This window comes from Rhinoderma darwinii, chromosome 5 (genome assembly GCF_050947455.1).
Source record: "Rhinoderma darwinii isolate aRhiDar2 chromosome 5, aRhiDar2.hap1, whole genome shotgun sequence".
NCBI lineage: Eukaryota > Metazoa > Chordata > Amphibia > Anura > Rhinodermatidae > Rhinoderma > Rhinoderma darwinii.
Genome location: NC_134691.1, coordinates 213,281,949 through 213,352,751, shown reverse-complemented (window position 1 = coordinate 213,352,751; position 70,803 = coordinate 213,281,949). Strand labels below are relative to the sequence as shown.

Sequence of the window (70,803 nt, the reverse complement as noted above, 5' to 3'; positions counted from 1 at the left end):
ACAGGTGACCCTAAAGAGCAGAGGCGACAAAAACGCAGAGCCAGTGATCAGCGGACGAAAGAGCCCCCCCAGGAGACTGGGGCGCAGGATAGTTCGGATGAAGCTGATCCTACTGGCCTGCAAGAGATGCTGGGTCAGCCTGTACCTGAGGCAGAGGTCCCGGGCGGAGCGGCAGCGCTCACTAAGAGACGTAGGGCGTACTCGGAGGTGGCAGCGGGGGTGCCGATGGGAGTACCTGCCAGGTTGAAGGCAGGGAAACCAGTTGACGTGCCCCCGGAAGCGACAACTGAAGGTCCCCCCCCTTCCAGACAGTTGGGGGATATAGGGACAGCTGCCTCCGAGGTAAGCGTGGTCCCTGAGACGTCCAGAAGCGCGATTCCTGCCCCTATAGAAGGGGAGGACGCTGCCAAAGATTGCGGAATCTTACCCGTTGAGTCCGTCTGGGACCCATTTTCAAGAAGCGCCTTAGGTATGGGGGGTCAGCTGAGTGACGGGTCTTCCTCTCAAACCTCATCGATGCGTACATTTGACTCGAGGAAATATGATGATGAGAGCTCGAGTGGGGTGTCTGGCGACGCGGAGGACTGCTGAGGCCTCCTCGGGTAAGATAAAAATAGACTGTCTCTCTCCCTTTTCCTCATGGCTGAGTTATGTGGTCTTTCCCTTAATGTAAGAAGCGTGCACTCACAGACAAGAAGAGCTGCCCTTTTCAACTACCTTTCTGTTTTTACCGCCTCAGTGTTTTTCCTACAGGAATGCTGCATACCTCACCGCATGAATTATAAAAAATATGAGGAAGACTGGAGACTCGGACCTTCAGTGTGGTCCGGGTCCAATGAATCAAAAGCCGCAGGTGTCGCCATTTTATTCAAAGGGAACGTTTTAATTGATCGTTTTTATGAAATTTTACCAGGCAGAATTTTAATGGTCAAAGCTTTTATAAACGGTGTTAGATGGCAGTTTTTAAACTTTTATGGTTCTACAGACAAAAAAGAAAGAGCAAAAATGCTAGAAATTTTACCCCTTTTTATTAATGATTCAGAACCACTCATTTTAGCTGGTGATTTTAATTGTATTTTAAAGGGGGAACGCCGGTTCTCTAATTCAGTAAGTCGAAACTATGATAAAACCCCGTCTATTTTAAAAGATATTACAGTGGATTTTAAACTTACTGATGTTTTTAAAAAATGCAATAGGGATCTACCGGAAGAGGACGGCGTCACCTGGAGCAATGTAAACTGCAGCTCCAGGATTGATTTTATTTTTTGCTCTTATCAAATACTGCCTTTTAAATGTGATCTTAATTCTAACGTGTTTTCTGACCATAAACTTTTATATTTTAAAGTTAATTTGAACGATCAAAGGAGAACTCCGAAGAAAGCCTGGAAATTAAACGTATCCCTTTTAGAGGATCCGCAAATTTTATCCGATTTTATCACCTTTTATAAGGGCTGCAGACGGGTAAGACATCCCAATATGCTAATTGTTTCCTGGTGGGAAAAAATGAAAATAAAGATAAGAGATTTTTTTATTAAAGCTGGGATGAAGAAAGCAAAAGAGAAATCTGAATTTTATGCTAATTTAAATACCCGTCTGCAGACCCAATACAAGTTCAGAGAACAGGGTATGCAGGTGGAGAAGGAGATCACCGAAATTAAAAAAGAAATCTCCCAGTGCCTGGAGCAGAGGGGAAAGGAGATAATCTTTCGCTCTAAGGTAAAACATCTTGAAGAAAATGAGACCTGCTCCAGGTACTTCTTCAAGAAAATAAATGATAAGCATACCCTGTTAAATGAGATAGATGGGGAAACAAATACCCAAAACATTTTAAAAAAGGTGCACGGTTTTTATGCGGATCTTTTTAATACAAAACATGTTGATGTTGATTTTATGAACGACTCATTGAAGGAGGTGGATGCTGTTTTAAATCCTGCTTCCCAAGTGTTTTTATTACAGGATATTACGGAACAGGAGATTTTAGAAACTACAAAGAGTTTTAAAACAGGTAAAGTCCCTGGCCCTGACGGTATACCTATAGAATTCTATGTTATATTTTATGGTATTTTAAAAGAGGATCTCCACCCTCTTTTTACCCAAGTTTTTAGAACAAAAGCCCTCCCAGGGTCCTGGAAGAAAGGCGAAGTGTCCCTGCTTTACAAAAAGGGGGACAAAACAGACATTAAAAATTGGAGGCCTATCACTTTGCTAAACTCTGACTACAAAGTAATGGCGAAGATATGTGCGAACAGATTAAAAGCAGTGATAGGCCAGATCATACACTCCAATCAGGTCTGTGGGATACCCGGGAGGAGTATATGGGATAATTTAAACCTTTTAAAAGATGTGATCAGTGACACGAAAGAGAGAGGAGGTAAAATGGCAATTTTATCTATAGATTTTGAGAAAGCCTTCGATAGAGTGTCACATTTTTATCTTTTTAAGGTTTTAGAAAAAATGGGTATACCGGAAGGTTTTTTACAGTCTCTGAAGGCCTTTTATGAAAATTGTACTAGCAAAATTTTAGTAAAGGGTTTTAAGACACAGGATGTCCTTTTAAATTCCGGAGTGAAGCAGGGGTGTCCCTTGTCCCCACTACTTTTTATTTGTGCGATCGAGCCTCTACTCTGCAGGTTAAGAAAGGATAAGCAGATAAGCGGAGTCCCCCTGCCGGGCGGGGGGGGACTAGAGGCTAAAGTGGTGGGGTACATGGACGATGTCGCGGTCCTTTGCAGGGACACCCTGTCATTACAGAAATCTTTTAAACAGATTTACCAATTCTGTTGCTCCTCCGGTTTTTTAGTGAATTTTAATAAAAGTAACATCTTAAATATCGGCAAAATGGTTTTAATGGACATTCCAGTCCCTGTGTCAGAGTCTGTACAAATTTTAGGAGTCTCCTTCAATGAGTCAAATAATGGTTTTACCAGTTGGGACTTGGTGGCACAAAAAGTCAATCAGAAAATTTGCATGTGGAACATGAGAAAGTTAACAATGGAGGGAAAGGTTTTAATTACAAAAATGGTGATTTTACCTATTTTATTATATTTAAGTATGGTATTCCCTCCCCCTGAGATTTTATTGAAAAAAATAATTAAAGCATGTTTTACATTTTTATGGAACTCCAGGATGGAAAAGCTCAGGAGAGAGAAGGTAATATTACCCAAACCAATGGGGGGGAAAGATTTCCCCGATATAAAAGCATTCCTTTTAATAAAATTTTTTACTTTATGTCTTAATGCAGTTTTTAAGGAACATTACTGGTCATATTTTATACGTTTTAACACAGGTTATTTTATGAGGAGGAACGGTTGGTTCTCCACGGTTTTAAGCTCCCCGTATGCTTTTAACCTTTCTGGCCAGTATAAGATTTTAGAAAAAATTGTAAACCTTTTTAACTTAAAAGACAAAAATATTAACGAAGTAAAAAATAGTAAAGGAATTTTAAAAACGATAAAAGAAAATGTTTTAGTAGCTCCCATCAGTAATTTTAATGAACAAAAATGCAAAGAAATATGGAAGATGGTGAGCGCTAAATATCTTTTTAACCCACAGAAAGATCTGGCCTGGAGCTGTGCCCACGAGTGTCTTCCATGCCGGGCATTCCAGCATCGAAGGGGACTGACCAACTCGGCTGCGTGTCCAAGGGGAGGATGTAGAGATGACGAGACAGTCTACCACCTATTCTGGGAATGTTTTTACGCGCAATTGATATGGACAAGAATCCTCCCCTTGGTACAGAAGATTACAGGACTTCGGAGATACACAAGTGATGGCGTTTTATATGGATGCCTGGAATGCCCAACACAGACTCGAAAAATGATGGCATGGAAGATCACCAACTGCGTAAAAGCAGCTCTGTGGGCGGCCAGAAACATTTTATTATTTAAGCATGAAGTTTTAGCTGTGGAAGATGTTTTAGCCATTTGTCTTAATGAAATGTACAAATATTTTCTTTTAGATAAAAAACTCTCTCCTGTTTTATGTAGAAAATGGTTTTTAAGTGAATGGAGTTCCATAATATGATGCCACCAAGTGCCCTTTTATAAATTGTTTTATATGACAATTTGTATTTATTTGTATTAAACCATGGTTGTAAATTTATGTAAATTTCTTTTGTAAAAACGTATTGATTTTTTTGTAAATCTGTTCAAATTTTAAATAAACGGTTACCTCCTTTGTTGGGGTAGTCAACTCAAAAAAATCTGTTCTTATCAGTTTAATATCTGATACGTCCCCTATCTGGGGACCATATATTAAATGGATTTTTAGAACAGGGAGATGGAAATAGAGCTTGCTCTGTCCACTCCACGCATTGACCTGGTATTGCAGTATTTCCAGGACCGGTGCACCCTTTCCTTATGTGTTGACTAAAATCAGATTCCAAAAGTGTTTTTTTGTGTTTGCCATTGTTTCTGTCTTTCTGATGGGATCTCCCCTTTTAATCCCATTATTTCAACACCTGTTGGACAATGCATTTGTACAGTCATGTGTGATAATGAGCTAATTTATTAAATGCAATTAATTAATACATTGCCACCTCTTGTTGTGTGTGTGTCTTCTGTGTTTCTGTGTTTCCGGCATTTCACATTGGAACAGCTCATTCACCTTCCTTGTCTTCTCTCCGCCCTCCCTCCTAGGTAAGTTAAAGAGCTGCACCTGAGCCAGCCACTGATTGATGCAGCACCACAGTCAAATAGTGGAGTGGAGTGGAGTAGGGGAACAGCAAACAGCCATTAAAGCAGCCAGCCGCCTACCCGCCACAATGGACCTACCTGTGTACACTAGATGGATGTGATGGAATGTACTGTCGTCCCTACATTTCAAGAAGAAGTAAGAATTGCAGTTGCAACAAACCCTTGCTTGCCTACAAAGAGAGCAGCAATTTGGATTTGTTACTTTGTTACCTGGAAGAATAACAAACTGTGCAAGGATGGAGGTTGTAGGAGCAAGGAGAAGTTGTCTGTAAAGTTGGTGGATGCCTATTTTCCATTTTGCAGTCCCTTGTCTCCCTCTTGTGGCCTCCTGGAGGCAACTAGCTGTGCAAAAAAAAGACAGCCTGGCGGCCGGCTGTTGCAGTGTTGCCCTCTCAGGCAACACTGAGTGACTGACTGAGCCGCACCGTCTTATATAAAGTTCAGACGGAACTTTGCACGTGTCATAGTGGAGCCCTCAGGATTCCAGAGCCAGCTTTCTGACATCATAATGGGGCCTCAGAGATAAAAGCCTGGGCCCAGGCAGTGTTGGTCAGTGCTGCTCAGCAGGCAGCACTGGACTGGACTGGATTACAGCTGATACAAGGTGTGAAGGAACAAGGGGTGGCTGTGGGCATGCACTTGCTGCCGCTGCCAGTGTTTATCTGCATGGCAGGAGGGCATTTGGGCGTTGCCAGGAAGGCGTTTTTATGTAGATTCCTCCTCTTTCAGCACTGCATTGTGGTGCAAGCAAAAGAAGCAAATCCTGTCTGGCTTCCTCTCCGGCCTTTATTCACCTCCCGCTTAGTAGCTGTAAATGTGTGTGAGCCTGCAGGGCCCCATGGAATTGCCTAGGAGTAGGCTGAATCAATCGCTGCAAGGGGTGAACAGCAGTATTAGGCAGGCTCGGTCAACGCCCGGCCCATTCGGGTTATCGCTTCTCGGCCTTTTGGCTCAGATCAGGTTTATTGCCTGGTCTGGGCCGGGGGTTCGGTCTTTCGTGGAGTCCTCTCCGACGTTTTTGGGAGCGATCATCGTGCCGTTGGGCATTCCATTTCAAGATGGCAGCTGTGCGTAACACTATCCGTTTCGTGGTGAATGAGCAGAGGAGAGACGAAGTTGATACTGGACATATCATTGAGAACATCCTTCTGGACCTGGCTGGAGTTAAGTTGGTAGAGGTATTCTGTATCCAAGCTTTCAGCAATATTGCTACATACGATGTATCCTTTTTTGAGGCCGCCTACTGTTTAAACGTTTTTCAGTTGCTAAAGGAAAAACACATGCATGAGGCTTTAACATCCATTGAAGTGCAACCTCTTTTTTCTACAGTGGAGAAATGTATAACAATTCATATGTATAACCCATTTCTGGATAGAAGGCTGGTCAGGGCTTTTTTAGCTCATTACTGTACCCATGTTAGAGGTGGTGTGGAGCAGAAGAACCTATGGGGAGTCTTTAATGGTGATATCAAGTACTGGGTCAGGCTGAAACCTGACTCCAGCTGTATTGGAGGAGTGATGAATCCTCCTGCTAATTTTTCCATTGGTGGGAATAAGGGATATCTGTACTACCAAGATATGCCATGCTTTTGTAGATCATGTTTTTCCTACGGGCATACCAAAGATGCATGCAAAGGCAAAGTTTGCAGAAATTGCAAGGAAACAGGACATGAGGCTAGTGCATGCATTTCCCCATCCAGGTGTGACATTTGTGGTTTGCCGGGTCATACTTGTAGGAAATGTCCAAAGGTGTTTCCTTTCTTAGGACAAGAGAGAAGAACATGGGGCAGACAGGTGAGAACAACAAGTTCCCTTGCTGCCTCTTCTGAGGTAATTTCAGAGCCAGCTGGCAGTGTTTCTGTGGCTGCTTCTCAGGACCCTGGGAAAGCTGGATTAGGAGAGGTTCTAACCTCACATACTGACAGCATGGAGTTGGGTGTGGTCCCTCCTGCAGAGCCAACTGTTGATGAGACACCTGGGGTTATACCTATGGAAGGTAAAGACACAGCGCCACCTAGTGGGTGTGCATACCCTGATAATGGTGCAAGTATGCAAATTTTGTCCTTTTCTAGCCCAGAGTCAAAAATGGACGATTCAGCAAAAGTGGAGTGGTCAATATCGGAGGAGGACGAGAAGGAGGCCAGGATGCCTAGTGCCACTAGTGCGGAAATCTTCCATAAAGTTGTCTCAAAAAGGGGGAAGTCTGGAAAGGCGGTGAAGAGACTTAAGATAGGCTTATTGGAAGATTCTGCTCATGCAAATCCTTTTTCTTTGCTGGATAGTGACTCCAGTTCTAGCCCTAAGTCATCTGAGGTGGCCTCAGAAGTACCCAGCTCTCCTGGGGAAGGTTTCCTCAGTGAGGTCAATGTGGCAAATTTGGAAAGAGCGATGTATTTCCCTGGGACGTGATATGTTCTGGTTTTTCCATGGCTTTCCATTGCACTAACCATACTATGCCCGCATGTCTTTGAGATTAAAAATTGTCTCACAAAATGTACGGGTGTTCTCCTCTGCTCACAAGCGTGCTGCAGTCCTGGACTTTTTGGCCTCTAAGGGCAGTGACATTGTTTGCGTACAAGAATGTGGTTTGTCAAAAATGCCTAGGAAAGAAGAATGGAAGTTTGGGGAAGCAATTTGGTCTTTTTCTTCCACAAATAGGAATGATGGAATTGGTATTCTTTTTAAAAATAATGAGTTTGTCATCAAACAGACTCAAATTATACAAGAAGGAAGATGTGTCTGTGTGTTACTATCCTATAAGGGATGGCAGTTTAGGCTAATTAATATCTATGGCCATGCTGTGAAAACTGATAGGTTGGCACTTTTTGATTCTTTAAAATTTTTTCTTCATGGTAAAGTTCCTGTAATTATTGTTGGTGACATTAACTGTATCCTGGAGAAGCAGGCCCGAGCTGGGTCCACAGAGTCTAATGTGGATGTCACTGGAGTTTTGTGGAATAAAATGTTGCAGGACTTTGCTTTGCAGGACGCTGTCACCAGGAAACCAGGTCCATTTACCTATCATGCCGATGACGGAAGAACGGATTCTCGTCTGGACTTTTTCTTTTTTTCTACTTCAGCAATGAAATGTGTAGATTATTCGCAGGAGAGAGTGTGGTTTTCAGATCACGAGTGTTTGTTGGGGGTTTTTGTTATAAATAATTTCTTTTATGGTAGAGGGGTATGGAAGATGAATGTTAGTTTTCTGAGTGATGAAAGGGTGAAAACTAGGTTTGGGAAAAAATATGGGTTTTGGGTTAGGAAGAAAAGTTCTTTCTCTAATGTGTGTGAATGGTGGGTATGGGTGAAAAAAAAGATTGGTGGGTTTTTTAGACAAATAGGATATAGAAGAGCGAGAAGGAAAAGATTGCAATATTCACGCTTTAACATGCGGATGACGTTCCTTCATCAATGTAAAAATTTGGGTATGGATGTAAGACACGATTTGGAAAAAACAAAAAAAGATATTAAGGAGTGGTTCCGAGAAAAAGGGAAAGAAATAATATTTAGGTCTAAGGTGGAGGTTAGAGATAATCACGAGAAATGCACTAGATTTTTCTTTAAAAAAATGTGTGGTGGAAAAAGTGGAATGAATGTGTTATTGGATAAGGATGATAAAGAGGTGTTTGGTAAGGATGTGATTGATGTGGTGTCTGATTTTTATAAACAACTGTATGATGTGAAGAAATGTGATTTGGGTGATGATGAGGAGTTTTTGGATATTGTGTGTAATTTTGTTCCTGAAAGTGAATGTGAGGTTTTGCTTGGTGAGATTATGGATGGTGAAGTAAAGGATGTGGTGGGAAGTATGGCTAAAAATAAGTCTCCAGGGATCGATGGGATACCAGCTGAGTTCTATGGGAAATATTGGGACATAATTGGGAAGGATGTTATAGATGTTATGAGAGTGTTGTTTTCTGGGACGAATATGTGTGATGTGATGAAGAAGGGTATGGTAGTTCTGTTGCATAAAAAAGGAGATAAGAGGCGGTTAGAAAACTGGCGACCGATTACTTTGCTGAATACGGATTATAAAATTTTTGCCAAGCTGATTGCGAATCGTATGAGAGACGTGATTGGGTGTGTGATTGATGAGGATCAGGTATGTGCGGTACCAAAAAGGAAATTGCATGAGAACGTGGCGTTGGTGCGGGACATGCTTGAGGATTGTAAGGGTCGGAATAAGAAGGTGATTGTGTGTGCGTTAGATTTTGAGAAAGCGTTTGATCGTGTGGCGCATGTGTTTTTGTTTAAAGTGTTAGAGAGAATGGGTTTTCCGGTTCAGTTTGTGAGTTTGTTGAAGAATTTATACGCGAATGCAAAGAGTTGTGTGCAGGTGAATGGGTTTTTTTCAGAATCATTTAGTATTATGTCTGGTGTGCGACAGGGTTGTCCGTTGTCTCCCATCCTATTTATTTGTGCGATTGAACCATTGTTGCAAATGATTAGAAATGATAAGGTTGTGAAAGGTTTGGTGGTGCCCGGGTGTGATGGAAAACGTGTGAAAGCTTTGGGATATATGGATGATATTTGTGTATTGTGTGATTCAGTGTATGATATGTCCAGAGTGAAGTTGATTGTAAACATGTTTTGTATTGCGTCTGCTTTTAAAATAAATTGGGGTAAGAGCAAATTTAAATTTTTTTTCAGTAATGAGCGAGTGAGTGATTCTGATATGGAACAGGTGGATGGTGTGAAAATTTTGGGTATTGTGTTTGATGATGAGTTGAAAGGGAGAGAAAGTTGGGATGAGTTAGGTGGTAGGATTGTGAGAAAGTTGGAAATGTGGAGAATGAGGGATCTTTCTTTTTCGGGGAAGGTTTTAATTGTCAAAAGTATTATTCTACCTATGATTTTATATGTTGCTCTGGTTTTTCCTCCTGCTGTTGATATGTTAAAAAAAGTGAATAGAGTTTTGTTCCTTTTTTTATGGGGAGCGGGATTGAGAAGGCAAAGAGAGAAATTCTAATGAAAAGCAGACGAAATGGAGGCCTTGATTTCCCAAATTTGGAGATCTTCATTGGAATTAATTGTGTACGGTTTTTTGTAGAGCTTTTATTTAAAGAATCCAAGGCTTCCAGAATGTCGAAGTATCTAGCTGGAACGGTGATTCAGCGTCTAAGGTGGGAAAAACGTAATTTATGTAAACCAATTGCTTTTCAGTGCACAGGGTGGTATTTGTATGTTGAAAAATTTATTAAAAAGTTCCAGCTAGAGGATGTAAGAATGGAGAGATTTTTGAGCGAAAAGAATGTTGTGAGAAGTATGTGTATGAATAATGTGATGTGTTCTGTAAATGGTTTGAATTCGATGGAATCTAAGTCTGTGTGGAAGAAGATTGTTACGTATGATGTGTCAAATAAGCAGAAAGATTTGTTATGGATGTCGGTACATGGAGTGTTGCCTGTAAGGAGTGTTCAGAAAAGAAGAGGTTTGGTTGCATCTGAAAGGTGTCCGAGAGAAGGTTGTGGGGATGATGAGGATGTGAGTCATGTGTTTTGGTCGTGTAAGCATGCAAAGGATGTTTGGAAAAAGTTGAGTGGGTTGTGCGAAGAATTGACTGGTTTGAAGTGTTTGACGTATGAAATTGTCTTGTTTGGTTTGTGTAGTTTGGGTAGTGAAAAGGATAGAGTGTTGTGGATTTTTTTGACTTGTGTGAAAGAGGTATTGTGGAATACGAGGAATTTGAATGTGTATAAAAGAGAAGTATTTGAGATGGAGGATGTGGTTAGTATGGTATTGGCTAAATTGTATTTTTATTATAAATGGGATCTAGAAAAAGGTATGGATGCGGAAGGGATATGGCGAATGTTAAAATGGAGGTATTTAGTTTGAGTAATTTTGTTTGACTTATCTTGTATTTGATGGAAAAATAAAATAATGAACCAGAGTGATGAGATTTTTTGAAAAATAGAGAGGTGGTTTGAACAACTACAGTTCTCGGTTTTATTCAAAAAAACCTGAATGGTTTAATAAAAAAAAAAAAAAAAAAAAAATCTGTTCTTATCAGTTTAATATCTGATACGTCCCCTATCTGGGGACCATATATTAAATGGATTTTTAGAACAGGGAGATGGAAATAGAGCTTGCTCTGTCCACTCCACGCATTGACCTGGTATTGCAGTATTTCCAGGACCGGTGCACCCTTTCCTTATGTGTTGACTAAAATCAGATTCCAAAAGTGTTTTTTCTCTTTGCTATTGTTTCTGTCTTTCTGAAGGGATCTCCCCTTTTAATCCCATTATTTCAACACCTGTTGGACAATGCATGAGTGATAATGAGCTCATTGATTAAATGCAATTAATGAATAGATTGCCACCTCTTGTTGTGTGTCGTCTGTGTTTCTGTGTTTCCGGCCTTTCACATTGGAACAGCTCATTCACCTTCCTTGTCTTCTCTCCGCCCTCCCTCCTAGGTAAGTTAACGAGCTGCACCTGAGCCAGCCACTGATTGATTGATTGATGCAGCACCACAGTCAAATAGTGGAGTGGAGTAGGGGAACAGCAAACAGCCAATAAAGCAGCCCGCCCGCTCGCCTGCCTGCCCGCCACAATGGACCTACCTGTGTACACTAGATGGATGTGATGGAATGTACTGCCGTCCCTACATTTCCAAGAAGAAGTAAGAATTGCAGTTGCAACAAACCCTTGCTTGCCTACAAAGAGAGCAGCAATTTGGATTTGTTACTATGTTACCTAGAAGAATAACAAACTGTGCAAGGATGGAGGTTGTAGGAGCAAGGAGAACAAGTTGTCTGTAAAGTTGGTGGATGCCTATTTTCCATTTTGCAGTCCCTTGTCTCCCTCTTGTGGCCTCCTGGAGGCAAATAAATGTGCAAAAAAAAGACAGCCTGGCGGCCGGCTGTTGCAGTGTTGCCCTCTCAGGCAACACTGAGTGACTGACTGAGCCTCACCGTCTTATATAAAGTTCAGACGGAACTTTGCACGTGTCATAGTGGAGCCCTCAGGATTCCAGAGCCAGCTTTCTGACATCATAATGGGGCCTCAGAGATAAAAGTCTGGGCCCAGGCAGTGTTGTTCAGTGCTGCTCAGCAGGCAGCACAGGACTGGATTAAAGCTGATACAAGGTGTGAAGGAACAAGGGGTGGCTGTGGGCATGCACTTGCTGCCGCTGCCAGTGTTTATCTGCATGGCAGGAGGGCATTTGGGCGTTGCCAGGAAGGCGTTTTTATGTAGATTCCTCCTCTTTCAGCACTGCATTGTGGTGCAAGCAAAAGAAGCAAATCCTGTGTAGCTTCCTCTCCGGCCTTTATTCACCTCCCTCCCGCTTAGTAGCTGTAAATGTGTGTGAGCCTGCAGGGCCCCATGGAATTGCCTAGGAGTAGGCTGAATCAATCGCTGCAAGGGGTGAACAGCAGTATTAGGCAGGCTCGGTCAACGGCCGGCCCATTCGGGTTATCGCTTCTCGGCCTTTTGGCTCAGATCAGGTTTATTGCCTGGTCTGGGCCGGGGGTTCGGTCTTTCGTGGAGTCCTCTCCGACGTTTTTGGGAGCGATCATCGTGCCGTTGGGCATTCCTCATCAAGATGGCAGCTGTGCGGAATACAATTCGTTTTGTGGTGAATGAGCAGAGGAGAGAAGAAGTGGATACTGGGCACATCATTGAGAACATCCTTCTGGACCTGGCTGGAGTCACATTGGTAGAGGTATTCTGTATCCAAGCTTTCAGCAATATTGCTACGTATGACGTATCCTTTTTTGAGGCCGCCTACTGTCTAAATGTTTTTCAGTTGCTCAAGGAGAAACATATGCATGAGGCTTTAAAATCTATTGAAGTGCTACCTCTTTTCTCAGCAGTGGAGAAATGTATTACCATCCACATGTATAACCCATTTCTGGATAGAAGGCTGGTCAGGGCCTTTTTAGCTCACTACTGTACCCATGTTAGAGGAGGTGTGGAGCAGAAGAACCTATGGGGAGTTTTCAATGGTGATATCAAGTACTGGGTCAGGCTGAAACCTGACTCCAGCTGTATTGGAGGAGTGATGAATCCTCCTGCTAATTTTTCCATTGGTGGGAACAAGGGATATCTTTACTACCAAGATATGCCATCATTTTGCAGATCATGTTTTTCCTACGGGCATACTAAAGATGCATGTAAAGGCAAGGTTTGCAGAAATTGCAAGGAAACAGGACATGAGGTTAGTGCATGCATTTCCCCATCCAGGTGTGATATTTGTGGTTTGCCTGGTCATACCTGTAGAAAATGCCCAAAGGTGTTTCCCTTCTTAGGGCAAGAGAGAAGGACATGGGGCAGACAGGTGAGAACAACAAGTTCCCTTGCTGCCTCTTCTGATGTAATTTCAGAGCCTGCTGGCAGTGTTTCTGTGGCTGCTTCTCAGGACCCTGGGAAAGCTGGATTAGGAGAGGTTCTAACCTCACATACTGACAGCATGGAGTTGGGTGTGGTCCCTCCTGCAGAGCCAACTGTTGATGAGACACCTGTGGTTATACCTATGGAAGGTGAAGACACAGCGCCACCTAGTGGGTGTGCATACCCTGATAATGGTGCAAGTATGCAAATTTTGTCTTTCTCTAGCCCAGAGTCAAAAACGGAAGACTCAGCTAAAGTGGAGTGGTCAATATCGGAGGAGGACGAGAAGGAGGCCAGGATGCCTAGTGCCACTAGTGCGGAAATTTTCCACAAAGTTGTCTCAAAAAGGGGGAAATCTGGAAAGGCGGTGAAGAGACTGAAGATTGGTTTGTTGGAAGATTCTGCTCATGCAAATCCTTTCTCATTGCTGGACAGTGACTCTAGTTGTAGCCCTAAGTCATCTGAGGTGGCCTCAGAAGTACCCAGCTCTCCTGGGGAAGGTTTCCTCAGTGAAGTCAATGTGGCAAATCTGGAAAGAGCAATGTATTTCCCTGGGACGTGATATGTTCTGGCTATTTCATGGCTTGCTTTTCCACTAACCATACTATGCCCGCATGTCTTTGAGATTAAAGATTGTCTCACAAAATGTACGGGTGTTCTCCTCTGCTCACAAGCGTGCTGCAGTCCTGGACTTTTTGGCCTCTAAGGGCAGTGACATTGTTTGCGTACAAGAATGTGGTTTATCAAAAATGCCAAGGAAAGAAGAATGGAAGTTTGGGGAAGCAATTTGGTCTTTTTCTTCCACAAATAGGAATGATGGAATTGGTATTCTCTTTAAAAATAATGAGTTTGTCATCAAACAGACTCAAATTATACAGGAAGGAAGATGTGTCTGTGTGTTACTATCCTATAAGGGATGGCAGTTTAGGCTTATCAATATCTATGGCCATGCTGTGAAATCTGATAGGTTGGCACTTTTTGATAGTTTAAAATTTTTTCTACATGGTAAAGTTCCTGTTATTATTGTCGGTGATATTAACTGTATCCTGGAGAAGCAGGCCCGAGCTGGATCCACAGAGTCTAATGTGGACGCTACCGGAAGTTTGTGGAATAAAATTTTGCAGGACTTTGCTTTGCAGGACGCTGTCACCAGGAAACCAGGTCCATTTACGTACCATGCCGATGACGGAAGAACGGATTCTCGTCTGGACTTTTTCTTTTTTTCTATTTCAGCAATGAAATGTGTAGATTATGCGCAGGAGAGAGTGTGGTTTTCAGATCACGAGTGTTTGTTGGGGGTTTTTGTTATAAATAATTTCTTTTATGGTAGAGGGGTATGGAAGATGAATGTTAGTTTTCTGAGTGATGAAAGGGTAAAAACTAGGTTTGGGAAAAAATATGGGTTTTGGGTTAGGAAGAAAAGTTCTTTCTCTAATGTGTGTGAATGGTGGGTATGGGTGAAAAAAAAGATTGGTGGGTTTTTTAGACAGATAGGGTATAGAAGAGCGAGAAGGAAAAGATTGCAATATTCACGCTTTAATATGCGGATGACGTTCCTTCAACAATGTAAAAATTTGGGTATGGATGTAAGACACGATTTGGAAAAAACAAAAAAAGATATTAAGGAGTGGTTCCGAGAGAAAGGGAAAGAAATAATATTTAGGTCTAAGGTGGAGGTTAGAGATAATCACGAGAAGTGCACTAGATTTTTCTTTAAAAAAATGTGTGGTGGGAAAAGTGGTATGAATGTGTTATTGGATAAGGATGATAAAGAGGTGTTTGGTAAGGATGTGATTGATGTGGTGTCTGATTTTTATAAACAACTGTATGATGTGAAGAAGTGTGATCTGGGTGACGATGATGAGTTTTTGGATATTGTGTGTAATTTTGTTCCTGAAAGTGAATGTGAGCTTTTGCTTGGTGAGATTATGGATGGTGAAGTAAAGGATGTGGTGGGAAGTATGGCCAAAAATAAGTCTCCAGGGACCGATGGAATACCAGCTGATTTCTATGGGAAATATTGGGATATAATTGGGAAGGATGTTATTGATGTTATGAGAGTGTTGTTTTCTGGGACGAATATGTGTGATGTGATGAAGAAGGGTATGGTAGTTCTGTTGCATAAAAAAGGAGATAAGAGACGGTTAGAAAATTGGCGACCAATTACTTTGCTGAATACGGATTATAAAATTTTTGCCAAGCTGATTGCGAATCGTATGAGAGATGTGATTGGGTGTGTAATTGATGAGGATCAGGTATGTGCGGTACCGAAAAGGAAATTGCATGAGAACGTGGCGTTGGTGCGGGACATGCTTGAGGATTGTAAGGGTCGGAATAAGAAGGTGATTGTGTGTGCGTTAGATTTTGAGAAAGCGTTTGATCGTGTGGCGCATGTGTTTTTGTTCAAAGTGTTAGAGAGAATGGGTTTTCCGGTTCAGTTTGTGAGTTTGTTGAAGAAATTATACGCGAATGCAAAGAGTTGTGTGCAGGTGAATGGGTTTTTTTCAGAATCATTTAGTATTATGTCTGGTGTGCGACAGGGTTGTCCGTTGTCTCCCATCCTTTTTATTTGTGCGATTGAACCATTGTTGCAAATGATTAGAAATGATAAGGTTGTGAAAGGTTTGGTGGTGCCCGGGTGTGATGGAAAGCGTGTGAAAGCTTTGGGATATATGGATGATATTTGTGTATTGTGTGATTCAGTGTATGATATGTCCAGAGTGAAGTTGATTGTAAATATGTTTTGTATTGCGTCTGCTTTTAAAATAAATTGGGGTAAGAGCAAATTTAAAATTTTTTTCAGTAATGAGCGAGTGTGTGATTCTGATATGGAACAGGTGAATGGTGTGAGAATTTTGGGTATTGTGTTTGATGATGAGCTGAAAGGGAAAGAAAGTTGGGATGAGTTAGGTGGTAGGATTGTGCGAAAGTTGGAAATGTGGAGAATGAGGGATCTTTCTTTTTCGGGGAAGGTTTTAATTGTCAAAAGTATTATTCTACCTATGATTTTATATGTTGCTCTGGTTTTTCCTCCTGCTGTTGCTATGTTAAAAAAAGTGAATAGAGTTTTGTTCCTTTTTCTATGGGGGAGCGGGATTGAGAAGGCAAGGAGAGAAATTCTAATGAAAAGCAGACGTAATGGAGGCCTTGATTTCCCAAATTTGGAGATTTTCATTGGAATTAATTGTGTACGTTTTTTTGTAGAGCTTTTATTTAAGGAATCCAAGGCTTCCAGAATGTCTAAATATCTAGCTGGAACGGTGATTCAGCGTCTAAGTTGGGAAAAACGAAATTTATGTAAACCAATTGCTTTCCAGTGCACGGGGTGGTATTTGTATGTAGAAAAATTTATCAAAAAGTTCCAGCTAGAGGATGTAAGAATGGAGAGATTTTTGAGAGAAAAGAATGTTGTGAGAAGTATGTGTATGAATAATGTGATGTGTTCTGTAAATGGTTTGAATTCGATGGAGTCTAAGTCTGTGTGGAAGAAGATTGTTACGTATGATGTGTCAAATAAGCAGAAAGATTTATTATGGATGTCGGTACATGGAGTGTTGCCTGTAAGGAGTGTTCAGAAAAGAAGAGGTTTGGTTGCATCTGAAAGGTGTCCGAGAGAAGGTTGTGGGGATGATGAGGATGTGAGTCATGTGTTTTGGTCGTGTAAGCATGCAAAGGATGTTTGGAAAAAGTTGAGTGGGTTGTGCGAAGAATTGACTGGTTTGAAGAGTTTGACGTATGAAATTGTCTTGTTTGGTTTGTGTAGTTTGGGTAGTGAAAAGGATAGAGTGTTGTGGATTTTTTTGACTTGTGTGAAAGAGGTATTGTGGAATACGAGGAATTTGAATGTGTATAAAAGAGAAGTATTTGAGATGGAGGATGTGGTTAGTATGGTATTGGCTAAATTGTATTTTTATTATAAATGGGATCTAGAAAGAGGTATGGATGCGGAAGGGATATGGCGAATGTTAAAATGGAGGTATTTAGTTTGAGGAATTTTGTTTGATTTATCTTGTATTTGATGGAAAAATAAAATAATGAACCAGAATGATGAGATTTTTTGAAAAATAGAGAGGTGGTTTGAACAACTACAGTTCTCGGTTTTATTCAAAAAAACCTGAATGGTTTAATAAAAAAAAAAAAAAAAATCTGTTCTTATCAATACACTGCACAGGCATGGCCCCCTCTTGCCACCGTCTCGAGGGCCATTACCAGGACTGTGTTTCGCTTCATCTGGGGCTCGAAAATGGACAGAGTAAAGCGGACTGTTATGTACAAGGAGCCCCGCAAAGGTGGGAAGGGTATACCCGACATTCCCACTCTGCTGCGGATCGCTTTTGTATGTGACTGTGTTCGTAGGACTCTGAGGACAGCAAACGGCTCTGCGGGCAAGGCCATGTCCCGCTACTTCCTCCTTCCCCTCTGGCGAGGTTTTGGCTGGGACAAGTGGGACAGCTCCTTCCCTTACAACTGGCACGCTCCCTGGTTCTACGGAGATGTCGTCCGGTTTGTGAGGGAGCATCAACTGGAGGGTCTTAAGCCCGACTTGTGGAAACCTAAGACGATCCACAAGCACATCAGAGCAAAGGACTCACTGGAGTCTGTTCCAGGGCTTCATGCCGACACGTTGGAGACTGTTTGGACTAACGTGTCATCTGGCAGGTTGACCAACGGGCACAAGGACATTTCATGGATGGCCATCCAGGGAGGACTGCCTCTTAGGTCATTCATGCATGCCCGCAACCTGTGCAAGACCCGGTACTGCCCCAGGTGCCCCTTCACGGAGGAAACATCTTTGCACATTTTCTGGCAGTGCCCCTTTGCACAGGGTCTGTTGAAAGCCTTGGAACATGAACTCAAGGACTCAGTACCCAGGAACAGACTGTCGTACCGCTCGGTACTTTATGGACTATTTCCTGGGAATACCACAGATGGAGCAATCCAGGAAGCCTGGCGCCTTATGAACTGCTTTAAGGACGCTATATGGTTTGCCAGGAACCGTCTGATTTTGCGGAGAGAGAGTGTGTCCGTCCAGGACTGCCGCAGGCTGATCCACAGCCTGCTCAGAGACTATTCCACCTGGGACAGCCCGGACGTCGATGAGGAAGAGGACTGATACTCCCCTTCCCCCCACTCTCCCTTCTTGTGTGTTGTCTTTCAATAAAGCTTCGGGCCTGTGATTTCCCCCTTCCCTATCCCCTCCTACCCACTCCCCTATCCCATCACTTGTCTGTAATGCTTTGTTGTTTGGCGTTAGTGAATGCAAGAATGTTAGTGTAGCATGTGGTGTAATGTATAGCATAGGCTAGCCTGTACTGTGTATTATACTGTCATGTTATGTTTGACGACTGTTATTATTTATTATTTGCTGCTTCATGGCTTGCGCTGCGTCGCAGTAATGTTTGTATGATGACGATTGATTGTCAATAAAGCAATTTTCAATCAAAAATCTGTTCTTATCAGTCCTTGTAAGGATAGATAGCTCGGAGAACCACTGGGGGCTATAAACACTAGCTTAGCGATCCAAGAGCGTTCCAGACGAAGCCGGCGACGAACTGCGGAGAAGAACCAGCGAAGACGACGATCCAGAAGGGAGAAGCCGCCATCGGGGAAGAAGCTCCGGGAGATCGCTGCCGGGAAGAAGAAGGAGAACTGCGACAGAGACCTTCGGAGAAGAGCCGCTGCTGAAGGGGATCTTTGAAGAAGCTCGGCCGCAGAAGAAGCTCGACGAGGAACCGCTGCGGAAGAAATTTCGTGGAAGAACCTCGGCCAGCAAGGAGAAGATTTGCATAGCTCCGCCCCCTTCGGGAAAGAGCTATCGAAGATCCTCCCCAAGCGACAGGAACAGCTGGAAGAAGCCATGGCCTCAACCAGCAACCCTGCCACCCAGAAGAAGAAGGCTGATGGACCAGGTGAGCCGGCCCAGGCCAGGACATCTCCTCCTGAAGCCTCCTCAAGCCAACAGGCCACCAGGAAGCCGAACCAGGCTGCTCCAACCCTGGAGCCCTGGATGAAGCAGACGGTGGCCCTGAAGCTGAAGGAGGTGGACGGGAGAGTGCCGGACATGACGGAAGAAGTGTTCTGCCAGAAGATGCTCCTGGACCAGGGCTTCGCTAAGCCGGAGACCATCAGCATCCAGGCCTTCATGACCGGGATGTTCTTCGTGACCTTCGCTTCGATCAACATCTGCAGAAGGTACTGGGAGATGGTGAAAGCGGCGAGGCCTGAATCCCCTTTCTCTCGCTTTGTGGGCAACTGCCCTGTCCAAAGAGAGGAAAGGCGGGTGACGGTCTCAATGCGGAACCCACACACCCCCGGCAAAGACATCACCACGCTCCTGAAGCGGTTCTGCACAGTGGTGAGGGAACCCACCCACATCCTGAACGGACTCGGCTTCTGGACTGGCAAGTGGTCGGTAATCGTCCGACTGAACAAGGATTCCAGCGCGGAAGACGGCCTCCAACACCTGCCCCAGTCATTCTCGCTGGGCAACTCCTACGGCCTCATCTACTACCCGGACATGCCGCAGATCTGCAGGAGATGCAGCAAGAAGGGTCATTCGGTGAAGGACTGCAAGGAGGACGCCTGCAAGAACTGCCGGGTAACAGGACACGAGACCAAAGACTGCCCGAAACGGACAATGTGCAACCTCTGCGGACAAGCAGCCCACTCCTACAAGGACTGCCCGAAGAGGGATCGATCCTGGGCAACTGTAGCGGCGAAAGCTCCGGCCAGAGGGAACCCCGCCCCAGCCAGAGCTCCAGCGGCGCAGAAGACCGGGAATAAGAAGGATGGTAAGAAGACGACAGTCCCTCCCCCCCGTCTCCCGGCCCTCCCTCGCCCTACCCTTCCCACCCTCCCTCGCCCGGCCCTCCCCACCCCCCCGTCCCCAACCCCTGTCACCCCCACTGAGGCTCTCACCTTCTCCTACCCACCCATCTCAGTGGTCCTGTCACCTGCACCTCTCCCAACCCAGCCTCCCTTCTCCCCAGCTCCAGCAGCACTAACATCTTCCCCTCCAGCTGCTGGAGTCCTCTCCCTGGAGGATTTTCCCCCTCTTGTCTCCTCAGGTGCCATCCAGAGGAAGAGAAAGGTGAGGGACAGCCCAGCTGCTGAGTCCTCAAAGCGACAAGTCGTGGAAATCTGCGAAGATTCCCTTGCGCAGCAGGAGGAAATGGAGCAGATGGTGGAGGAACTCGTGTCTGAACCTGAGGTCATCGACTTCACAACAGACATCCAGGTGGCTACAATCCTGGAACAATTTTTGTCAGAGGGCCTGCTGGATCTTTCGGACCCGCCAGGAGAGGAGGATCCGCCCGACCGGACTGGTAACTAAGGTGTATCGTTTGCACTAACCTTCTTTATTCTCCCCCATGGCTGCTAAACTTAACATCTTTAGCCTCAATGTGAGGAGTGTTAGAGATAGGACTAGATGTCAGATGGTGCTAACTTTTCTTTCCAAGCAGTCGAGTGATGTATTTATGCTGCAGGAATGTACTCTCCCCTCTTCCAGGTCATACCATCATCTGGCCAGGCAGTGGACCCATGGCCCGTCCTACTGGTCTGGTGGGGGCGACTGTAAGTCTGCAGGGGTTGCCATCCTGATTAGGGGAAGCGTATTTACTGTTGACTCTGTCCAGGAGCTCGCCTGCGGCCGCTTGTTGGTCGTAGACGGTTCCTGGGCAGGAGAGCCGATTAGGCTCATCAACGTGTACGCTCCCCCTATGAAGGCTGAGCGCCTGGAACTATTCCAGACCCTGCGGACCCAGCTCGCCACCACTAGGGCAGTGGTGATGGCCGGGGACTTCAACTGCCCCATCGAAGAGGATGGACGAAGTTCCGGCACTTCAATCAAACTGGATGTCAGTTCCAAACTGCTTATCGAGATGGTAACCGAAGCATCCTTGCAGGACGTTGTGGGCTCCATGGGGATTGGCTCTGTGAACTATTCATGGAGCCGACCCGATGGCTCACTTCGTTCTCGGATTGACTTTGTGTTCACCTCCCGGGCAGTCAAGCAGCATGGGCACTCCATGGTCCCCTGCTTCTTCTCTGACCACAGGGCCATTCTCTTCCAGGGTGCCATCGGCCACGGTTTTCCTCCCGGCCCTGGCTCCTGGAAGCTGAATTGTGCCCTGCTGGAAAGAGAGGAGGTACTGGCGGAACTTAGAGACGCCTATATTGTTTGGAGGAATGATAAAGTTTTCTTTGACAAAACCTGTGACTGGTGGGAATATGTTAAAGTTGAATTTCGTTGTTTCTTTCAGGCAAAAAGTCGTCAACAGGCGTGTGAGAGGAAGAGAGACTTCAGAGAGATGCAGCGTCAGCTGCGATCCCTGCAAGACCTCCTTCAATGCGGCTGGGACGTCAGGAAGGAGCTGGAGGAAGCCAAAAAGGGCCTGAAAAGGCACTTTGAGGAGGAATCCAAGCGAATTGTCTTTCGTTCCAAGGTGGAGAACCTGGAGAAGGGTGAGAAATGTAACTCGTTCTTTTTCAGGAAACTCCATGCCGGCCACACGCCCCTGAAGGAACTTCGAGATGAGACCGGAAACATGCATTCTGGGAAGAAGGAGGTGATGGGAGTCGTCACAGACTACTACCGAAGCCTCTACTCCCGGAAAACCACTGACCCCGAAGCCGCCGATAAATTCCTGTCAGGTATCACTAATCATCTTGATCCTGCAGGTACGGAGGCTATGGATGTACCCCTGACGGTGGAGGAACTGCTCTCTGCCGCTAAATCCTTCAGACCCGGCAGGACCCCGGGCAGTGATGGTCTCCCAGCAGAGCTCTATGTAGCGCTGGGGGACTTGATCAGTCCGGACCTGCTGGAGCTCTATGAGGAGATGGTGGTGGAGGGTAGAATGCCACCGTCCTTGAGAGAAGGCATGATCACGATCTTGTATAAGCGGAAGGGGGAGAGATGTGACCTGAAAAACTGGCGTCCCATCTCTCTCCTGAACGTGGACTACAAGATCCTCGCCAAAGTATTGGCCAACAGACTGAAGGTTGTCATCGGACAGATCATCGGATCGGACCAAACCTGCGGCATTCCTGGCCGTAGGGTGGCCGACAGTCTTGCCCTGGTGAGGGACACGGTGCATTACATGCAAAGCCGCCGTACACACGCGGCCCTGGTCAGTCTGGATCAGGAGAAGGCTTTTGACCGGGTCTCTCACGAATTCATGGGTAAGGCTCTGCGTAGGCTGCGGCTTGGCAGGTTGTTCTGTTTGTATGTTAACCTGATGTATTGCGACATTTACAGCTCGGTGCTGGTGAACGGCTGGAAGACTGACCCCTTTCCTGTATCGTCGGGGGTTAGACAAGGCTGTCCTCTTTCACCTCTCCTTTTTGTTTGTGTTATAGAGCTCTTCGCAGAGGCTATCCGGCAGAATGGAGAGATCAGAGGGATCACCGCACCAGGTCCAGGACACTTCGAGGTCAAATGCTCGCTGTACATGGACGACGTGACCGTCTTCTGCGCTGACCAGAGTTCGGTGACTGCACTCGTCCAGACCTGTGAGGAGTTCGGACGCGCTTCAGGGGCAAAAGTCAACTGCGGGAAGTCGGAAGCCATGCTCTTCGGAAAGTGGTACCTGCCTTCTCCTGCCTCCTTCCCGTTTACTATCAAGCCGGACTTCATCAAAATTCTGGGAGTCTGGTTCGGTAAGGAAGGTGCAGCCCTAAAGTCGTGGGAAGAACGCTTGGCCAAAGTCAACCAAAGGATCGGACTGTGGAGCCTCAGACAACTCACTATTGAGGGCAAAGCAATGGTCCTGCGTAACGAAGTCTTGCCTGTGCTACAATACACTGCACAGGCATGGCCCCCTCTTGCCACCGTCTCGAGGGCCATTACCAGGACTGTGTTTCGCTTCATCTGGGGCTCGAAAATGGACAGAGTAAAGCGGACTGTTATGTACAAGGAGCCCCGCAAAGGTGGGAAGGGTATACCCGACATTCCCACTCTGCTGCGGATCGCTTTTGTATGTGACTGTGTTCGTAGGACTCTGAGGACAGCAAACGGCTCTGCGGGCAAGGCCATGTCCCGCTACTTCCTCCTTCCCCTCTGGCGAGGTTTTGGCTGGGACAAGTGGGACAGCTCCTTCCCTTACAACTGGCACGCTCCCTGGTTCTACGGAGATGTCGTCCGGTTCGTGAGGGAGCATCAACTGGAGGGTCTTAAGCCCGACTTGTGGAAACCTAAGACGATCCACAAGCACATCAGAGCAAAGGACTCACTGGAGTCTGTTCCAGGGCTTCATGCCGACACGTTGGAGACTGTTTGGACTAACGTGTCATCTGGCAGGTTGACCAACGGGCACAAGGACATTTCATGGATGGCCATCCAGGGAGGACTGCCTCTTAGGTCATTCATGCATGCCCGCAACCTGTGCAAGACCCGGTACTGCCCCAGGTGCCCCTTCACGGAGGAAACATCTTTGCACATTTTCTGGCAGTGCCCCTTTGCACAGGGTCTGTTGAAAGCCTTGGAACATGAACTCAAGGACTCAGTACCCAGGAACAGACTGTCGTACCGCTCGGTACTTTATGGACTATTTCCTGGGAATACCACGGATGGAGCAATCCAGGAAGCCTGGCGCCTTATGAACTGCTTTAAGGACGCTATATGGTTTGCCAGGAACCGTCTGATTTTGCGGAGAGAGAGTGTGTCCGTCCAGGACTGCCGCAGGCTGATCCACAGCCTGCTCAGAGACTATTCCACCTGGGACAGCCCGGACGTCGATGAGGAAGAGGACTGATACTCCCCTTCCCCCCACTCTCCCTTCTTGTGTGTTGTCTTTCAATAAAGCTTCGGGCCTGTGATTTCCCCCTTCCCTATCCCCTCCTACCCACTCCCCTATCCCATCACTTGTCTGTAATGCTTTGTTGTTTGGCTTTAGTGAATGCAAGAATGTTAGTGTAGCATGTGGTGTAATGTATAGCATAGGCTAGCCTGTACTGTGTATTATACTGTCATGTTATGTTTGACGACTGTTATTATTTATTATTTGCTGCTTCATGGCTTGCGCTGCGTCGCAGTAATGTTTGTATGATGACGATTGATTGTCAATAAAGCATTTTTCAATCAAAAAATCTGTTCTTATCTGTTCTCCTGAAGCGGTTCTGCACAGTGGTGAGGGAACCCACCCACATCCTGAACGGACTCGGCTTCTGGACTGGCAAGTGGTCGGTAATCGTCCGACTGAACAAGGATTCGAGCGCGGAAGACGGCCTCCAGCACCTGCCCCAGTCATTCTCGCTGGGCAACTCCTACGGCCTCATCTACTACCCGGACATGCCGCAGATCTGCAGGAGATGCAGCAAGAAGGGTCATTCGGTGAAGGACTGCAAGGAGGACGCCTGCAAGAACTGCCGGGTAACAGGACACGAGACCAAAGACTGCCCGAAACGGACAATGTGCAACCTCTGCGGACAAGCAGCCCACTCCTACAAGGACTGCCCGAAGAGGGATCGATCCTGGGCAACTGTAGCGGCGAAAGCTCCGGCCAGAGGGAACCCCGCCCCAGCCAGAGCTCCAGCGGCGCAGAAGACCGGGAATAAGAAGGATGGTAAGAAGACGACAGTCCCTCCCCCCCGTCTCCCGGCCCTCCCTCGCCCTACCCTTCCCACCCTCCCTCGCCCGGCCCTCCCCACCCCCCCGTCCCCAACCCCTGTCACCCCCACTGAGGCTCTCACCTTCTCCTACCCACCCATCTCAGTGGTCCTGTCACCTGCACCTCTCCCAACCCAGCCTCCCTTCTCCCCAGCTCCAGCAGCACTAACATCTTCCCCTCCAGCTGCTGGAGTCCTCTCCCTGGAGGATTTTCCCCCTCTTGTCTCCTCAGGTGCCATCCAGAGGAAGAGAAAGGTGAGGGACAGCCCAGCTGCTGAGTCCTCAAAGCGACAAGTCGTAGAAATCTGCGAAGATTCCCTTGCGCAGCAGGAGGAAATGGAGCAGATGGTGGAGGAACTCGTGTCTGAACCTGAGGTCATCGACTTCACAACAGACATCCAGGTGGCTACAATCCTGGAACAATTTTTGTCAGAGGGCCTGCTGGATCTTTCGGACCCGCCAGGAGAGGAGGATCCGCCCGACCGGACTGGTAACTAAGGTGTATCGTTTGCACTGACCTTCTTTATTCTCCCCCATGGCTGCTAAACTTAACATCTTTAGCCTCAATGTGAGGAGTGTTAGAGATAGGACTAGATGTCAGATGGTGCTAACTTTTCTTTCCAAGCAGTCGAGTGATGTATTTATGCTGCAGGAATGTACTCTCCCCTCTTCCAGGTCATACCATCATCTGGCCAGGCAGTGGACCCATGGCCCGTCCTACTGGTCTGGTGGGGGCGACTGTAAGTCTGCAGGGGTTGCCATCCTGATTAGGGGAGGCGTATTTACTGTTGACTCTGTCCAGGAGCTCGCCTGCGGCCGCTTGTTGGTCGTAGACGGTTCCTGGGCAGGAGAGCCGATTAGGCTCATCAACGTGTACGCTCCCCCTATGAAGGCTGAGCGCCTGGAACTATTCCAGACCCTGCGGACCCAGCTCGCCACCACTAGGGCAGTGGTGATGGCCGGGGACTTCAACTGCCCCATCGAAGAGGATGGACGAAGTTCCGGCACTTCAATCAAACTGGATGTCAGTTCCAAACTGCTTATCGAGATGGTAACCGAAGCATCCTTGCAGGACGTTGTGGGCTCCATGGGGATCGGCTCTGTGAACTATTCATGGAGCCGACCCGATGGCTCACTTCGTTCTCGGATTGACTTTGTGTTCACCTCCCGGGCAGTCAAGCAGCATGGGCACTCCATGGTCCCCTGCTTCTTCTCCGACCACAGGGCCATTCTCTTCCAGGGTGCCATCGGCCACGGTTTTCCTCCCGGCCCTGGCTCCTGGAAGCTGAATTGTGCCCTGCTGGAAAGAGAGGAGGTACTGGCGGAACTTAGAGACGCCTATATTGTTTGGAGGAATGATAAAGTTTTCTTTGACAAAACCTGTGACTGGTGGGAATATGTTAAAGTTGAATTTCGTTGTTTCTTTCAGGCAAAAAGTCGTCAACAGGCGTGTGAGAGGAAGAGAGACTTCAGAGAGATGCAGCGTCAGCTGCGATCCCTGCAAGACCTCCTTCAATGCGGCTGGGACGTCAGGAAGGAGCTGGAGGAAGCCAAAAAGGGCCTGAAAAGGCACTTTGAGGAGGAATCCAAGCGAATTGTCTTTCGTTCCAAGGTGGAGAACCTGGAGAAGGGTGAGAAATGTAACTCGTTCTTTTTCAGGAAACTCCATGCCGGCCACACGCCCCTGAGGGAACTTCGAGATGAGACCGGAAACATGCATTCTGGGAAGAAGGAGGTGATGGGAGTCGTCACAGACTACTACCGAAGCCTCTACTCCCGGAAAACCACTGACCCCGAAGCCGCCGATAAATTCCTGTCAGGTATCACTAATCATCTTGATCCTGCAGGTACGGAGGCTATGGATGTACCCCTGACGGTGGAGGAACTGCTCTCTGCCGCTAAATCCTTCAGACCCGGCAGGACCCCGGGCAGTGATGGTCTCCCAGCAGAGCTCTATGTAGCGCTGGGGGACTTGATCTGTCCGGACCTGCTGGAGCTCTATGAGGAGATGGTGGTGGAGGGTAGAATGCCACCGTCCTTGAGAGAAGGCATGATCACGATCTTGTATAAGCGGAAGGGGGAGAGATGTGACCTGAAAAACTGGCGTCCCATCTCTCTCCTGAACGTGGACTACAAGATCCTCGCCAAAGTATTGGCCAACAGACTGAAGGTTGTCATCGGACAGATCATCGGATCGGACCAAACCTGCGGCATTCCTGGCCGTAGGGTGGCCGACAGTCTTGCCCTGGTGAGGGACACGGTGCATTACATGCAAAGCCGCCGTACACACGCGGCCCTGGTCAGTCTGGATCAGGAGAAGGCTTTTGACCGGGTCTCTCACGAATTCATGGGTAAGGCTCTGCGTAGGCTGCGGCTTGGCAGGTTGTTCTGTTTGTATGTTAACCTGATGTATTGCGACATTTACAGCTCGGTGCTGGTGAACGGCTGGAAGACTGACCCCTTTCCTGTATCGTCGGGGGTTAGACAAGGCTGTCCTCTTTCACCTCTCCTTTTTGTTTGTGTTATAGAGCTCTTCGCAGAGGCTATCCGGCAGAATGGAGAGATCAGAGGGATCACCGCACCAGGTCCAGGACACTTCGAGGTCAAATGCTCGCTGTACATGGACGACGTGACCGTCTTCTGCGCTGACCAGAGTTCGGTGACTGCACTCGTCCAGACCTGCGAGGAGTTCGGACGCGCTTCAGGGGCAAAAGTCAACTGCGGGAAGTCGGAAGCCATGCTCTTCGGAAAGTGGTACCTGCCTTCTCCTGCCTCCTTCCCGTTTACTATCAAGCCGGACTTCATCAAAATTCTGGGAGTCTGGTTCGGTAAGGAAGGTGCAGCCCTAAAGTCGTGGGAAGAACGCTTGGCCAAAGTCAACCAAAGGATCGGACTGTGGAGCCTCAGACAACTCACTATTGAGGGCAAAGCAATGGTCCTGCGTAACGAAGTCTTGCCTGTGCTACAATACACTGCACAGGCATGGCCCCCTCTTGCCACCGTCTCGAGGGCCATTACCAGGACTGTGTTTCGCTTCATCTGGGGCTCGAAAATGGACAGAGTAAAGCGGACTGTTATGTACAAGGAGCCCCGCAAAGGTGGGAAGGGTATACCCGACATTCCCACTCTGCTGCGGATCGCTTTTGTATGTGACTGTGTTCGTAGGACTCTGAGGACAGCAAACGGCTCTGCGGGCAAGGCCATGTCCCGCTACTTCCTCCTTCCCCTCTGGCGAGGTTTTGGCTGGGACAAGTGGGACAGCTCCTTCCCTTACAACTGGCACGCTCCCTGGTTCTACGGAGATGTCGTCCGGTTTGTGAGGGAGCATCAACTGGAGGGTCTTAAGCCCGACTTGTGGAAACCTAAGACGATCCACAAGCACATCAGAGCAAAGGACCCACTGGAGTCTGTTCCAGGGCTTCATGCCGACACGTTGGAGACTGTTTGGACTAACGTGTCATCTGGCAGGTTGACCAACGGGCACAAGGACATTTCATGGATGGCCATCCAGGGAGGACTGCCTCTTAGGTCATTCATGCATGCCCGCAACCTGTGCAAGACCCGGTACTGCCCCAGGTGCCCCTTCACGGAGGAAACATCTTTGCACATTTTCTGGCAGTGCCCCTTTGCACAGGGTCTGTTGAAAGCCTTGGAACATGAACTCAAGGACTCAGTACCCAGGAACAGACTGTCGTACCGCTCGGTACTTTATGGACTATTTCCTGGGAATACCACGGATGGAGCAATCCAGGAAGCCTGGCGCCTTATGAACTGCTTTAAGGACGCTATATGGTTTGCCAGGAACCGTCTGATTTTGCGGAGAGAGAGTGTGTCCGTCCAGGACTGCCGCAGGCTGATCCACAGCCTGCTCAGAGACTATTCCACCTGGGACAGCCCGGACGTCGATGAGGAAGAGGACTGATACTCCCCTTCCCCCCACTCTCCCTTCTTGTGTGTTGTCTTTCAATAAAGCTTCGGGCCTGTGATTTCCCCCTTCCCTATCCCCTCCTACCCACTCCCCTATCCCATCACTTGTCTGTAATGCTTTGTTGTTTGGCGTTAGTGAATGCAAGAATGTTAGTGTAGCATGTGGTGTAATGTATAGCATAGGCTAGCCTGTACTGTGTATTATACTGTCATGTTATGTTTGACGACTGTTATTATTTATTATTTACTGCTTCATGGCTTGCGCTGCGTCGCAGTAATGTTTGTATGATGACGATTGATTGTCAATAAAGCAATTTTCAATCAAAAAAATCTGTTCTTATCAGTCCTTGTAAGGATAGATAGCTCGGAGAACCACTGGGGGCTATAAACACTAGCTTAGCGATCCAAGAGCGTTCCAGACGAAGCCGGCGACGAACTGCGGAGAAGAACCACCGAAGACGAAGATCCAGAAGGGAGAAGCCGCCATCGGGGAAGAAGCTCCGGGAGATCGCTGCCGGGAAGAAGGAGAACTGCGACAGAGACCTTCGGAGAAGAGCCGCTGCTGAAGGGGATCTTTGAAGAAGCTCGGCCGCAGAAGAAGCTCGACGAGGAACCGCTGCGGAAGAAATTTCGTGGAAGAACCTCGGCCAGCAAGGAGAAGATTTGCATAGCTCCGCCCCCTTCGGGAAAGAGCTATCGAAGATCCTCCCCAAGCGACAGGAACAGCTGGAAGAAGCCATGGCCTCAACCAGCAACCCTGCCACCCAGAAGAAGAAGGCTGATGGACCAGGTGAGCCGACCCAGGCCAGGACATCTCCTCCTGAAGCCTCCTCAAGCCAACAGGCCACCAGGAAGCCGAACCAGGCTGCTCCAACCCTGGAGCCCTGGATGAAGCAGACTGTGGCCCTGAAGCTGAAGGAGGTGGACGGGAGAGTGCCGGACATGACGGAAGAAGTGTTCTGCCAGAAGATGCTCCTGGACCAGGGCTTCGCTAAGCCGGAGACCATCAGCATCCAGGCCTTCATGACCGGGATGTTCTTCGTGACCTTCGCTTCGATCAACATCTGCAGAAGGTACTGGGAGATGGTGAAAGCGGCGAGGCCTGAATCCCCTTTCTCTCGCTTTGTGGGCAACTGCCCTGTCCAAAGAGAGGAAAGGCGGGTGACGGTCTCAATGCGGAACCCACACACCCCCGGCAAAGACATCACCACGCTCCTGAAGCGGTTCTGCACAGTGGTGAGGGAACCCACACACATCCTGAACGGACTCGGCTTCTGGACTGGCAAGTGGTCGGTAATCGTCCGACTGAACAAGGATTCGAGCGCGGAAGACGGCCTCCAGCACCTGCCCCAGTCATTCTCGCTGGGCAACTCCTACGGCCTCATCTACTACCCGGACATGCCGCAGATCTGCAGGAGATGCAGCAAGAAGGGTCATTCGGTGAAGGACTGCAAGGAGGACGCCTGCAAGAACTGCCGGGTAACAGGACACGAGACCAAAGACTGCCCGAAACGGACAATGTGCAACCTCTGCGGACAAGCAGCCCACTCCTACAAGGACTGCCCGAAGAGGGATCGATCCTGGGCAACTGTAGCGGCGAAAGCTCCGGCCAGAGGGAACCCCGCCCCAGCCAGAGCTCCAGCGGCGCAGAAGACCGGGAATAAGAAGGATGGTAAGAAGACGACAGTCCCTCCCCCCCGTCTCCCGGCCCTCCCTCGCCCTACCCTTCCCACCCTCCCTCGCCCGGCCCTCCCCACCCCCCCGTCCCCAACCCCTGTCACCCCCACTGAGGCTCTCACCTTCTCCTACCCACCCATCTCAGTGGTCCTGTCACCTGCACCTCTCCCAACCCAGCCTCCCTTCTCCCCAGCTCCAGCAGCACTAACATCTTCCCCTCCAGCTGCTGGAGTCCTCTCCCTGGAGGATTTTCCCCCTCTTGTCTCCTCAGGTGCCATCCAGAGGAAGAGAAAGGTGAGGGACAGCCCAGCCGCTGAGTCCTCAAAGCGACAAGTCGTAGAAATCTGCGAAGATTCCCTTGCGCAGCAGGAGGAAATGGAGCAGATGGTGGAGGAACTCGTGTCTGAACCTGAGGTCATCGACTTCACAACAGACATCCAGGTGGCTACAATCCTGGAACAATTTTTGTCAGAGGGCCTGCTGGATCTTTCGGACCCGCCAGGAGAGGAGGATCCGCCCGACCGGACTGGTAACTAAGGTGTATCGTTTGCACTGACCTTCTTTATTCTCCCCCATGGCTGCTAAACTTAACATCTTTAGCCTCAATGTGAGGAGTGTTAGAGATAGGACTAGATGTCAGATGGTGCTAACTTTTCTTTCCAAGCAGTCGAGTGATGTATTTATGCTGCAGGAATGTACTCTCCCCTCTTCCAGGTCATACCATCATCTGGCCAGGCAGTGGACCCATGGCCCGTCCTACTGGTCTGGTGGGGGCGACTGTAAGTCTGCAGGGGTTGCCATCCTGATTAGGGGAGGCGTATTTACTGTTGACTCTGTCCAGGAGCTCGCCTGCGGCCGCTTGTTGGTCGTAGACGGTTCCTGGGCAGGAGAGCCGATTAGGCTCATCAACGTGTACGCTCCCCCTATGAAGGCTGAGCGCCTGGAACTATTCCAGACCCTGCGGACCCAGCTCGCCACCACTAGGGCAGTGGTGATGGCCGGGGACTTCAACTGCCCCATCGAAGAGGATGGACGAAGTTCCGGCACTTCAATCAAGCTGGATGTCAGTTCCAAACTGCTTATCGAGATGGTAACCGAAGCATCCTTGCAGGACGTTGTGGGCTCCATGGGGATCGGCTCTGTGAACTATTCATGGAGCCGACCCGATGGCTCACTTCGTTCTCGGATTGACTTTGTGTTCACCTCCCGGGCAGTCAAGCAGCATGGGCACTCCATGATCCCCTGCTTCTTCTCTGACCACAGGGCCATTCTCTTCCAGGGTGCCATCGGCCACGGTTTTCCTCCCGGCCCTGGCTCCTGGAAGCTGAATTGTGCCCTGCTGGAAAGAGAGGAGGTACTGGCGGAACTTAGAGACGCCTATATTGTTTGGAGGAATGATAAAGTTTTCTTTGACAAAACCTGTGACTGGTGGGAATATGTTAAAGTTGAATTTCGTTGTTTCTTTCAGGCAAAAAGTCGTCAACAGGCGTGTGAGAGGAAGAGAGACTTCAGAGAGATGCAGCGTCAGCTGCGATCCCTGCAAGACCTCCTTCAATGCGGCTGGGACGTCAGGAAGGAGCTGGAGGAAGCCAAAAAGGGCCTGAAAAGGCACTTTGAGGAGGAATCCAAGCGAATTGTCTTTCGTTCCAAGGTGGAGAACCTGGAGAAGGGTGAGAAATGTAACTCGTTCTTTTTCAGGAAACTCCATGCCGGCCACACGCCCCTGAAGGAACTCCGAGATGAGACCGGAAACATGCATTCTGGGAAGAAGGAGGTGATGGGAGTCGTCACAGACTACTACCGAAGCCTCTACTCCCGGAAAACCACTGACCCCGAAGCCGCCGATAAATTCCTGTCAGGTATCACTAATCATCTTGATCCTGCAGGTACGGAGGCTATGGATGTACCCCTGACGGTGGAGGAACTGCTCTCTGCCGCTAAATCCTTCAGACCCGGCAGGACCCCGGGCAGTGATGGTCTCCCAGCAGAGCTCTATGTAGCGCTGGGGGACTTGATCTGTCCGGACCTGCTGGAGCTCTATGAGGAGATGGTGGTGGAGGGTAGAATGCCACCGTCCTTGAGAGAAGGCATGATCACGATCTTGTATAAGCGGAAGGGGGAGAGATGTGACCTGAAAAACTGGCGTCCCATCTCTCTCCTGAACGTGGACTACAAGATCCTCGCCAAAGTATTGGCCAACAGACTGAAGGTTGTCATCGGACAGATCATCGGATCGGACCAAACCTGCGGCATTCCTGGCCGTAGGGTGGCCGACAGTCTTGCCCTGGTGAGGGACACGGTGCATTACATGCAAAGCCGCCGTACACACGCGGCCCTGGTCAGTCTGGATCAGGAGAAGGCTTTTGACCGGGTCTCTCACGAATTCATGGGTAAGGCTCTGCGTAGGCTGCGGCTTGGCAGGTTGTTCTGTTTGTATGTTAACCTGATGTATTGCGACATTTACAGCTCGGTGCTGGTGAACGGCTGGAAGACTGACCCCTTTCCTGTATCGTCGGGGGTTAGACAAGGCTGTCCTCTTTCACCTCTCCTTTTTGTTTGTGTTATAGAGCTCTTCGCAGAGGCTATCCGGCAGAATGGAGAGATCAGAGGGATCACCGCACCAGGTCCAGGACACTTCGAGGTCAAATGCTCGCTGTACATGGACGACGTGACCGTCTTCTGCGCTGACCAGAGTTCGGTGACTGCACTCGTCCAGACCTGCGAGGAGTTCGGACGCGCTTCAGGGGCAAAAGTCAACTGCGGGAAGTCGGAAGCCATGCTTTTCGGAAAGTGGTACCTGCCTTCTCCTGCCTCCTTCCCGTTTACTATCAAGCCGGACTTCATCAAAATTCTGGGAGTCTGGTTCGGTAAGGAAGGTGCAGCCCTAAAGTCGTGGGAAGAACGCTTGGCCAAAGTCAACCAAAGGATCGGACTGTGGAGCCTCAGACAACTCACTATTGAGGGCAAAGCAATGGTCCTGCGTAACGAAGTCTTGCCTGTGCTACAATACACTGCACAGGCATGGCCCCCTCTTGCCACCGTCTCGAGGGCCATTACCAGGACTGTGTTTCGCTTCATCTGGAGCTCGAAAATGGACAGAGTAAAGCGGACTGTTATGTACAAGGAGCCCCGCAAAGGTGGGAAGGGTATACCCGACATTCCCACTCTGCTGCGGATCGCTTTTGTATGTGACTGTGTTCGTAGGACTCTGAGGACAGCAAACGGCTCTGCGGGCAAGGCCATGTCCCGCTACTTCCTCCTTCCCCTCTGGCGAGGTTTTGGCTGGGACAAGTGGGACAGCTCCTTCCCTTACAACTGGCACGCTCCCTGGTTCTACGGAGATGTCGTCCGGTTTGTGAGGGAGCATCAACTGGAGGGTCTTAAGCCCGACTTGTGGAAACCTAAGACGATCCACAAGCACATCAGAGCAAAGGACTCACTGGAGTCTGTTCCAGGGCTTCATGCCGACACGTTGGAGACTGTTTGGACTAACGTGTCATCTGGCAGGTTGACCAACGGGCACAAGGACATTTCATGGATGGCCATCCAGGGAGGACTGCCTCTTAGGTCATTCATGCATGCCCGCAACCTGTGCAAGACCCGGTACTGCCCCAGGTGCCCCTTCACGGAGGAAACATCTTTGCACATTTTCTGGCAGTGCCCCTTTGCACAGGGTCTGTTGAAAGCCTTGGAACATGAACTCAAGGACTCAGTACCCAGGAACAGACTGTCGTACCGCTCGGTACTTTATGGACTATTTCCTGGGAATACCACGGATGGAGCAATCCAGGAAGCCTGGCGCCTTATGAACTGCTTTAAGGACGCTATATGGTTTGCCAGGAACCGTCTGATTTTGCGGAGAGAGAGTGTGTCCGTCCAGGACTGCCGCAGGCTGATCCACAGCCTGCTCAGAGACTATTCCACCTGGGACAGCCCGGACGTCGATGAGGAAGAGGACTGATACTCCCCTTCCCCCCACTCTCCCTTCTTGTGTGTTGTCTTTCAATAAAGCTTCGGGCCTGTGATTTCCCCCTTCCCTATCCCCTCCTACCCACTCCCCTATCCCATCACTTGTCTGTAATGCTTTGTTGTTTGGCTTTAGTGAATGCAAGAATGTTAGTGTAGCATGTGGTGTAATGTATAGCATAGGCTAGCCTGTACTGTGTATTATACTGTCATGTTATGTTTGACGACTGTTATTATTTATTATTTGCTGCTTCATGGCTTGCGCTGCGTCGCAGTAATGTTTGTATGATGACGATTGATTGTCAATAAAGCAATTTTCAATCTGATTACTTGTAGTCAGTGCTGCCTGGTCTTAGTTGGGAGGTGCTCAGGTACCCTCTCTCTCGGCCTCGGGGGATCGTCCAGGTTCGCCTGGACTTCACCCCCGTGCTGCTATTTGGGAGAGAGGCTTAGTCCTGAGCAACGAGTTGCGATCCACATATCCCCCGTGTAGGCTTCGGCCGAAAAGGGGAAAGCTGCGTAGACGTTGCGTCACCAACGGGTGGCGTAACTTTCCCGAAATCCCCTCACCATGGACGAAAGTCCTGGTGAGATACCGGCGTATGCCCGGATAAAAAATACAATCCGTGTTATTGTATCAGAAGAGAAGGCGACAACCTGCGGCCTGAAGTTCTTGGTGGAGACCGTGCTTGTTGGCATTTTCAACATTCAGAAGCGGGAGATATTGGCGGTGCAAGACTATCCAAGGAGAAGAACATATGACATAACGTTTGTACAGAATGGAGTGTTCCAAGATCTGCTGGCGGCATACATGGTAAAAAACGATCCGAGACTGGACGGTATTGAATTTTACGAACATGTGTTGGACATCACTAAGATGATTGTGATAAAAATGTACTGCCCGTTTGCTGATTTAAAAGATGTGATGTCCTTTTTATCCCCCTATTTCAAAAGTGTTAAATGTATTGGCAAAATAATGAACGAAGTTGGAGTTTGGACGTCAAAGTGGAGATTTTTAGTAACTTGTTATAGAGATGCCAATACAGCAGGGGGGATAATGTTGCCGCCAGCACGCTTTAAATTAGGTGATATGGCAGGAGATCTTTTTTATACAGGAATGCCTCCATTCTGTAGAAAATGTCAAAAGTACGGTCACACCAAAGAGTTCTGCGAAAGCACCTGTAGGAATTCTGGCAGCTCTGAGCACGAGGCCAAAACTTGCCCTCTGGGGAAAAGGTGTCGTTTTTGCAGCCGAGTTGGTCATCTATATGCTACTTGTCCCCACAGATCGGAACAACCCGAGGTCCGGCCGAGGCGTCCAGAGCAGCCAGCAGGCCAGATCGCCCCCGCACAAGGAGAGGAACCAAGAGGTGAAGAGGCAGATGACATGGACACCTCCAGCAGACCCCCCCAAACAGGTGACCCAAAGGAGCAAAGGCGGTTTAAGAGAAGAGCCAGTGATCAGCGGACGAAAAAGCCCCCTCAGGAAACGGAGGAGATGGGTAGTTCGGATGAAGCTGATCCGCCTGGGCCGCAGGAGGTGCTGGGTCAGCCTGTACCTGAGGCAGAGGACCCGGGCGGAGCGGCAGCAAGGACTAAAAGGCGTAGGGCGTACTCAGAGGTGGCAGCGGGGGTGCCGATGGGAGTACCTGCTAGAGCGAAAGCAGGGAAACCAGTTGACGCGCCCCCGGAAGCACCAGCTGAAGGTCTCCCCCCTTCTCGCCAGTTGGGGGAGACAAGCATAGCTACCTCTGAGGTGACAGAAGTCCCGGAAACGGCCGCGAGTGCGTTTCCTGCCCCTATCGTAGGGGAGGAGGCTGCCATACAATATGCTCCAGAAACCTTGCCCGTGGAGTCCATCTGGGACCCATTTGCGATAAGTGCCTCAGGTATGGCGGGGGGTCAGCTGTCTGACATGAGTTCCTCTCCAATCTCCTCAAGTTATACAGTCGGTTTGAAGTCGGAGGGCGATGAGAGTTCGAGTGAGGTCTCTGGTAACGCCGAGGACTGCTGAGGCCACCTCGGGTAAGATTACATAAGACTGTCTCTTTTCCCTTTTCCTCATGGCAGAGTTAGGTGGCATTTCCTTAAATGTTAGGAGCGTGCATTCTAAGACGAGAAGAGCTGCCCTGTTTGACTATCTTTCTATTTTTTCCGCCACCGTTTTTTTCCTACAGGAATGCTGTATCCCACATCGCACGAACTACAACAAATATAAGGAAGACTGGAGACTCGGACCTTCAGTGTGGTCCGGGTCTAACGATTCCAGAGCCGCAGGTGTCGCCATTTTATTTAAAGGGAACGTTTTAATTGACAGTTTTAATGAAATTTTACCAGGTAGAATTTTATTGGTCAAAGCTTTTATAGACGGTATTAGATGGCAGTTTTTAAATTTTTATGGGTCCTCGGACAAGAATGAAAGAGCTAGAATGCTAGAGATTTTACCCCTTTTTTTAAACGATTCAGAGCCACTTGTTTTAGCGGGTGATTTTAATTGTATTTTAAAGGGGGAACGCCGGTTCTCTAACTCAGTAAGCAGGAATTATGACAAAACCTCCTCATTATTAAAAGATATAGTTACTGATTTTAAACTTACTGATGTTTTTAAGAAATGTAATAGCAATTTATCTGCAGAGGCCGGCGTCACCTGGAGCAATGTGAACTGTAGCTCCAGGATCGATTTTATATTCTGCTCTTATCAAGTACTGCCTTTTAAATGTGATCTTAATCCCAATGTTTTATCTGATCATAAATTATTGTATTTTAAAGTTAAAAATGATATTGGGAAAAATACTGTCAAAAAAGCCTGGAAAATGAACGTTTCCCTTTTAGATGATCCGCAAATTTTATCTGATTTTATTACCTTTTATAAGGGCTGCAGACGGGTAAGACATCCAAATATGTCCATAGTCTCATGGTGGGAGAAAATAAAAATAAAAATAAGAGACTTTTTCATAAAAATCGGAAGGAGAAAAGCAAAAGAAAAACAGGATTTTTTTGCTAATTTGAATACCCGTCTGCAGACCCAATACAAGTTCAGAGAACAGGGTATGCAGGTGGAGGAGGAGATTATGGAGATTAGGAAGGAGATCTCCCAGTGCCTGGAGCAGAGAGGTAAGGAAATTGTCTTTCGTTCAAAAATGAAACACCTTGAGGAAAATGAGACCTGCTCCAGGTACTTTTTTAAGAAAATTAACGATAAGCATACCCTGTTAGACAATGTTGATGGAGATACAAACACTGACAATATTTTAAAAAAGGTACACAGATTTTATGCGGATCTTTTTAATATAAAGCTTGTTAATGTTGATTTGATGAACGACTCATTGAAGGAGGTTGACTCTGTTTTAAATCCTGTCTCCAAAGATTTTTTATTACAGGATATTACGGAACAGGAGATTTTAGATACCATCAAGAGTTTTAAAACAGGTAAAGTCCCTGGCCCTGATGGTATACCCATAGAGTTTTATGTCACATTTTATGGAGTTTTAAAAGAGGATCTCTATTCCCTTTTTACTCAAGTTTTTAGAACAAAAGCCCTCCCGGGGTCCTGGAAGAAAGGTGAGGTGTCCCTGCTTTATAAAAAGGGGGACAAAACAGATATTAAAAACTGGAGGCCTATCACCTTACTAAACGCAGACTATAAAATAATGGCCAAGATTTGCGCAAATAGGCTAAAGGCTGTTATAGAAAAAATCGTCCACTCCAACCAAGTCTGTGGGATACCTGGGAGGAGCATATGGGACAATTTAAACCTTTTAAAAGATGCTATTGGTGATACGAAGGAGAGAAAAGGCAGATTGGCGGTTTTATCCATAGATTTCGAGAAAGCCTTTGATAGAGTATCACATTTTTATCTTTTTAAGGTTTTAGAAAAGATGGGTATACCAGAAGGTTTTTTACAGTCTCTGAAGGCCTTTTATGACAATTGCACGAGCAAGATTTTAGTAAAGGGTTTTAAGACACAGGATGTCCTTTTAAACTCCGGAGTGAAGCAGGGGTGTCCCTTGTCCCCACTACTTTTTATATGTGCGATCGAGCCTCTACTCTGCAGATTGAGGAATGACAGGCAGATATGTGGAGTCCCCCTGCCGGGCGGGGGGGGACTAGAGGCAAAAGTAGTGGGGTACATGGATGATGTCGCGGTCCTGTGCAGGGACGCCCCGTCACTGCAAAAAGCATTACAACAGATATACCAATTTTGCTGCTCCTCCGGTTTTAAAGTCAATTTTAATAAAAGTAATATTTTAAATATTGGCAACATGATTTTACAGGACATTCCAGTCCCTGTGTCGGAGTCTGTACAGATTTTAGGGGTCTCCTTCAATGAGTCAAACAATGGTTTTATCAGTTGGGACTTGGTGGCACAAAAAGTTAATAAGAAAATTTGTTTATGGAATCTTAGAAAACTGACAATGGAGGGAAAAATTTTAATCACAAAAATGGTGATTTTACCAATTTTATTATATCTAAGTATGGTTTTCCCTCCCCCTGATATTTTATTAAAAAAGATTACCAAGGCATGTTTTACATTTTTATGGAATTCTAGGATGGAGAAGCTCAGGAGAGAAAAAGTGATGTTGCCAAAGCTAATGGGTGGTAAAGATTTTCCAAATATAAAAGCATTTCTTTTAATCCATTTTTTTACACTGTGTCTTAATACTGTTTTTAAGGAACACTACTGGTCTTATTTTATCCGTTTTAACACTGGCTATTTTATGAGGAGGTATGGATGGTTCTCTACTGTTTTAAGCTCGCCATATGCTTTTAACCTGCCAGACCAGTATAAGATTTTAGAAAAAATAGTGAACCTTTTTAACTTAAAAGACAAAAGAATAGAAGATGTAAAAAATAGTAAATATGTTTTAAAGGAAATAAAAGAAAATGTTTTAATAGCCCCCATTAGCAATTTTAATGAAAACAAGTGCAAATTCATCTGGAGCATGGTTAATGCTAAATTCATTTTTAATTCACAGAAGGATCTGGCCTGGAGCTGCGCCCACGAGTGTCTTCCATGCCGGGCATTCCAGCATCGAAGGGGACTGACCAACTCGGCTGCGTGTCCAAGGGGAGGATGCCGCGATGACGAGACAGTCTTACATCTCTTTTGGCAATGCTATTTTTCACAACTGATATGGACAAAAATCCTCCCCTTGATGAAGAAGATAACCGGAATAAAGAGAATGACAAGTGAAGGCGTTTTTTACGGATGTCTGGAGTGCCCAACAAGGACTCAGAAAATTATGGCATGGAAGATTACTAACTGCGTTAAAGCAGCTCTGTGGGCGGCCAGGAATATTCTTTTATTCAAACATGAAATTTTATCTGTGAATGATATTTTAGGAATTTGTTTTTATGAAATGCACAAGTATTATCTTTTAGACAAAAAATTCTCTCCTGTTTTAAGTAGAAAATGGTTTTTTAGCGAATGGAATTCTATAATATGATGCCACCAAGTGCCCTTTTATAAATTGTATGATTTTAATCTGACAATTTGTATTTATTTTTTAACCATTGTTGTAAAATTTGAATCCCTGTAAAAATGTTGAAAAATGTTAATTTATTGTAAAACCTGAAAAATTTTAAATAAACGGTTACCCCCAAAGTTGGGGTAGTCAACTTAAAAAAAAATCTGTTCTTATCAGTTTAATATCTGATACGTCCCCTATCTGGGGACCATATATTAAATGGATTTTTAGAACAGGGAGATGGAAATAGAGCTTGCTCTGTCCACTCCACGCATTGACCTGGTATTGCAGTATTTCCAGGACCGGTGCACCCTTTCCTTATGTGTTGACTAAAATCAGATTCCAAAAGTGTTTTTTTGTGTTTGCCATTGTTTCTGTCTTTCTGATGGGATCTCCCCTTTTAATCCCATTATTTCAACACCTGTTGGACAATGCATTTGTACAGTCATGTGTGATAATGAGCTAATTTATTAAATGCAATTAATTAATACATTGCCACCTCTTGTTGTGTGTGTGTCTTCTGTGTTTCTGTGTTTCCGGCATTTCACATTGGAACAGCTCATTCACCTTCCTTGTCTTCTCTCCGCCCTCCCTCCTAGGTAAGTTAAAGAGCTGCACCTGAGCCAGCCACTGATTGATGCAGCACCACAGTCAAATAGTGGAGTGGAGTGGAGTAGGGGAACAGCAAACAGCCATTAAAGCAGCCAGCCGCCTACCCGCCACAATGGACCTACCTGTGTACACTAGATGGATGTGATGGAATGTACTGTCGTCCCTACATTTCAAGAAGAAGTAAGAATTGCAGTTGCAACAAACCCTTGCTTGCCTACAAAGAGAGCAGCAATTTGGATTTGTTACTTTGTTACCTGGAAGAATAACAAACTGTGCAAGGATGGAGGTTGTAGGAGCAAGGAGAACAAGTTGTCTGTAAAGTTGGTGGATGCCTATTTTCCATTTTGCAGTCCCTTGTCTCCCTCTTGTGGCCTCCTGGAGGCAAATAAATGTGCAAAAAAAAGACAGCCTGGCGGCCGGCTGTTGCAGTGTTGCCCTCTCAGGCAACACTGAGTGACTGACTGAGCCTCACCGTCTTATATAAAGTTCAGACGGAACTTTGCACGTGTCATAGTGGAGCCCTCAGGATTCCAGAGCCAGCTTTCTGACATCATAATGGGGCCTCAGAGATAAAAGCCTGGGCCCAGGCAGTGTTGGTCAGTGCTGCTCAGCAGGCAGCACCGGACTGGACTGGATTAAAGCTGATACAAGGTGTGAAGGAACAAGGGGTGGCTGTGGGCATGCACTTGCTGCCGCTGCCAGTGTTTATCTGCATGGCAGGAGGGCATTTGGGCGTTGCCAGGAAGGCGTTTTTATGTAGATTCCTCCTCTTTCAGCACTGCATTGTGGTGCAAGCAAAAGAAGCAAATCCTGTGTAGCTTCCTCTCCGGCCTTTATTCACCTCCCGCTTAGTAGCTGTAAATGTGTGTGAGCCTGCAGGGCCCCATGGAATTGCCTAGGAGTAGGCTGAATCAATCGCTGCAAGGGGTGAACAGCAGTATTAGGCAGGCTCGGTCAACGCCCGGCCCATTCGGGTTATCGCTTCTCGGCCTTTTGGCTCAGATCAGGTTTATTGCCTGGTCTGGGCCGGGGGTTCGGTCTTTCGTGGAGTCCTCTCCGACGTTTTTGGGAGCGATCATCGTGCCGTTGGGCATTCCTCATCAAGATGGCAGCTGTGCGGAATACAATTCGTTTTGTGGTGAATGAGCAGAGGAGAGAAGAAGTGGATACTGGGCACATCATTGAGAACATCCTTCTGGACCTGGCTGGAGTCACATTGGTAGAGGTATTCTGTATCCAAGCTTTCAGCAATATTGCTACGTATGACGTATCCTTTTTTGAGGCCGCCTACTGTCTAAATGTTTTTCAGTTGCTCAAGGAGAAACATATGCATGAGGCTTTAAAATCTATTGAAGTGCTACCTCTTTTCTCAGCAGTGGAGAAATGTATTACCATCCACATGTATAACCCATTTTTGGATAGAAGGCTGGTCAGGGCCTTCTTAGCTCACTACTGTACCCATGTTAGAGGAGGTGTGGAGCAGAAGAACCTATGGGGAGTTTTCAATGGTGATATTAAGTACTGGGTCAGGCTGAAACCTGACTCCAGCTGTATTGGAGGAGTGATGAATCCTCCTGCAAATTTTTCAATTGGTGGTAATAAGGGATATCTTTATTACCAAGATATGCCATGTTTTTGCAGATCATGTTTTTCCTACGGGCATACCAAAGATGCATGCAAAGGCAAAGTATGCAGGAATTGCAAAGAAACAGGACATGAGGCTAGTGCATGTATTTCCCCATCCAGGTGTGACATTTGTGGTTTGCCGGGTCATACTTGTAGGAAATGTCCAAAGGTGTTTCCCTTTTTAGGGCAAGAGAGAAGAACATGGGGCAGACAGGTGAGAACAACAAGTTCCCTTGCTGCCACTTCTGATGCAATTTCAGAGCCAGCTGGCAGTGTTTCTGTGCCTGCTTCTCAGGACCCTGGGAAAGCTGGATTAGGAGAGGTTCTAACCTCACATACTAACAGCATGGAGTTGGGTGTGGTCCCTCCTGCAGAGCAAAGTGTTGATGAAACACCTGGGGTTATGCCTATGGAAGGTGAAGACACAGCGCCACCTATTGGGTGTGCTTCCCCTGATGATGGTGCAAGTATGCAAATTTTGTCTTTTTCTAGCCCAGAGTCAAAAATGGAAGACTCAGCTAAAGTGGAGTGGTCAATATCGGAGGAGGACGAGAAGGAGGCCAGGATGCCTAGTGCCACTAGTGCTGAAATTTTTCATAAAGTGGTCTCAAAAAGGGGGAAGTCTGGAAAGGCGGTGAAGAGACTGAAGATAGGCTTATTGGAAGATTCTGCTCATGCAAATCCCTTCTCATTGCTGGACAGTGACTCTAGTTCTAGCCCTAAGTCATCTGAGGTGGCCTCAGAAGTACCCAGCTCTCCTGGGGAAGGTTTCCTCAGTGAAGTCAATGTGGCAAATCTGGAAAGAGCTATGTATTTCCCTGGGACGTGATATGTTCTGGTTATCTCATGGCTTTCCTTTGCACTAACCATACTATGCCCGCATGTCTTTGAGATTAAAGATTGTCTCTCAAAATGTACGGGTGTTCTCCTCTGCTCACAAGCGTGCTGCAGTCCTGGACTTTTTGGCCTCTAAGGGCAGTGACATTGTTTGTGTACAAGAATGTGGTTTGTCAAAAAATCCTAGTAAAGAAGAATGGAAGTTTGGGGAAGCAATTTGGTCCTTTTCTTCCACAAATAGGAACGATGGAATTGGTATTCTCTTTAAAAATAATGAGTTTGTCATCAAACAGACTCAAATCATTCAGGAAGGAAGATGTGTCTGCGTGTTACTATCCTACAAGGGGTGGCAGTTTAGGCTTATCAATATCTATGGCCATGCTGTGAAATCTGATAGGTTGGCACTTTTTGATACTTTAAAATTTTTTCTACACGGTAAAGTTCCTGTAATTATTGTTGGTGACATTAACTGTATCCTGGAGAAGCAGGCCCGAGCTGGATCCACAGAGTCTAATGTGGACGCTACCGGAGTTTTGTGGAATAAAATTTTGCAGGACTTTGCTTTGCAGGACGCTGTCACCAGGAAACCAGGTCCATTTACCTATCATGCCGATGACGGAAGAACGGATTCTCGTCTGGACTTTTTCTTTTTTTCTACCTCTGCAATGGAATGTGTAGATTATGCGCAGGAGAGAGTGTGTTTTTCAGATCACAAGTGTTTGTTGGGGGTTTTTGTTATAAATAATTTCTTTTATGGTAGAGGGGTATGGAAGATGAATGTTAGTTTTCTGAGTGATAAAAGGGAAAAAACTAGGTTTGGGAAAAAATATGGGTTTTGGGTTAGGAAGAAAAGTTCTTTCTCTAATGTGTGTGAATGGTGGGTATGGGTGAAAAAAAAGATTGGTGGGTTTTTTAGACAGATAGGGTATAGAAGAGCGAGAAGGAAAAGATTAGAATATTCACGCTTTAATATGCGGATGACGTTCCTTCAACAATGTAAAAATTTGGGTATGGATGTAAGACACGATTTGGAAAAAACCAAAAAAGATATTAAGGAGTGGTTCCGAGAGAAAGGGAAAGAAATTATATTTAGGTCTAAGGTGGAGGTTAGAGATAATCACGAGAAATGCACTAGATTTTTCTTTAAAAAAATGTGTGGTGGAAAAAGTGGAATGAATGTATTATTGGATAAGGATGATAAAGAGGTGTTCGGTAAGGATGTGATTGATGTGGTGTCTGATTTTTATAAAAAACTGTATGATGTGAAGAAATGTGATTTGGGCGATGATGAGGAGTTTTTGGATATTGTGTGTAATTTTGTTCCTGAAAGTGAATGTGCGTTTTTGCTTGGTGAGATTATGGATGGTGAAGTAAAGGATGTGGTGGGAAGTATGGCTAAAAATAAGTCTCCAGGGATCGATGGAATACCAGCTGATTTCTATGGGAAATATTGGGATATAATTGGGAAGGATGTTATAGAAGTTATGAGAGTGTTGTTTTCTGGGACTAATATGTGTGATGTGATGAAGAAGGGTATGGTAGTTTTGTTGCATAAAAAAGGAGATAAGAGACGGTTAGAAAACTGGCGACCAATTACTTTGCTTAATACGGATTATAAAATTTTTGCCAAGCTGATTGCGAACCGTATGAGAGATGTGATTGGGTGTGTGATTGATGAGGATCAGGTATGTGCGGTACCGAAAAGGAAATTGCATGAAAACGTGGCGTTGGTGCGGGACATGCTTGAGGATTGTAAGGGTCGGAATAAGAAGGTGATTGTGTGTGCGTTAGATTTTGAGAAAGCGTTTGATCGTGTGGCGCATGTGTTTTTGTTCAAAGTGTTAGAGAGAATGGGTTTTCCGGTTCAGTTTGTGAGTTTGTTGAAGAATTTATACGCGAATGCAAAGAGCTGTGTGCAGGTGAATGGGTTTTTTTCAGAATCGTTTAATATTATGTCTGGTGTGCGACAGGGTTGTCCGTTGTCTCCCATCCTATTTATTTGTGCGATTGAACCATTGTTGCAAATGATTAGAAATGATAAGGTTGTGAAAGGTTTGGTGGTGCCCGGGTGTGATGGAAAACGTGTGAAAGCTTTGGGATATATGGATGATATTTGCGTATTGTGTGATTCAGTGTATGATATGTCCAGAGTGAAGTTGATCGTAAATATGTTTTGTATTGCGTCTGCTTTTAAAATAAATTGGGGTAAGAGCAAATTTAAAATTTTTTTCAGTAATGAGCGGGTGAGTGATTCTGATATGGAACAGGTGAATGGTGTGAAAATTTTGGGTATTGTGTTTGATGATGAGCTGAAAGGGAGAGAAAGTTGGGATGAGTTAGGTGGTAGGATTGTGAGAAAGTTGGAAATGTGGAGAATGAGGGATCTTTCTTTTTCGGGGAAGGTTTTAATTGTCAAAAGTATTATTCTTCCTATGATTTTATATGTTGCTCTGGTTTTTCCTCCTGCTGTAGCTATGTTAAAAAAAGTGAATAGAGTTTTGTTCCTTTTTTTATGGGGGAGCGGGATTGAGAAGGCAAAGAGAGAAATTCTAATGAAAAGCAGACGTAATGGAGGCTTGGATTTCCCAAATTTGGAGATTTTCATCGGAATTAATTGTGTACGTTTTTTTGTAGAGCTTTTATTTAAAGAATCCAAGGCTGCCAGAATGTCGAAATATTTAGCTGGAACGGTGATTCAGCGTCTAAGGTGGGAAAAACGTAATTTATGTAAACCAATTGCTTTTCAGTGCACAGGGTGGTATTTGTATGTTGAAAAATTTATTAAAAAGTTCCAGCTAGAGGATGTAAGAATGGAGAGATTTCTGAGTGAAAAGAATGTTGTGAGAAGTATGTGTATGAATAATGTGATGTGTTCTGTAAATGGTTTGAATTCGATGGAGTCTAGGTCTGTGTGGAAGAAGATTGTTACGTATGATGTGTCAAATAAGCAGAAAGATTTGTTATGGATGTCGGTACATGGAGTGTTGCCTGTAAGGAGTGTTCAGAAAATAAGAGGTTTGGTTGCATCTGAAAGGTGTCCGAGAGAAGGTTGTGGGGATGATGAGGATGTGAGTCATGTGTTTTGGTCGTGTAAGCATGCAAAGGATGTTTGGAAAAAGTTGAGTGGGTTGTGCGAAGAATTGACTGGTTTGAAGAGTTTGACGTATGAAATTGTCTTGTTTGGTTTGTGTAGTTTGGGTAGTGAAAAGGATAGAGTGTTGTGGATTTTTTTGACTTGTGTGAAAGAGGTATTGTGGAATACGAGAAATTTGAATGTGTATAAAAGAGAAGTATTTGAGATGGAGGATGTGGTTAGTATGGTATTGGCTAAATTGTATTTTTATTATAAATGGGATCTAGAAAAAGGTATGGATGCGGAAGGGATATGGCGAATGTTAAAATGGCGGTATTTAGTTTGAGGAATTTTGTTTGACTTATCTTGTATTTGATGGAAAAATAAAATAATGAACCAGAGTGATGAGATTTTTTGAAAAATAGAGAGGTGGTTTGAACAACTACAGTTCTCGGTTTTATTCAAAAAAACCTGAATGGTTTAATAAAAAAAAAAAAAAAAAAAAAAAAAAAAAAAAATCTGTTCTTATCAGTTTAATATCTGATACGTCCCCTATCTGGGGACCATATATTAAATGGATTTTTAGAACAGGGAGATGGAAATAGAGCTTGCTCTGTCCACTCCACGCATTGACCTGGTATTGCAGTATTTCCAGGACCGGTGCACCCTTTCCTTATGTGTTGACTAAAATCAGATTCCAAAAGTGTTTTTTCTCTTTGCTATTGTTTCTGTCTTTCTGAAGGGATCTCCCCTTTTAATCCCATTATTTCAACACCTGTTGGACAATGCATGAGTGATAATGAGCTCATTGATTAAATGCAATTAATGAATAGATTGCCACCTCTTGTTGTGTGTCGTCTGTGTTTCTGTGTTTCCGGCCTTTCACATTGGAACAGCTCATTCACCTTCCTTGTCTTCTCTCCGCCCTCCCTCCTAGGTAAGTTAACGAGCTGCACCTGAGCCAGCCACTGATTGATTGATTGATGCAGCACCACAGTCAAATAGTGGAGTGGAGTAGGGGAACAGCAAACAGCCAATAAAGCAGCCCGCCCGCTCGCCTGCCTGCCCGCCACAATGGACCTACCTGTGTACACTAGATGGATGTGATGGAATGTACTGCCGTCCCTACATTTCCAAGAAGAAGTAAGAATTGCAGTTGCAACAAACCCTTGCTTGCCTACAAAGAGAGCAGCAATTTGGATTTGTTACTATGTTACCTAGAAGAATAACAAACTGTGCAAGGATGGAGGTTGTAGGAGCAAGGAGAACAAGTTGTCTGTAAAGTTGGTGGATGCCTATTTTCCATTTTGCAGTCCCTTGTCTCCCTCTTGTGGCCTCCTGGAGGCAAATAAATGTGCAAAAAAAAGACAGCCTGGCGGCCGGCTGTTGCAGTGTTGCCCTCTCAGGCAACACTGAGTGACTGACTGAGCCTCACCGTCTTATATAAAGTTCAGACGGAACTTTGCACGTGTCATAGTGGAGCCCTCAGGATTCCAGAGCCAGCTTTCTGACATCATAATGGGGCCTCAGAGATAAAAGTCTGGGCCCAGGCAGTGTTGTTCAGTGCTGCTCAGCAGGCAGCACAGGACTGGATTAAAGCTGATACAAGGTGTGAAGGAACAAGGGGTGGCTGTGGGCATGCACTTGCTGCCGCTGCCAGTGTTTATCTGCATGGCAGGAGGGCATTTGGGCGTTGCCAGGAAGGCGTTTTTATGTAGATTCCTCCTCTTTCAGCACTGCATTGTGGTGCAAGCAAAAGAAGCAAATCCTGTGTAGCTTCCTCTCCGGCCTTTATTCACCTCCCTCCCGCTTAGTAGCTGTAAATGTGTGTGAGCCTGCAGGGCCCCATGGAATTGCCTAGGAGTAGGCTGAATCAATCGCTGCAAGGGGTGAACAGCAGTATGGGACAGGCTCGGGCAAGGCAAGGGCCGCTCGGGTTATCGCTTCTCGGCCTTTTGGCTCAGATCAGGGTTCATTGCCTTGGTCTGGGCCGGGGGTCGGTTTTTCGTGGGGTTTACTCCAGCGATTTTGAGGGCGATCACCGTGCCGTGGGCATTTGGAAAATGGCAGCAGTACGCAACACAATACGTTTCGTGGTGGAAGATCAAAGGAAGGAGGAAGTTGGACCAGGACATATAATTGAAGGTATTCTGTTGGATCTGGCCGGAGTCAACCTGGATGAGGTATTTTGTTTCCAAGCATTTTCAAATATTGCCACCTATGATGTCTCGTTTTTTGAAGCAGCCTACTGCTTGAACATCTATCAGGTACTTATGAAGAAACTTATGCATGAGGCTCTTAAGAACATAGTGATACAACCCCTGTTTTCAGCGGTAGAAAAATGTGTGACTGTCCACATGTATAATCCTTTTTTGGACCGGAAGCTGGTGTGGGCTTTTTTGGCGCATTATTGCACGCATATCAGAGGCGGTGTGGAGCAGAAAAACCTGTGGGGTCTCTTTAATGGTGACATGAAATATTGGGTCAGGCTGAAACCTGACTCCAGTTGCATTGGTGGAGTTATGAGCCCGCCAGCAAATTTTTCCATTGGCGGTAATAAAGGGTACTTATATTACCAGGATATGCCATCCTTTTGCAGGTCTTGTTTTTCATATGGACATACAAAGGACGCCTGTAAGGGAAAAGTGTGTCGCAACTGCAAAAAAACCGGGCATGAAGCCAGTGCCTGTATTTCACCTCGTTTATGTGATATTTGTGGCATTGCTGGGCATTCTTGCAGGAACTGCCCAAAGGTGTACCCTTTTGGAAGGCAGGATAATAGAGAGCGTGCTTGGCAGGTAAGAACTGCAAGTTCTTCTGCCCCAAAAACTGAGGCTGTTAATGCAAGTGTTAGCAGTATTTCAGAACCTGCTGCTCAGGTCTCTGGGAAAGCTGGGTGTCAGGAGAAATCATCTGCACCTGATGGTAACCTCTGTTTGGGTGTGGTCCCTACTACAGAGCCTGTAAATGTTTCACTAGTTGCTGTGTTGGGGGAGGGTGGAGCAGCAGCGCCACCTATTGGATGTCCATCTCCTGAGATGCATCCCAGTATGCAAATTCTGGATTTCTCAAGCCCAGAGGAGAAAATGGATGAATCTGCCAAAGTGGAGTGGTCAGTGTCAGAAGAGGAGGAAAAAGAGGCTAGAATGCCGAGTGCCACAAGTGCTTCCATTTTTCACAAGGTGGTTTCTAAAAGAGGGAAAGCTGGGAAATCAGTGAAAAGGCTGAAAAGAGGTTCGCTGGAGGAGACACTGCCCAGCATCTATGCTCAGCCTAACCTCTATGCTTTGCTGGATACTGATTCGATTTCTAGCCCTGAGTCACATGAGATGTTTGAGGGGGCCCCTAGTTCTCCTAGTGAGGGGTTCCTCAGTGAAGACAATGTGGCTAGCCTTGAGAAGGCTATGAGTTTTCCTGATACTTGAGGTGTTTTTTTGGTGGAATGTAAATTCTAACTCCTTTGCACCATTATGTCTATGAGGCTAAAAATAATATCTCAGAACGTTCGGATGTTTACAACTACGTACAAACGTACTGCTGTCCTGGACTTTCTTGCCTCTAAGGGAGGTGACATTTTTTGTTTGCAGGAATGTGGACTGTCTAAAATGCCACTGAAGAAGGAATGGAAGAATGGGGAAGCCATTTGGTCCTTCACAAATTCCAATAGGAATGATGGTGTGGGTATCCTGTTGAATAACAAGGATATTATTGTAAAACAAACGACGATCATAAAGGAAGGAAGATGCATTTTTTGTCTACTTTCATACAGGGGTTGGCGCTTTAAGATCTTTAACATTTATGCCCATGCAGTGAAGAATGAGAGGTTGGCTTTATTTGAAAGTTGAAAGTTTTTTCTGCATGGGAAAATCCCGGTAATAATTGTAGGAGACATCAATTGTGTTCTGGAAAAACAAGCCCGTGCTGGTTCTGTAGAATCAAATGTGGATGCGACCGGGAACTTATGGAAACAATTATTAACTGACTTCTCGTTGCAGGATGCTATTGATAAAAAGCCTGGACCTTTCACATACCATGCTGATGACGGGAGAACAGACTCACGTTTGGACTATTTTTTCTTCTCATTATCTGCAATAAGATGTGTGAACTATTCACAAGAGAGGGTCTGCTTCTCAGATCATGAGTGTTTGGTGGGGGTGTTTGAAGTTAATAATTTTGTCTATGGTAGAGGGGTATGGAGAATGAATGTGAGTTTTTTGGATGAGGTGAGGGTAAGGAGAGCATTTGAGAGAAAATATGTCTATTGGGTGAGGAAAAAATATGCGTTTGATAATGTATGCGAGTGGTGGGTGTGGGTAAAAATGAAAATCGGTGGTTTCTTCAGGAGATTAGGGTATAGGAGAGCCAAAAGAAAGAGAACACAATACTCACAGTTCGAGATGAGATTATCGTTCTTGAGAAGATGCAAATCCTTGGGATTGGATGTCCAGCAGGAACTGGAAAAAAACAAAAAAGAATTTAGTACTTGGTTTAGGAATAAGGGGAAAGAAATTATTTTTAGGTCTAAGGTGGAGTTTAGGGACAAGAATGAAAAGTGTACCAGGTTTTTCTTTAAGAAAATGTGTGGTGGGAAAAGTGGAATGAATGTGTTATTGAATAAAAATGATAGAGAGGTTGGTGGTATGGATGTGATTGATACGGTGTTTGACTTTTATAATGAATTGTATACTGAGAAAAGATGTGATTTGGGTAAAGGGGAGGAGTTTCTGGATGTTGTGAGAAATTTTGTTTCTGAATGTGACTATTCTGGTTTGCTTGGTGAGATTGAAGAAGTGGAAGTGAAAAATGTGATTGGAAGTATGGCCAAGAACAAGTCCCCTGGGATTGATGGCATCCCGTCCGAATTTTATATTAAATATTGGGAGATTGTAGGCAAAGATATGGTGGAAATAATGAGAGCTTTGTTTTCTGGGGATGTGATGCCTAATATTATGAAACAGGGAACTGTAGTCCTGCTATACAAGAAAGGGGATAGAAGGAGGTTGGAGAATTGGCGGCCGATCACACTTTTGAATTCCGATTATAAAATCTTTGCAAAATTGATGGCTAACCGTATGAGGGATGTAATAAGTAGTGTGATTGATGAGGATCAGGTATGTGCGGTTCCGAAGAGAAAAATGCATGAGAATGTGGGTTTGGTGCGTGATATGTTGGAAGATTGTAAGTGTCGGAAGAAGAAGGTGATTGTGTGTGCGTTAGATTTTGAGAAAGCGTTTGATCGGGTATCGCATGGGTTTTTATTTAAAGTGTTAGTGAGGATGGGTTTCCCGTGTCAGTTTGTGAGTTTGTTGGAGAAGTTATATGCAAATGCTGAAAGTTGTGTGCAGGTGAATGGGTTTTTTACAAAACCATTTAAAATTTTGTCTGGTGTGCGGCAGGGTTGTCCTTTGTCCCCTATTTTGTTTATTTGTGCGATTGAGCCTTTGTTGCAAATGGTTAGGAATGATAAGATTGTGAAAGGTTTTTTGGTGCCTGGATGTAATGGGAAGCGAGTGAAAGTACTGGGTTACATGGACGATATATGTGTATTGTGTGATTCTGTTTATGATTTGTCTAGAGTGAAACTGGTTGTGAATCTGTTCTGTATGGCGTCTGCTTTTAAAATTAATTGGGGCAAAAGTAAATTTAAAACCTTTTTCAGCAATGAGCGGGTGAATGATTCAGATATGGAACAGGTGAATGGTGTGAAAATTCTTGGGATTGTGTTTGATGATGAGTTAAAAGGGAGAGAAAGTTGGGATGATTTGGGTGGTAGGATTGTGAGGAAACTGGATATGTGGAGGATGAGAGAGTTATCTTTTACAGGTAAGGTTCTGATTGTTAAAAGTGTTATCTTGCCCATGATCCTGCATGTGGCACTTATTTTTCCTCCTACTAGTATTATGTTAAAAAGGATTAACAGACTTTTGTTTCTTTTTCTGTGGGGTAGTGGAGTGGAAAAAGCGAAGAGGGAAATTTTGTTGAAAAGTAGATGTAACGGCGGTTTGGATTTTCCGAATTTGGAGGTTTTTATTGGGATAAATTTTGTACGTTTTTTTGTTGATTTATTTCTAAAGAACTCCAAGGCATCAGGGATGTTGAAATATCTTGCCGGAACGGTTATTCGGCGGTTAAAATGGCAAAATACTGATTCATGTAGACCAATTGCTTTTTACTGTACGGATGGGTACTTGTATATGGAAAAATTCATTAAAAAATTCCAGTTAGAAAATGTGAAAATGGAGAAATTTGTGAGTGATAAGAAGGGTGTGAAAAGTATGTGTATGAATAATGTGATGTGTTCAATTAATGGTTTGAATTCGAGTGAGTCTAAGACGGTGTGGAAGAAGATTGTAAAGTATGATGTGTCCAACAAACAGAAAGATTTGTTATGGATGTCGGTGCATGGAGTTTTGCCTGTGAGAAGTGTTCAAAAGAGAAGAGGTCTGGTTGCGTCTGAAAGGTGTCCGAGAGAAGGTTGTGGTGATGATGAAGATGTGAGTCATGTTTTTTGGTCGTGTATGCATGCAAAGAAAGTTTGGAAAAAGTTGGGTGGTTTGCGTGAGGAGTTGACTGGTTTGAGGAAACTTACGTATGAAATTGTTTTGTTTGGTTTGTGTAGGTTGGGTAGTGAAAAAGACAGAGTGTTGTGGATTTTTTTGACTTGTGTGAAGGAGGTATTATGGGAGACAAGAAATTTGAATGTGTATAGAAGGGAAGTGTTTGAGGTGGATGAAGTGGTAAGAATGGTATTAGCAAAATTGTATTTTTATTATAAATGGGATTTAGAAAGAGGAATGGATGCGGAAGGGATATGGAGAATGTTGAAGTGGAGATATTTAGTTTGAGGTTTGTTTTTCTTTGTTCTTTATGCACTATAATGGAAAATAAATAAACGAACCAATATGATGAGTTTTTTGAATAATTGAGAGATAGTTGTTCAAAATTGAGCAGCTATAATTCTCGGTTTTATTTAAAAAAAACCTGAATGGTTTAAAAAAAAAAAAAAAAAAAAAAAAAAAAAAAATCTGTTCTTATCAGTTTAATATCTGATACGTCCCCTATCTGGGGACCATATATTAAATGGATTTTTAGAACAGGGAGATGGAAATAGAGCTTGCTCTGTCCACTCCACGCATTGACCTGGTATTGCAGTATTTCCAGGACCGGTGCACCCTTTCCTTATGTGTTGACTAAAATCAGATTCCAAAAGTGTTTTTTTGTGTTTGCCATTGTTTCTGTCTTTCTGATGGGATCTCCCCTTTTAATCCCATTATTTCAACACCTGTTGGACAATGCATTTGTACAGTCATGTGTGATAATGAGCTAATTTATTAAATGCAATTAATTAATACATTGCCACCTCTTGTTGTGTGTGTGTCTTCTGTGTTTCTGTGTTTCCGGCATTTCACATTGGAACAGCTCATTCACCTTCCTTGTCTTCTCTCCGCCCTCCCTCCTAGGTAAGTTAAAGAGCTGCACCTGAGCCAGCCACTGATTGATGCAGCACCACAGTCAAATAGTGGAGTGGAGTGGAGTAGGGGAACAGCAAACAGCCATTAAAGCAGCCAGCCGCCTACCCGCCACAATGGACCTACCTGTGTACACTAGATGGATGTGATGGAATGTACTGTCGTCCCTACATTTCAAGAAGAAGTAAGAATTGCAGTTGCAACAAACCCTTGCTTGCCTACAAAGAGAGCAGCAATTTGGATTTGTTACTTTGTTACCTGGAAGAATAACAAACTGTGCAAGGATGGAGGTTGTAGGAGCAAGGAGAAGTTGTCTGTAAAGTTGGTGGATGCCTATTTTCCATTTTGCAGTCCCTTGTCTCCCTCTTGTGGCCTCCTGGAGGCAACTAGCTGTGCAAAAAAAAGACAGCCTGGCGGCCGGCTGTTGCAGTGTTGCCCTCTCAGGCAACACTGAGTGACTGACTGAGCCGCACCGTCTTATATAAAGTTCAGACGGAACTTTGCACGTGTCATAGTGGAGCCCTCAGGATTCCAGAGCCAGCTTTCTGACATCATAATGGGGCCTCAGAGATAAAAGCCTGGGCCCAGGCAGTGTTGGTCAGTGCTGCTCAGCAGGCAGCACTGGACTGGACTGGATTACAGCTGATACAAGGTGTGAAGGAACAAGGGGTGGCTGTGGGCATGCACTTGCTGCCGCTGCCAGTGTTTATCTGCATGGCAGGAGGGCATTTGGGCGTTGCCAGGAAGGCGTTTTTATGTAGATTCCTCCTCTTTCAGCACTGCATTGTGGTGCAAGCAAAAGAAGCAAATCCTGTCTGGCTTCCTCTCCGGCCTTTATTCACCTCCCGCTTAGTAGCTGTAAATGTGTGTGAGCCTGCAGGGCCCCATGGAATTGCCTAGGAGTAGGCTGAATCAATCGCTGCAAGGGGTGAACAGCAGTATTAGGCAGGCTCGGTCAACGCCCGGCCCATTCGGGTTATCGCTTCTCGGCCTTTTGGCTAAGACCAAGTGTATTTATACAGGAGGTTTTTAGTCAGAAGGTGCTCAGGTACCCTCTCTCTCGGCCTCGGGGGATCGTCCAGGTTCGCCTGGACTTCACCCCCGTGCTGCTATTTGGGAGAGAGGCTTAGTCCTGAGCAACGAGTTGCGATCCCCCCCCAGCCCTTTGGTAAGTCTCAGGACCCCATAGGGCGCAGCAATTGCTGTGCGGTTTGGCCTGGCCACGGAAATGGCAGGCGAGCCTGATGCGGTGCCGGTGTATGCCCGGCTAAGGAACTCTGCCCGATTTATCGTGGCAGAGGGTGGGGGCGGTCCACGTGGCGTAAAGTTCTTGGTCCACAAGATCTTGGAAGAACTACTGGCGGTCCACAAGAATGAGATTCTGGCTATCCAGGACTACCCGAAACGAGGAATTTTCGACGTCACCTTTATGGGAGAAGGAATCCTCCGTGATGCCATGGACCGAGCTGAGAGGAGAAAAGGTGAACTCGTGGTAGCGGGAGTCCAGGTAGTAGAACATGCCTTCGAAATTACGAAACTCGTGGTGATTAAAATGTACTCCCCATATGTGAAGGATATGGAAGTGGCAGCATTCTTAGCTGCCTACTTCAAGAATGTCAAACTGTTGGGGAGAGTTATGAACGAGTGTGGAGTGTGGACCGTCAAGTGGAAGTTTTTAGTAACATTGATAAAGGACCCCTCCACCCAGGAAACGAGATTACCACCGGCTCGTTTTAAAATTGGAAATGTGAATGGCGACCTCTATTTTTCAGGGATGCCAAACTTCTGCAGGGCCTGCGGTACTTATGGACATACCAGTTTTAACTGCGATGTCACCTGTAGAAACTGTGGAAGCAAAGAGCACAATATGAGAGAGTGCTCACAAGAGAAAAAATGTAATTTTTGCCAAAAAACTGGTCATTTGTACTATTCTTGTCCCCATAGGTACCGAGGCGAAGAAAATGAGCAACCCGAGGCGCCCCCACGTGCTCCACCAGCAGACCAGTCCCACCCCCGGGGAGAGGAGCATGCCGGGGCCGCGAAGGAGCAGCGAGGCACCTGGGCTTCAGTGGTGCGGAGTAATGGAGCCAAAGCAGGTGCCTCGCAGCCAGCAACCTCTGAGGAAAGGAAGGAGCCCAGCGCCAATGACAAAAGGCAAGCTAAGCGGAAGGCGGAAAAGGAGCAGGCCACCAATGATACTGTGGCATCCCAGAGGGCTGGTTGTCCAGTGGGTGCCGGGCCTGCTCCTGTACCTGGGTCTCAGGAGTCTGACTCCGAGCAGGAGAACTGGGTAGCGGTGGGTCCCCGAAAAAAGGGAAAACAGGAGCGTGCGGGTAGGAGGGAATCAGGGGAGGAGCAGATGGACACATACGTGAAGAAAAGTGAGGCTCCTCCTAGGACCACCTCCTCGCCTGACCTGGTGAGGAGGGTGGGCACTGTTCCCTCCCAGATACCGGACACCCCGCCGTGTGCGCAACCTCCCCCTCTAAGACGGCGTCAACAGAGCCTGGGGGGAGAGGCGGGGCCCTTGGGGGACCCACCCGAAATGGACCTACGTGGTCACCCAGTGGAGACCCAGGTGACGCTAAGCGAGAGTGGGCTCCCCTTGTACGAGATAAGAGTTGCTGGCACGGCTCTCAGTGAAGGTAGTTCCTCTCCCTTTTCGTCCCTCTTTGCAGGCGATTCGGACGAGGGTGGGGATATGAGCGCAAACGAGAATTCTGGTAATGCTGGTGGAGGAAATGTCTGATTTTAAGTTCCACGAATATTTATTATTTTAAAATCAAGACGTTATTTTAATCTCCACAATGTCTGAAGTAAAGGGAATCTCCCTCAACGTGAGGGGCGCCAAGTCCAAAGTTAGAAGGGTTGCTCTCTTCAGCTTTTTAGCTGGCCTGGCAGCCTCTGTTTTTTTCCTGCAGGAGTGCGGCATTCCCCATACGATGAAGTACCATAAATACCAAGAGGATTGGAAGTATGGTCCATCAGTCTGGTCTGGATCTAACGAGTCCAGATCAGCAGGGGTCGCCATTCTTTTTAAGGGAAACGTTTTAATCGATTTTATCCAAGAGATTCTTCCAGGACGTATTTTATTGGTTAAGGCTTTTATTGACGGTGTGAAATGGCAGTTTTTAAATTTTTACGGCTCACCAGACAAAAATGAAAGAGCAGAAATGTTAGCGATTTTACCTCTTTTTATTAACACGACTGAGCCTTTTATCCTCGCAGGTGATTTTAATTGTATCCTGAGAGGGGAACGCCGGCTTACCAGCGCTACAAGCAGAAACTATGACAAGACCTCTGGACTGCTCAAAGATATGGTGGGTGATTTTAAGTTAAAAGACGTTTATAAAGAATGTAACAGGAGCAGTCCAGAGGAAGCCGGCGTTACCTGGAGCAACGCCACCTGTAGCTCCAGGATAGATTTTATTTTTTGTAACGAGAATCTACTGCCTTTTAAATGTGAAGTTTTAACCAATGTGTTTTCTGATCACAAGCTTTTATCATTTTATGTAAAGCGTGATTTTAATAACGTTATTAGTAAAAAGTCCTGGAAGTTAAATGTTTCCCTTTTAGATGATCCACAGGTTTTTACAGATTTTATTGAATTTTACAAAGAGAGTAGGCGGGTGAGAGACACACGGGCTCCCATCACTGAATGGTGGGAGAAAATGAAAAGAAAAATAAAAGAATTTTTTATTAAAAAAAGTGTGGCAAAAGCCAGAGAGAAGCAAGCTTTTTTTAAAATCCTCAACACCCGCCTACAGACCCTGTACAAGATGAGAGAGCATGAGATAGATGTAAAAGACGACATCACCAACTTAAAAAAAGAGATAGCTCAGTGCCTGGAGCAGAAAGGCAAAGAAATTATTTTTCGTTCTAGGATACAACACGTGGAAGAGAACGAGACCTGCTCCAGGTACTTTTTTAAGAAAATGAACAATAAAAAAGCTATTCTTAAAAATATTGATGGGGTGTCGGATGTACAGGGTCTTTTAAGTAAAGTTCATGAGTTTTATACTGACCTTTTTAATGTGAAAACTGTGGATCGTGATTTTATGCGTGACTCGCTGAAGGAGATTACCACTGTTTTAGACCCTGTCTCCCAGAATTTTTTATTGCAGGAACTGTCGGAGCAGGAGATTTTAGAGACAGTGAAGAGTTTTAAAGCAGGTAAAGTTCCTGGCCCGGACGGTATACCCAGTGAGTTTTATGTCAAATTTTACGACATTTTAAAAGATGATCTCTTAAACCTTTTTACCGAAGTCTTTCATTCCAAGATGCTGCCTAAGTCCTGGCGGAAGGGTGAGGTCTCCTTGCTATACAAAAAAGGTGACATCGCAGTTTTAGAGAATTGGAGACCAATAACCCTTTTGAATAGTGACTACAAAATAATGGCAAAACTATGTGCAAACCGTTTAAAAGCCATAGTACCCCACATCATACACTCTAACCAGGTGTGTGGGGTGCCAGGCCGCAGCATCTGGGATAATATTAATTTAATAAAAGATGCGATTGAAGACACAAAATCTAGAAACGGAAAATTAGCCATTTTATCCATAGATTTTCAAAAAGCTTTCGACCGAGTATCGCACTTTTATCTTTTTAAGGTTTTAGAGCGGATGGGTATACCTGAAGGTTTTTTACTATCTATTAAAGCCTTTTATAAAGATTGCACAAGCAAAATTTTAGTAAATGGTTTTAAGACACAGGACGTTCTTTTAAACTCTGGGGTGAAGCAGGGGTGTCCCTTGTCCCCACTGCTTTTCATATGTGCACTAGAGCCTCTGCTATGCGCAATACGCCGTGATAAACAAATACGTGGAGTCCCCCTGCCAGGGGGAGGCGGCATAGAGGCTAAAGCAGTGGGGTACATGGATGATGTGGCGATACTTTGTAGGGACACCCTGTCGCTTCAGAAAGCCCTAAAACAAATTGAGTTTTATTGCTGTGCTTCCGGTTTTAGAATAAATTTCAGCAAAAGTAATATTTTAAGAATAGGAAGCATGGTTTTTAGAGACGTACCCGTTCCTGTGTCAGATACTATTAAAGTTTTAGGTATCTCCTTCAGTGAGCACGACAATGGTTTTATAAGTTGGGACATGGTGGCGCAGAAGGTAAACAATAAAATTTGTATGTGGAATATGAGGAAACTCACCATGGAGGGAAAAATTTTAATCATAAAAATGGTCATTTTACCCCTTCTTTTATATACAAGCATGGTGTTCCCTCCCCCAACAGTTTTATTACGAAAAATAACAAAAGCATGTTTTACCTTCTTTTGGAGTTCCAGGATGGAGAAATTGAAACGAGAAACGGTAATAAAGTCCAAACCAAAGGGTGGCAAAGATTTTCCTGATTTTAATAGGTTTCTTTTAATTAAGTTCTTTAGTTTCTGTTTTAATTCCCTTTTTAAAGAGCACTATTGGTCTTACTTTTTACGTTTTAATACTGGGTTTTTTATGCGGAGGTTTGGTTGGTTTAACATAATTTTATCCTCACCATACGCTTTTAAATTACCAGCTAACTACGTAATTTTAGAAAAAATAGTGGCTCTCTTCAATTTAAAAGGGAAGACCGTGAATGAACTCAAGAATAGCAAAAAACTAATAAAAGACCTGAGAGAGAGCGAGACGGTCAGCAATGTGGAGAATTTTAATACACAACGATGTGCTTTTATTTTCAAAATGATTAATGTGTTTTATCTTTTTAATACACAGATGGACCTGGCCTGGAGCTGCGTTCATCAATGTCTTCCATGCCGGGCATTCCAGTACAGAAGAGGATTCGCGAGGTCTGCCGTCTGCCCGAGGGAAGGCTGCCAGGCCGAGGAGACGATAAGACATATTTTTTGGACATGTGACTTTGCAAAAGAATTTTGGAAAAAAATATTCCCTCTTTTGGTGAAGATGGCAGACCTAAAGGACTTAAACTATGAAGATATTTTATATGGACTTTTTGGATGCCCAACCGCGAGTCAGAAGATAATTGCATGGAAGACGATGAATTGCGCCAAAGAAGCTCTATGGAAGGCCAGGAACATCCTCCTTTTTAAGCACGACGTTTTATCGATTGATGATGTTTTAGGTCTTTGTTTTAGTGAGATGTATATTTATTTTTTACTAGACAAAAAAAGGAATGCCACCCTTCTAAATAAATGGTTTGTGACTGACTGGAACTCCAAATAAATAAAGATTTGCCCCATGTCCCTCTACATAAATTTTATGAAAATTTGATTTTACTATTGTTACAATGTAAAAATTCTTTGTATATATTTATGTAACTAAAATGTGTTTTATTGTAAAATTGAAATTTTTATAAATAAATCATTGACACCCCCGCGAGGGGGTAGCCAACTGAAAAAAAAATCTGTTCTTATCAGTTTAATATCTGATACGTCCCCTATCTGGGGACCATATATTAAATGGATTTTTAGAACAGGGAGATGGAAATAGAGCTTGCTCTGTCCACTCCACGCATTGACCTGGTATTGCAGTATTTCCAGGACCGGTGCACCCTTTCCTTATGTGTTGACTAAAATCAGATTCCAAAAGTGTTTTTTCTCTTTGCTATTGTTTCTGTCTTTCTGAAGGGATCTCCCCTTTTAATCCCATTATTTCAACACCTGTTGGACAATGCATGAGTGATAATGAGCTCATTGATTAAATGCAATTAATGAATAGATTGCCACCTCTTGTTGTGTGTCGTCTGTGTTTCTGTGTTTCCGGCCTTTCACATTGGAACAGCTCATTCACCTTCCTTGTCTTCTCTCCGCCCTCCCTCCTAGGTAAGTTAACGAGCTGCACCTGAGCCAGCCACTGATTGATTGATTGATTGATTGATTGATGCAGCACCACAGTCAAATAGTGGAGTGGAGTAGGGGAACCGCAAACAGCCAATAAAGCAGCCCGCCCGCTCGCCTGCCTGCCCGCCACAATGGACCTACCTGTGTACACTAGATGGATGTGATGGAATGTACTGCCGTCCCTACATTTCCAAGAAGAAGTAAGAATTGCAGTTGCAACAAACCCTTGCTTGCCTACAAAGAGAGCAGCAATTTGGATTTGTTACTATGTTACCTAGAAGAATAACAAACTGTGCAAGGATGGAGGTTGTAGGAGCAAGGAGAACAAGTTGTCTGTAAAGTTGGTGGATGCCTATTTTCCATTTTGCAGTCCCTTGTCTCCCTCTTGTGGCCTCCTGGAGGCAAATAAATGTGCAAAAAAAAGACAGCCTGGCGGCCGGCTGTTGCAGTGTTGCCCTCTCAGGCAACACTGAGTGACTGACTGAGCCTCACCGTCTTATATAAAGTTCAGACGGAACTTTGCACGTGTCATAGTGGAGCCCTCAGGATTCCAGAGCCAGCTTTCTGACATCATAATGGGGCCTCAGAGATAAAAGTCTGGGCCCAGGCAGTGTTGTTCAGTGCTGCTCAGCAGGCAGCACAGGACTGGATTAAAGCTGATACAAGGTGTGAAGGAACAAGGGGTGGCTGTGGGCATGCACTTGCTGCCGCTGCCAGTGTTTATCTGCATGGCAGGAGGGCATTTGGGCGTTGCCAGGAAGGCGTTTTTATGTAGATTCCTCCTCTTTCAGCACTGCATTGTGGTGCAAGCAAAAGAAGCAAATCCTGTGTAGCTTCCTCTCCGGCCTTTATTCACCTCCCTCCCGCTTAGTAGCTGTAAATGTGTGTGAGCCTGCAGGGCCCCATGGAATTGCCTAGGAGTAGGCTGAATCAATCGCTGCAAGGGGTGAACAGCAGTATGGGACAGGCTCGGGCAAGGCAAGGGCCGCTCGGGTTATCGCTTCTCGGCCTTTTGGCTAAGATCAGAGTTTATTGCTCTGGTCTTGGTCAGGGGGTGCGGGTTTTCCCTTGGGAGGAACCAGAGTGGTGATCGTTCTGTGATCGTGGATCGGCAGGTATAGTCAGCATGGATGCAGCAAGGACAACACCGGTGGAGAGAACCATACGAATTAAGGTAGACCCAAGTGATTCTGGTAAGAACACCGTTGAATTTGTTGGAAGGAAGCTGGTGGTCGACATGGCAGGTATCCCTCTTTATAAATTATTCTGCGTGCAAGAAAACAGAAAGCAAGGATTGTATGATGTGTCCTTTCAAGAAGAAAATGACTGTTTAAATTTCTATGAAGCCTTAAAAGTGAATGCTAACTGTGAGGTTTTGAAAAATGTCTCTTTTGTGCCTCTATTTGCTATGGGAGAGAGGGTACTATTTGTACATGTCTTCAACCCATTTACCCAGCTGGACTTAATCAAGAACTTTTTGAGTTTATATTGCACCAGTGTGAAAGGGGGAACCAAAATGACCAGCTCATTGAAAGTGTTCAATGGAACTTATAAATTTTTCGTCCAGTTTAAGCTGGACCCGGATTGTATTGGTGGAGTTAAGAGCCCTCCATTGTCCTTTTCCATTGCTGGCTATAGAGGATATTTGTATTATCAAAATATGCCAAAATTTTGTCGGTTCTGTCACCAGTTTGGTCACACTAAGGAGTGCTGCCCTGGGGTGAAGGTGTGCAGGAATTGTAAGCTGGCTGGACATGAGGCAGGTGCATGTACGGAACCCCGATCGTGTGATTTGTGTGGTGAAGTGGGGCACCTGTATAGAGATTGCCCAGTGGGCAAGAAGAGAAAGGAGAAAGAGGAAAAGGAAAGAGAGGCACAGAGACAGAAGAATATCCAGAAGCAAGAGGAAGCCAATGAGAGGTTAAGGATAGAAAGGGAGGTGGAGGAGCAAAGGCAGAAAGAAATCCTTGATGCAATATTGGCTGAGGCTGAGCGAGATAGCACGCAGGTGCAGGCAATTGAGGAAACTTTCATTGAGGACATGCCAAGCCCTGTGGTAGAAGAATCTCAGAGGATATCAGAATGGTCTTCCTCTGGAGTGTTGAGTCCAGTGAGAGAAGTGGAGATGTCTTTTCGCCCACAGAGAGTGGGGAACTTTCCAAAAAAACAGAGAATTGAAGTGGTGGAGACGCAAAGTGTGGAGACGGCGAACGCCTTTCAGGCATTGTTTGAGCCGAACATGGAGTATGAGACTAGTGAAGAAAACTCTCCCGGGCCTTTAACCCGGAAAGTTTGAGGGTTCTGCTTTGTGTTTTTTCACCTTTTTCTGCCTAGGGCAGTTATAAAATGTCGTTTAAAATTTTGTCTTCCAATGTCCGGGTGTTTAAAAACCGGGCCAGGAGAGCATCAATTTTGGAGGAATTGTCTTTCAGTGGAGCAGATTTAATTTGTGTGCAGGAGTGCGGGATAGAGTATATAGTTAAGCAGGAGGAGTGGGGTTTTGGTGCAGCAATATGGTCATGTTCTAGTCACAATAGAAATGATGGTGTTGGGGTGTTGGTTAGGAGTAGCAGGGTGGAGGTTTGTAGCTACACAGTGATTGAGGAGGGGCGGTGCCTGTTAGTGGTTATAAAAGTATGTGGTGTGAATGTGCGTGTAATTAATGTGTATGCGTCTGCAAAAAAGGAAGAGAGAGTGGAGTTGTTTGAGAGAATTAAACTGTTTTTGCCAGGTAGGGAACATATTGTGTGGGTGGGGGATTTTAACTGTGATACTAGAGGGGATTTGGATGTGTCTGGGAATGTGCTAAAGTCTGTACTCACTGATTTTGGATTGAGGGATGTAGTGCACCTGTGTGGTGTTAACCCTATAGTAGATACTTATTATGCGGATAGTGGGAGACACAGCAGTAGAATTGATATGATTTTTGTTTCTAAGGGGGTGATGGGTAAGGGATATATGCAAATGAAGGTAGGATATTCTGATCACGAGTGCATTAAGTGTGAGTTGGTCTGGGATGAGGATTGTGGGAGTGGGAGGGGTTTATGGAAATTGAATGTGAGTTTGTTGGATGATGAGAGTGTTTGTGGAAAATATGTGGATACATATAGGTTTTGGTGTGAGAAAAAAGGTGATTTTGTGGATATAATAACATGGTGGGATTGGGTTAAAGAAAGAACACGTGTGTTTTTTAGAAAGGTTGGTTATAGGAAAGCTGTGGAGAGGAGGAAGAGGTATGAATGTTATAATATAAGGTTGAATTTTCTCCAGAAGGTTAAAAAGAGAGGTTGGAGTGTGGATGAGGAGATTGATTGTGTGAAAAATGAGATGAGGGAATGGTTGTTAGAAAAAGGTAGAAAGATTATGTATCAGTCAAAACTAGATAAATTGGAAAAGGGGGAAAAATGTTCTAGGTATTTTTTCAAAAAAGTAGTGGGGAAAAAGGAGGATTTGGTGAGAGTGTATGATAAAAATGGAAGGGTGGTGAAAGGAAAAGCAGTGTTTTCTGTGGTTGAAAGTTTTTATAAAGAATTGTATGCAGTGAAAGAGATTGATAGGGACTTGGAGGCTGAAGTGGTGTGTATGATTGAAAATAGGGTGGAAGTAATTGAATATGCAAATTTGATGAGAAACATTGAGGAGGATGAAGTAAAGAGAGTGTTGGATAGTATGGCTGTAAATAAGACCCCAGGGGATGATGGGTTACCGATGGAATTTTACATAAAAATGTGGGATGTGATTAAGGATGATGTGGTGCAAGTTTATAAATTTATGTGGGAGAATGGTAGGATGGTTGAAAGTATGAAAAGTGGGGTGGTGGTTTTGATTTATAAGAAAGGGGATGTGAATGATGTTAAAAATTGGAGGCCGATTACTTTGTTGAATGTGGACTATAAGGTGTTTGCTAAGCTGATTGCAAATAGGATGAGAGATGTGATTGGTCAGGTGGTTGGGGAGGAGCAAGTGTGTGGAGTGCCGGGGAGGAGGATTAGTGAGAATTTGTGTTTGCTGAGAGATGTGATATGGGATAGCATGGAGAGGAAACAAGTATTGAATGTTCTGTCAATTGATTTTGAAAAGGCTTTTGATCGTTTGGCGCATGATTTTTTATTTAGAGTTTTGGTAAGAATGGGTTTTCCTAGTGACTTTGTGAATGTTGTAAGAGTGTTGTATAAGAATGTGTATAGTAAGATTCTCATTAATGGATGGGTTGGTGGTGAGATAAGTGTGGGTTCCGGTGTGAGGCAGGGGTGTCCCCTGTCTCCGATTGCCTTTATTTGTGCGATTGAGCCTTTATTACAGATGTTTCGGAAGGATAAATGTATGAGAGGTGTGAAGATTCCTGGTTGTGGTGGGAAAGAAGTAAAAGTATTAGCATACATGGATGATTTGTGAATCCGATGCTGCGGTAAGGCGTGCAAAATTGTTAGTTGCTTTGTTCTGTGGGGCATCTGCATTTAGAGTAAATTGGGATAAGAGTGAATGTAAGAGGTTTGGGAACATTGGGAGGAGAGAAGATTTAGGTGTAAAATGTGTGGAAGGAGCGATTCAGATTTTGGGGGTGAAATTTGATGAAAAATTGGATGGGAATGAAAGTTGGGAGGATGTTGGTAAAAAGATTATTAAGAAAATGAATTTCTGGCGTTTGAGAGAATTGTCTTTTGCTGGGAAGATTCTTGTGATTAAAAGTGTGATTTTACCAATTTTGTTGTATGTTGCTTTTGTCTTTCCGCCAGGGTCTATGATGCTGAGAAGATTGAATAGAGTGTTGATGGTATTTTTTTGGGGTTCTAAGATGGAGAGAGTGAAGAGAGAGACTGTGAGGAAAAGTGTAAAGAATGGGGGAATGGGGTTTCCTAATATTGAGGTATATTTGGGAGTGAATAGTGTGTTTGCAGTAAGAAGGATGATGGGAGGTGATTGGAAATTTGCATGTATGGTAAGATATCTGAGTGGGAGTGTGTTATGCAGATTAGGATGGATAGGGAGAGATTTAAGAGTGCCGTATGCACTTATATGTCCAAAGTGGTATCTGTATGTGGAAAAGTTTTTGAAAAGCTATGAGTTGTTGGGGAAGGGTGATGTGTTGAGAAATAAAAAAGAGATGTTGAGATGTATTGAAGGAAAAGAAGTGCAGTGTCCTATAAATATGGTGAGAAGGGTGAATGTAGGGAGAGTATGGAAGAGTTTGGAAACGGATGGGATAACAAATAGACAGAAAGAGATTGTATGGCAAAGTATGCATGGAGCGTTACCTGTGAGAGAGTTTCAAAGAAATCGTGGGATTGGGAGGAGTGAAGCATGTCCAAGAGTGGGGTGTGGAGGGTGTGAAAGTATTTTACATTTATTCTGGAATTGTGATGTGGCTCAGGAAGTGTGGAAGGGTGTGAGTCCTTTGTGTAAAGAGGTGGTTGGGGTGAAAAAACTGACGTTTGAGGTAATAATGTTTGGGTTGGGAATGTTAGATAGGAAAAAACAGAGGGTGTGGTGTATTATGTTAGCAATCATTAAAGAAGTTTTGTGGGATGTAAGGAATTTGTATGTCTTTAGAAGAAAGGAAGTGACGGTAGAAGGGTGTTTGAGGATGATTTTGGATAGAATGTATGTGGTATATTTGTCAGACAAGAAAAGGTTTGGGGAAGCAGATGCAGAGGGTATTTGGAAATTTTTGAAGTGGAGGTATGTAGTTAAAGTATAAATGGTGGGTGGAGTGAAGGGTTTAGACTAAGGTGATGGGATTGTATGCCTTTTTGTTTAATTGTAAATGTAAATAAATATGTTTAAAAAAAGAAAAATCATTGACCCGATGATGAGCTTAAAAAAACGCACTAAATACAGAGTGTAAGTTTGGTGAAAGTGTTTGAGGTGCAAAAAATATAATGAACTTATATTTTTACCTCTGAGGGTTAAAAATAAAAAAAAAAAAAAAAAAAAAAAATCTGTTCTTATCAGTTTAATATCTGATACGTCCCCTATCTGGGGACCATATATTAAATGGATTTTTAGAACAGGGAGATGGAAATAGAGCTTGCTCTGTCCACTCCACGCATTGACCTGGTATTGCAGTATTTCCAGGACCGGTGCACCCTTTCCTTATGTGTTGACTAAAATCAGATTCCAAAAGTGTTTTTTTGTGTTTGCCATTGTTTCTGTCTTTCTGATGGGATCTCCCCTTTTAATCCCATTATTTCAACACCTGTTGGACAATGCATTTGTACAGTCATGTGTGATAATGAGCTAATTTATTAAATGCAATTAATTAATACATTGCCACCTCTTGTTGTGTGTGTGTCTTCTGTGTTTCTGTGTTTCTGGCATTTCACATTGGAACAGCTCATTCACCTTCCTTGTCTTCTCTCCGCCCTCCCTCCTAGGTAAGTTAAAGAGCTGCACCTGAGCCAGCCACTGATTGATGCAGCACCACAGTCAAATAGTGGAGTGGAGTGGAGTAGGGGAACAGCAAACAGCCATTAAAGCAGCCAGCCGCCTACCCGCCACAATGGACCTACCTGTGTACACTAGATGGATGTGATGGAATGTACTGTCGTCCCTACATTTCAAGAAGAAGTAAGAATTGCAGTTGCAACAAACCCTTGCTTGCCTACAAAGAGAGCAGCAATTTGGATTTGTTACTTTGTTACCTGGAAGAATAACAAACTGTGCAAGGATGGAGGTTGTAGGAGCAAGGAGAAGTTGTCTGTAAAGTTGGTGGATGCCTATTTTCCATTTTGCAGTCCCTTGTCTCCCTCTTGTGGCCTCCTGGAGGCAACTAGCTGTGCAAAAAAAAGACAGCCTGGCGGCCGGCTGTTGCAGTGTTGCCCTCTCAGGCAACACTGAGTGACTGACTGAGCCGCACCGTCTTATATAAAGTTCAGACGGAACTTTGCACGTGTCATAGTGGAGCCCTCAGGATTCCAGAGCCAGCTTTCTGACATCATAATGGGGCCTCAGAGATAAAAGCCTGGGCCCAGGCAGTGTTGGTCAGTGCTGCTCAGCAGGCAGCACTGGACTGGACTGGATTACAGCTGATACAAGGTGTGAAGGAACAAGGGGTGGCTGTGGGCATGCACTTGCTGCCGCTGCCAGTGTTTATCTGCATGGCAGGAGGGCATTTGGGCGTTGCCAGGAAGGCGTTTTTATGTAGATTCCTCCTCTTTCAGCACTGCATTGTGGTGCAAGCAAAAGAAGCAAATCCTGTCTGGCTTCCTCTCCGGCCTTTATTCACCTCCCGCTTAGTAGCTGTAAATGTGTGTGAGCCTGCAGGGCCCCATGGAATTGCCTAGGAGTAGGCTGAATCAATCGCTGCAAGGGGTGAACAGCAGTATTAGGCAGGCTCGGTCAACGCCCGGCCCATTCGGGTTATCGCTTCTCGGCCTTTTGGCTAAGATCAAGTGTAGTACTTTAGGGTATTGCCTTGTTTCTTGGTCAGGAGGTGCCCTGGTACCCTTTTCCTTGGCCTGGGGGGATCGTTTCTCTTAGGAGAGACTTCACCCCTCTGCTGCTATTGGGGAGGAGGATTAGTCCAGGGCAACGGGGAGCGATCACTTGCCTGGCATTTAGGTGCTGAAGGTATTATCTTTGGATTTCGTTGGATTTTCGTTGGATCGTTGGCTTCTATTGCGGCAGGATGGAGGAAATTCCTGACTACATGCGGACTCGGAATGCGGTTCGCTTCTCTATGGAGGAATTTGGAGGACAAGGCAAGGACTTGGAATTCCTAACTAAGGTACTGTTGCTTGGTCTTTTCCAGTTGGAGAGACAATGGATTTTGTCTGTAATGGACTATCCAAGAAGAGGATGTTTCGACGTCACCTTTCATACGGAGGACATTTATTTGAAATTTCTGGACACTTTGAAGGAGAAGAAGCAGGATCCAAGACTGGTTGGTGTGACAGTAACACCACACTTTGTTCCAAGTAAAAAGTTGGTGATTGTCAAAATGTTTTCACCTTATGTAAATAAGGATGACATTATGTGGTTTCTCACTAAGTTCTGTGAGGAAGTGGTGGAGAAGGGTAAGGTCTTTAATCCGTTTGGATTCTGGACAGGTAAATGGAAATTCCTGTGTAAGTTTAAGGCAGTTGGAGAGGCTGGAAACTTATTGCTTCCTCCAGCACGCTTTAAAATTGGCAGTGCAAGTGGGAATCTGTATTTCTTTGGAATGGGGATTTTTTGCCACAATTGTAAAGAGTATGGGCATGAGAAGGAGAATTGTGGAAAAATAATTTGTACAAAATGTTTTAAGGAAGGTCATAAGTATAATGATTGTGAGAAGGGCAAAGTGTGTAACATGTGTAGAGAAGAAGGGCATGTGTTTAAAAATTGTCCAAAAAAAAGTATAAGTGAAGCAAAGGAGGAGAGTAAGAAGACAGTTAAAAGAAAGGAAGTGATAGTTAACAGAAAGGAAGAGAAAGTTACCCCACAAAAAGAGGATAAGCCACAGAAAAAGGGAGGAGCGGGGAAAAGTGTTGAAGTTGAAAAAAGTGATGAAACAAAAAGGAGAAAAATTGTGGAACAAAATGTAGTTTCAGATGAAGATAGAGCAGAAAGAGACAAACTAGTAAAAGACGTGGAGGGATTAAGAGATAAAATTAATTTTGAGAAGGTTCGGAGGCGGGTACGAACCTGTTTGAGAGGGAGTGTACCGGATTTTCTGGAGAGATATGAAGTGCCAACCTGGTTGGCATGTATTGTAAATTTGGAATGGGACGGTCAAGATCTTCGAGAACATCTTGTGGATATGCTTGGTGTAATCGCTTTAAGAAACGGTTTGTTTTATTAATTTTACTTTAAAAAAAAAAAAAAAAGAGAGAGAAATTAAAATTATATTTGGTTTTTTCATAATGATGATCAAGTCTTTAAATTTGAAGTTTAAAATTTAACTCGAGACGGATCTGAGTGGAAACCTTATCTGTTCTTATCAGTTTAATATCTGATACGTCCCCTATCTGGGGACCATATATTAAATGGATTTTTAGAACAGGGAGATGGAAATAGAGCTTGCTCTGTCCACTCCACGCATTGACCTGGTATTGCAGTATTTCCAGGACCGGTGCACCCTTTCCTTATGTGTTGACTAAAATCAGATTCCAAAAGTGTTTTTTTGTGTTTGCCATTGTTTCTGTCTTTCTGATGGGATCTCCCCTTTTAATCCCATTATTTCAACACCTGTTGGACAATGCATTTGTACAGTCATGTGTGATAATGAGCTAATTTATTAAATGCAATTAATTAATACATTGCCACCTCTTGTTGTGTGTGTGTCTTCTGTGTTTCTGTGTTTCCGGCATTTCACATTGGAACAGCTCATTCACCTTCCTTGTCTTCTCTCCGCCCTCCCTCCTAGGTAAGTTAAAGAGCTGCACCTGAGCCAGCCACTGATTGATGCAGCACCACAGTCAAATAGTGGAGTGGAGTGGAGTAGGGGAACAGCAAACAGCCATTAAAGCAGCCAGCCGCCTACCCGCCACAATGGACCTACCTGTGTACACTAGATGGATGTGATGGAATGTACTGTCGTCCCTACATTTCAAGAAGAAGTAAGAATTGCAGTTGCAACAAACCCTTGCTTGCCTACAAAGAGAGCAGCAATTTGGATTTGTTACTTTGTTACCTGGAAGAATAACAAACTGTGCAAGGATGGAGGTTGTAGGAGCAAGGAGAAGTTGTCTGTAAAGTTGGTGGATGCCTATTTTCCATTTTGCAGTCCCTTGTCTCCCTCTTGTGGCCTCCTGGAGGCAACTAGCTGTGCAAAAAAAAGACAGCCTGGCGGCCGGCTGTTGCAGTGTTGCCCTCTCAGGCAACACTGAGTGACTGACTGAGCCGCACCGTCTTATATAAAGTTCAGACGGAACTTTGCACGTGTCATAGTGGAGCCCTCAGGATTCCAGAGCCAGCTTTCTGACATCATAATGGGGCCTCAGAGATAAAAGCCTGGGCCCAGGCAGTGTTGGTCAGTGCTGCTCAGCAGGCAGCACTGGACTGGACTGGATTACAGCTGATACAAGGTGTGAAGGAACAAGGGGTGGCTGTGGGCATGCACTTGCTGCCGCTGCCAGTGTTTATCTGCATGGCAGGAGGGCATTTGGGCGTTGCCAGGAAGGCGTTTTTATGTAGATTCCTCCTCTTTCAGCACTGCATTGTGGTGCAAGCAAAAGAAGCAAATCCTGTCTGGCTTCCTCTCCGGCCTTTATTCACCTCCCGCTTAGTAGCTGTAAATGTGTGTGAGCCTGCAGGGCCCCATGGAATTGCCTAGGAGTAGGCTGAATCAATCGCTGCAAGGGGTGAACAGCAGTATTAGGCAGGCTCGGTCAACGCCCGGCCCATTCGGGTTATCGCTTCTCGGCCTTTTGGCTAAGATCAAGTGTAGTACCTGCTCAAGCTGAGGTTAGTAATCATCCCTGCCGGTGGTACGTGGGCCATCGTAGGGGGATGACAGAACGCCGAGGTGAGGGCAGGGAACCACAACGGTCATCGCTCTGGTGTACGCATTTGGTTTAAAGGTACCATTTGTAGGTGACCAGGCGACCGCCGGATCGAGGTCATTAGGCCGGGTAGTTTGGAAGCCCGAGTTGCTATGTGCCCCAGGGCTGGTGACCCTGGGGTGCCCTAACTCACTGGGGGTGGGATCCCACTGAGTGAAGGCACACTTGCACGCACTCTCTTTCACGCTATATGAGCACACACCTTTATTCTCCCGGCCTTCT

At 45.4% G+C, this 70,803-nt stretch overlaps 5 non-coding genes and 5 pseudogenes across 5 annotated transcripts; all 10 read left to right on the top strand.

Moving 5' to 3' along the window:
• The first annotated feature begins 4,166 nt into the window (after positions 1 to 4,166).
• Positions 4,167 to 4,354, top strand: LOC142653873 (U2 spliceosomal RNA). The gene has a single exon (XR_012848725.1). It is a non-coding gene; the product is annotated as a U2 spliceosomal RNA (small nuclear RNA).
• A 6,278-nt stretch (positions 4,355 to 10,632) lies between these two features.
• On the top strand, positions 10,633 to 10,842 carry LOC142654071 (U2 spliceosomal RNA; annotated as a pseudogene).
• A 28,980-nt stretch (positions 10,843 to 39,822) lies between these two features.
• LOC142654116 (U2 spliceosomal RNA) lies at positions 39,823 to 39,991 on the top strand (annotated as a pseudogene).
• Positions 39,992 to 46,298: 6,307 nt separating this feature from the next.
• LOC142654220 (U2 spliceosomal RNA) lies at positions 46,299 to 46,494 on the top strand. Its single transcript, XR_012848934.1, has one exon. It is a non-coding gene; the product is annotated as a U2 spliceosomal RNA (small nuclear RNA).
• A 6,314-nt stretch (positions 46,495 to 52,808) lies between these two features.
• On the top strand, positions 52,809 to 53,000 carry LOC142654160 (U2 spliceosomal RNA). Its single transcript, XR_012848904.1, has one exon. It is a non-coding gene; the product is annotated as a U2 spliceosomal RNA (small nuclear RNA).
• Positions 53,001 to 59,615: 6,615 nt separating this feature from the next.
• Positions 59,616 to 59,813, top strand: LOC142654235 (U2 spliceosomal RNA). Its single transcript, XR_012848944.1, has one exon. It is a non-coding gene; the product is annotated as a U2 spliceosomal RNA (small nuclear RNA).
• A 6,171-nt stretch (positions 59,814 to 65,984) lies between these two features.
• LOC142653995 (U2 spliceosomal RNA) lies at positions 65,985 to 66,188 on the top strand (annotated as a pseudogene).
• A 1,270-nt stretch (positions 66,189 to 67,458) lies between these two features.
• Positions 67,459 to 67,569, top strand: LOC142654624 (U2 spliceosomal RNA; annotated as a pseudogene).
• Positions 67,570 to 68,975: 1,406 nt separating this feature from the next.
• LOC142654173 (U2 spliceosomal RNA) lies at positions 68,976 to 69,160 on the top strand. The gene has a single exon (XR_012848909.1). It is a non-coding gene; the product is annotated as a U2 spliceosomal RNA (small nuclear RNA).
• Positions 69,161 to 70,430: 1,270 nt separating this feature from the next.
• LOC142654666 (U2 spliceosomal RNA) lies at positions 70,431 to 70,500 on the top strand (annotated as a pseudogene).
• The last annotated feature ends 303 nt before the right edge of the window (positions 70,501 to 70,803 follow it).